Source organism: Vigna angularis, chromosome 6 (genome assembly GCF_016808095.1).
Source record: "Vigna angularis cultivar LongXiaoDou No.4 chromosome 6, ASM1680809v1, whole genome shotgun sequence".
NCBI classification, from domain to species: domain Eukaryota; kingdom Viridiplantae; phylum Streptophyta; class Magnoliopsida; order Fabales; family Fabaceae; genus Vigna; species Vigna angularis.
In genome coordinates, this window is record NC_068975.1 from 13,633,213 (window position 1) to 13,705,301 (window position 72,089).

Consider the following 72,089-nt stretch of genomic DNA (forward strand, 5'->3'; position numbering starts at 1 on the left):
GGATGAAGTGGACGAAGTGGAGGAAGTGGAGGAAGCTGACGAAGTTGACGAAGTGGATGAAGTGGAGGAAGTTGAGCAAGTGGACGAAGTTCACGAAGTTGACGAAGTTGAAGAAGTGGACGAATTTAACGAAGTGGATGAAGTGGAGGAAGTTGACGAAGTGTATGAAATTGACGAAGTCGATGAAGTGGACGAAGTGGACGATGTTAATGGAGTTGAGGAAGTTGACGAAATGGAAGAAGTTCAAATAGTGGACGAAGTGGACGAAGTGGAAAAAGTGGACGAAGTTGACGACGTTGACAAAGATGACGAAGTTGACGAAGTGGACGAAGTGGACGAAGTGGACAAAGTGGAGGAAGTGGACGAAGTGGATGAAGTGGACGAAGTTGACGAAGTTGACGAAGTTGACGAAGTTGACGAAGTTGACGAAGTGGACGAAGTGGACGAAGTGGACGAAGTAGTAGAAGTGGATGAAGTGGACGAAGAGTACGAAGTTGACGAAGTTGACGAAGGTGACGAAGTTGACGAAGTGGACGAAGTTGAAGAAGTGGACGTAGTTGAGGAAGTTGAAGAAGTTGAGGAAGTTGACAAAATGGAAGAAGTTAACGAAGTGGACGAAGTTGACGAAGTGGACGATGTTGACGAAATGGAAGAATTTAACGAAGTGGACGAAGCTAACGGGGTTGACGAAGTTGACGAAGTTGACGAAGTAGACGAAGTGGACAAAGCTGACGAAGTTGACAAAGTGGACGAAGTAGATGAAGTTGGTGAAATCGAGGAACTTGAGGAAGTTTACGAAATGGAAGAAGTTGACGAAGTGGACAAAGTTAACGAACTGGACGAGGTGGACGAAATGGAAGAATTGGACGAAGTGAACGAATTTGACGAAATGGAAGAAGTGGACGAAGTTGACGAAGTGGACAAAGTTGACGAAGTGGACGAAGTTGAGGAAATGGAAGAAGTTGATGAAGAGGACAAAGTTGACGAAGTGGACAAGGTGGACGAAATGGACGAAGTTGACGAAGTGGATGAAGAGGAGGAAGTTGAGCAAGTGGACAACGTTAACGAAGTTGACGAAGTGTATGAAGTTGACGAAGTGGATGAAGTGGACGATGTTAACGGAGTTGAGGAAGTTCACGAAATGGATGAAGTTCACGAAGTGGACGAAGTTGACGAAGTGGAAGAAGTGGACGAAGTTGACGAAGTTGACGAAGATGACAAAGTTGACGAAGTGGACGAAGTTGACGAAATGGAAGAAGTGGAGGAAGTTGCGAAGTGGAGGAAGTGTACGAAGTTGACGAAGTGGAGGAAGTTGAGCAAGTGGACGAAGTCCACGAAGTCGACGATGTTGACGAAGTTGAAGAAGTTGACGAAGTGGATGAAGTTGACGAAGTGGACGAAGTAGAGGAAGTCGACGAAGTGTATGAAGTTGACGAAGTTGACGAAGTCGATGAAGTGGACGATGTTAACGGAGTTGAGGAAGTTGACGAAATGGAAGAAGTTCACGAAGCGCACGAAGTTGACGAAGTTGAAGAAGTGGACGAAGTTGACGAATATGACGAAGTTGACGAAGATGACGAAGTTGACGAAGTTGACGAAGTGGACGAAGTGGACAAAGTGGAGGAAGTGGATGAAGTGGACGAAGTGGACGAAGTTGACGAAGTGGACGAAGTGGACAAAGTAGTAGAAGTGGACGAAATGGACGAAGAGTAAGAAGTTGACGAAGTTGACGAAGTGGACGAAATTGAAGAAGTGGACGAAGTAGACAAAGTGGAGGAAGTGGATGAAGTGGACGAAGTGGTTGAAGTAGTAGAAGTGGGCGAAGTGGACGAAGAGTACGAAGTTGACGAAGTTGATGAAGTGGACGAAGTGGACGTAGTTGAGGAAGTTGAAGAAGTTGACGAAGTTGACGAAGTTCATGAAATGGAAGAAGTTAACGAAGTGGACGAAGTTGAAGAAGTTGACGAAGTGGAGGAAGTGGACGAAGTTGACGAAACGGAAGAATTTGACGAATTGGACGAAGTTGACGGGGTTGACGAAGTTGATGAAGTGGACGAAGCGGACGAAGTTGATGAACTGGACGAGGTGGATGAAGTGGATGAAGTTGACGAAATGGAAGAATTGGGTGAAGTGGATGAAGTTGACGAAGTTGAGGAAGTTGAGGAAATGGAAGAAGTTGATGAAGAGGACAAAGTTGACGAAGTGGACGAGGTGGACGAAGTTGACGAAGTGGACGAAGTGGATGAAGTGGAGGAAATTGAGCAACTGGACAACGTTAACGTAGTTGACGAAGTGTATGAAGTTGACGAAGTGGACAAAGTGGACGATGTTCACGGAGTTGAGGAAGTTGACGAAATGGAAGAAGTTCACGAAGTCGACAAAGTTGACGAAGTGGAAGAAGTGGACGAAGTTGACGAAGATGACTGATATGATCATACATGGGGCAACAATGAAGAGCTTTCAAAGTGACAACAAGCATAAGAAAGAGTAGAATAGGTTTCCTTTGGGCGTGTATTTGCCTTTTGATTTCTTTCTCTTAGTTCTTGTGAATAATTGCTTATAAACTCTTCTTTCTCTTTAAGAGCAAGCAATGTGGGACTATCCATGGCTTGATCTTAAAAAGAAGAGAAGAGAAAGTGAGCATTCTAGGTGTGTAGGAGTTAGTAGCATAGCTAGTTTTCATATTTTGAACTATAGGAGAACTAGTTGCCTTATAAACCCTTTGGAGTGGAGAGAATTGAGCAATGTGGGACTCAAAAGTCCCTAGAAGACCAGCAACAGCTGCTGGACGGACTACACCCTCAAAAGTCCCACATCTCCTAGATCTTGCATCTTAGCTCACTCCAAAGGTTATATAAGAAGGCTTAGGGGTCTCCTTTTTGTACACCTTACCTTGATTCAATGAATTTGAGTTGATTTGCACCTTTGCAATCCTCTTTGAGATAGAATTCTGTCTCTAAAGTCCCAAATTTGGGCAGACCTTATCTTGTTCAAGCAAGTGGCGGTCCTCCTCTTGATGCTTATCTTTGAGATTAGTGAGCTCAAAGATATGATTAGTCAACTTTTGATTAATCAAGATAAAAAGAAAGAGAGGTCTTCCCATAGGAGAAGAGAAGAATCATCATCTTCTCCAAGTGAAATTGAGCAAAATAGTAGTCATCACAATGATGACCACTACCAAATGCCTCCTAGAAGACAACATAGAGTTAGAGAGCATTACCCAAGAGAGCCTAAGATTGATCTTCCTTCCTTCCATGGAAAAGATGATGTAGAAGAATACCTAGAGTGGGAAATGAAAGTTGAGCAATTGTTTGAGTGCCACCAAATAGATGATGAAAGGAGAGTCACCATGGCTTCTCTAAGCTTTCAAGGTTATGCCTTAATTTGGTGGACAGCCTTAGTCAAGGACCATAGGCTAAGACACTTACCTCCCATTAGGTATTGGAATGAAATGAGAGCTGCCTTGAGGAGGAGGCATGTACCAGCCTACTATGATAGGGAGATAATGGATAAACTCCATAAACTCCAACAAAGGAACATGAGTGTTGAGGAATATAGACAAAAAATGGAGTTACTCATGTTGAGAGCTGGGATAAGAGAAGAACCTAGGATAACAATAGCTAGGTTTCAAAGTGGACTTAACTATGACATAAGAGATAGGGTTGAACTTATACCCTACAATGATCTCAATGAGTTAGTCCAACTTTGTGTGAGGGTTGAGCAACAACTAAAGAGGAAAAGCTCCACCAAGAAAGATTACCCTCATAGTTCTTACCATAAGAAAGAGTATAAGAGGGAGGGTAGTCAAACCAAGCCAAGATATGAAGACAGAGAGAGAGAGAGAGGAAAAGAAAAAGTCAAAGAACCTTCAAGAGATCATAAGAGTAAGGAGACTAAGTGCTTTAGATGTGGGGAAAAAGGGCACTATGCATCTGAGTGCCGCAATAGAAAGTCAACTTACATCCTTGAGCATGAGAGTGAAAGTGAGGGTTCTTCATATAGTGAGTCTGAGACATCCACTTCTGAAGAAGAAGAAGCTTTACCTTGTGATGGTGACTTACTTATGGTAAGGAGACTCCTGGAAAGTAAACATGTAGAATTAGAACAGTCACAAAGAGAGAACCTATTCCACACAAGATGCAAAGTTTTAGAAAAGACATGTTCAATGATAGTGGATAGTGGCTCTTGTTGCAACTGTTGTAGTTCTAGAATGGTAGAGAAGCTTGGCTTAACAACTACTCCTCATCCTAAACCTTACAAACTTCAATGGATCAAAGAGGATGATGGAATAGTAGCTAAAGAACAAGTAAGTGTACCTATTTCCATTGGCAAATATGAAGATCAAATTGTTTGTGATATAGTACCAATGGAAGCTGGGCACATATTACTTGGAAGACCTTGGCAATATGATAAACAAGCTTTACATGATGGAGTCACCAACAAAATCACCATTCAACACAAGGGAAAGAAAATTATTTTGTGTCCTCTTACACCTTCACAAGTAAGAGAGGACCAAATAATTCTTAAGAAGAAGTTGGATGGAGAAAAGAAAAAAGAAAATAAGAAAGAAAGAAAGAATTTGGTAACCCATGCCTCAGCCCATGAAGTTGTCCAACCTCAAACCTTGAATATTTCCAAAAATCTTTTTCTTGGACAACCTCATTTCCTTCTTTATTGCAAAGAGGCATTTGTTTCAATCACTCATGAACTTGGTTCTCTACCAAAGGGGTTGCAAAAACTTTTAAAGGAATTTGATGATATATTTCCCAAAGAGGTACCAAGTGGATTACCACCTTTGAGGGGAATAGAACATCAAATAGATTTGGTGCCTGGGGCAAGCCTACCCAATAGGCCAGCCTATAGAACCAACCCTATGGAAACAAAAGAAATAGAGAAACAAGTTAATGACTTGTTGAACAAAGGGTGGATCCAAAAGAGTTTAAGTCCCTGTGCTGTGCCTGTGTTGTTGGTCCCTAAAAAGGATGGGTCTTGGAGAATGTGTACAGATTGTAGGGCCATCAACAACATAACTGTCAAGTATAGGCATCCCATTCCTAGGCTAGATGACATGTTGGATGAATTACATGGAGCAAATCTCTTCACCAAAATTGATCTTAAAAGTGGATACCATCAAATAAGAATTCATGAAGGAGATGAATGGAAAACTGCTTTCAAGACCAAGTTTGGTTTGTATGAATGGTTAGTCATGCCCTTTGGCTTGACCAATGCTCCAAGTACATTCATGAGATTAATGAATCATGTGCTTAGGGAATGCATATGCAGATTTGTAGTGGTCTACTTTGATGATATCTTAATCTATAGTCAAGGCCTTCAAGAACATCTTAACCATGTTAGAAAAGTCTTGCTTCTTCTTAGAGAACATCATCTCTTTGCCAACTTTGACAAATGTACTTTTTGTCAAGAAAGTGTGATTTTCCTTGGATTCAAAGTGGGAAAAGAAGGTGTACATGTTGATCCAGAGAAGATCAAGGCTATACAAGAATGGCCAACCCCTAAAAATGTAGGAGAGGTGAGAAGTTTTCATGGGTTAGCAAGTTTTTATAGGAGATTTGTGAAAGATTTCTCCACCATAGCTGCTCCTTTAAATGAGTTAGTCAAGAAAGATATGCCTTTTATTTGGGGTGATAAGCAAGAGTTGTCTTTTGAGACTTTGAAACACAAGTTAACACATGCACCTATTCTAGTTTTGCCTGATTTTTCCAAAGCCTTTGAACTAGAATGTGATGCATCTGGGGTAGGAATATGAGTTGTTTTAATACAAGGAGGACATCCCGTAGCTTACTTTAGTGAAAAACTTAGGGGGCCTACCTTAAACTATCCTACCTATGACAAAGAGTTGTATGCCCTCATTAGAGCTTTAAAAACTTGGGAGCATTACTTGGTAACTAGAGAATTCATCATACACACTGACCATGAATCTCTCAAGTACATTAAAGGGCAAGCAAAGCTAAACAAAAGACATGCAAAGTGGGTGGAATATCTTGAGCAATTTCCCTATGTCATCAAACACAAAAAGGGGAGTACTAATGTTGTTGCGGATGCTTTATCTAGAAGACATGCATTATTAGTAACCCTAGGATCCCAAATATTAGGATTTGATGACATAAAAGAGTTATATGAAAATGATGAAACATTTGCATCCACTTATTCATCATGTCTTAAGAAGCCTTTTGATGGATTCTATCTTTCTGAGGGGTATCTTTTTAATAAAGGAAAACTTTGTATACCCCAAGGATCCATTAGAAAACTTCTTATCAAAGAGAGTCATGGAGGAGGACTCATGGGCCATCATGGAATTGATAAAACTCTAAACATTTTGAAAAGTAAATTTTATTGGCCACACATGAGAATAGATGTTCAAAGGCATTGTTCTAAATGTATAGCTTGTTTACAAGCTAAGTCCAAAATTATGCCTCATGGACTCTATACACCTCTTCCTATAGCTAATACCCCTTGGGAGGACATAAGCATGGACTTTGTCTTAGGATTGCCAAGAACTCAAAGGGGGTATGATTCTATATTTGTGGTAGTAGATCATTTTAGTAAAATGGCTCATTTTATACCCTGCCACAAAGTAGATGATGCTAGCTATATCTCTAGACTCTTCTTTAAAGAAATAGTGAGATTGCATGGCTTACCCAAAACTATAGTGTCTGATAGAGATGTGAAGTTTCTAAGCCATTTTTGGAAAACTTTATGGGAAAAGCTTGGAACTAAACTTCTATTTTCTACTACATGTCACCCACAAACTGATGGGCAAACTGAAGTAGTAAATAGATCTTTATCTACATTATTAAGGGTAATATTAAGAGGAAATAACAAATATTGGGATGAACATCTACCTCATATTGAATTTGCTTATAATAGAGTAGTCCACAAGACTACTAATCTTTCTCCTTTTGAGGTTGTTTATGGTTTTAACCCTATCACACCTCTTGATTTACTACCTCTTCCAGAATCATCTTCTTTTCTTCATAAAGAAGGTGCTTCTAAAGCGGAGTTTATCAAGAAGTTACATGAGAAAGTTAAAATCCAAATTGAAAAACAAACTCAAAAATATGCAGAATACAACAACAAAGGGAGAAAGAAAATAGTTTTTGAAAAAGGAGACCTAGTTTGGCTTCATTTGAGAAAGGAAAGATTTTCCTCTCAAAGGAAATCCAAACTTAGTCCAAGAGGAGATGGTCCATTCAAGGTGGTCAAAAAGATAAATGATAATGCATATATATTAGACCTTCCTGAAAGTTATGGTGTCAGTCCTACTTTTAACATCTGCGATTTAATTCCTTTCACAGGAGATGATCAACAAGATGAAGCAGATCTGAGGACAGATCTTTTTCAAGAGGGAGGGTCTGATGGAAAATCATCAAGAAATCACATTGGACCTCTTACTAGAGCAATGGCTAGGAAGATTCAAGAAGAAGAAGGATCATCTAACATTTTACTTCTATGGAAGGTTACTTATAAAAATCCTTCTTCTCTTAACTAAAGCACTTATATTTTGTTTTGTAGGAATTAATAAATCTTGGAGACTATGATTGAGCCATCCAAGAAGAACCAAGCAAAGGAGCCAAAAAGCAAAGGAGGTGCTTACGGCATGCACCAGCATTTTCCACGTGAATTGGCTGATGTGGAAGGAAGCACACACCTTGCTGGATGAGCTGGAAAGAGGCATGGACTTTGCTTGATCAAAATAAATCTGAATCATTTGAATTTAGGAGGGAATTAGAATTAGAAATTATGCTCGTCTTCACCTATAAATAAGAGGGCCTTTTCCTTGTATTGATTCACTTTTGAGCTTAATGATATGCTGCAGAATCGGTTTTCCAGCTTCTGTGCTCTTAAGTCACCTTTGAATTACTACTTCTTCTCCTTTCCTCAAGCTTCCTTTCTCTATAGGAAGGCCCTCTGAGCTGTGAGGCTTCACCCATACACCTTTCCTCCATTAAAACACCTCAAACACTGCATCATTTCAACCATTCGCTGCACAATTATTCATTACTGGTTTCCTCTGGTCTGGAGCCTCTTCCTACACGTTTCCAGCTGGGAATTGGTTTCCATCAGAAGAAGTTCAAATAGTGGATGAAGTGGACGAAGTGGAAAAAGTGGACGAAGTTGACGACGTTGACAAAGATGACGAAGTTGACGAAGTGGACGAAGTGGACAAAGTGGAGGAAGTGGACGAAGTGGATGAAGTGGACGAAGTTGACGAAGTTGACGAAGTGGACGAAGTAGTAGAAGTGGATGAAGTGGACGAAGAGTACGAAATTGACGAAGTGGACGAAGTTGAAGAAGTGGACGTAGTTGAGGAAGTTGAAGAAGTTGAGGAAGTTGACAAAATGGAAGAAGTTAACGAAGTGGACGAAGTTGACGAAGTGGACGAAGTTGACGAAATGGAAGAATTTAACGAAGTGGACGAAGCTAACGGGGTTGACGAAGTTGACGAAGTGGACGAAGTGGACAAAGCGGACGAAGTTGACAAAGTGGACGAAGTAGATGAAGTTGGTGAAATCGAGGAACTTGAGGAAGTTTACGAAATGGAAGAAGTTGACGAAGTGGACAAAGTTAACGAACTGGACGAGGTGGACGAAATGGAAGAATTGGACGAAGTGAACGAATTTGACGAAATGGAAGAAGTGGACGAAGTTGACGAAGTTGACGAAGTTGAGGAAATGGAAGAAGTTGATGAAGAGGACAAAGTTGACGAAGTGGACGAGGTGGACGAAATGGACGAAGTTGACGAAGTTGACGAAGTGGATGAAGTGGAGGAAGTTGAGCAAGTGGACAACGTTAACGAAGTTGACGAAGTGTATGAAGTTGACGAAGTGGATGAAGTGGACGAAGTGGACGATGTTAACGGAGTTGAGGAAGTTAACGAAATGGATGAAGTTCACGAAGTGGACGAAGTGGACGAAGTTGACGAAGTGGAAGAAGTGGACGAAGTTGACGAAGATGACAAAGTTGACGAAGTGGACGAAGTGGAGGAAGTGGACGAAGTTGACGAAATCGAAGAAGTGGACGAAGTTGCGAAGTGGAGGAAGTGGAGGAAGTGCACGAAGTTGACGAAGTTGACGAAGTTGACGAAGTGGAGGAAGTTGAGCAAGTGGACGAAGTCCACGAAGTTGACGATGTTGACGAAGTTGAAGAAGTTGACGAAGTGGATGAAGTTGACGAAGTGGACGAAGTAGAGGAAGTCGACGAAGTGTATGAAGTTGACAAAGTTGACGAAGTCGATGAAGTGGACAATGTTAACGGAGTTGAGGAAGTTGTCGAAATGGAAGAAGTTCACGAAGTGCACGTAGTTGACGAAGTTGAAGAAGTGGACGAAGTTGACGAAGATGACGAAGTTGACGAAGATGACGAAGTTGACGAAGTGGACAAAGTGGACGAAGTGGATGAAGTGGACGAAGTTGACGAAGTGGACGAAGTGGACAAAGTAGTAGAAGTGGACGAAGTGGACGAATAGTACGAAGTTGACGAAGTTGACGAAGTGGACGAAGTTCAAGAAGTGGACGAAGTAGACAAAGTGGAGGAAGTGGACGAAGTCGATGAAGTAGACGAAGTGGACGATGTTAACGGAGTTGAGGAAGTTGATGAAATGGAAGAAGCTCACGAAGTGCACGAAGTTGACGAAGTTGAAGAAGTGGACGAAGATGACGAAGTTGACGAAGTGGACGAAGTGGACAAAGTGGAGGAAGTGGATGAAGTGGACGAAGTTGACGAAGTGGACGAAGTGGACAAAGTAGTAGAAGTGGACGAAGTTGCGAAGTGGAAGAAGTGGACGAAGTTGCGAAGTGGAGGAAGTGGAGGAAGTGCACGAAGTTGACGAAGTTGACGAAGTTGACGAAGTGGAGGAAGTTGAGCAAGTGGACGAAGTCCACGAAGTTGACGATGTTGACGAAGTTGAAGAAGTTGACGAAGTGGATGAAGTTGACGAAGTGGACGAAGTAGAGGAAGTCGACGAAGTGTATGAAGTTGACAAAGTTGACGAAGTCGATGAAGTGGACAATGTTAACGGAGTTGAGGAAGTTGACGAAATGGAAGAAGTTCACGAAGTGCACGTAGTTGACGAAGTTGAAGAAGTGGACGAAGTTGACGAAGATGACGAAGTTGACGAAGATGACGAAGTTGACGAAGTGGACAAAGTGGACGAAGTGGATGAAGAGGACGAAGTTGACGAAGTGGACGAAGTGGACAAAGTAGTAGAAGTGGACGAAGTGGACGAAGTAGTAGAAGTGGACGAAGAGTAACAAGTTGACGAAGTGGACGAAATTGAAGAAGTGGACGAAGTAGACAAAGTGGAGGAAGTGGATGAAGTGGACGAAGTGGTTGAAGTAGTAGAAGTGGACGAAGTGGACGAAGAGTACGAAGTTGACGAAGTTGATGAAGTGGACGAAGTTGAAGAAGTGGACGAAGTGGACGTAGTTGAGGAAGTTGAAGAAGTTGAGGAAGTTGACGAAGTTCACGAAATGGAAGAAGTTAACGAAGTGGACGAAGCTGAAGAAGTTGACGAAGTTAACGAAGTGGAGGAAGTGGACGAAGTTGACGAAATGGAAGAATTTGACGAACTGGACGAAGTTGACGAAGTGGATGAAGTGGAGCAAGTGGACGAAGTTCACGAAGTTGACGAAGTGGACGAATTTGACGAAGTGCATGAAGTGGAGGAGGTTGACGAAGTGTATGAAGTTGACGAAGTTAACGAAGTGGACGAAGTGGATGAAGTGGACGAAGTGGAGGAAGTGGAGGAAGCTGACGAAGTTGACGAAGTGGATGAAGTGGAGGAAGTTGAGCAAGTGGACGAAGTTCACGAAGTTGACGAAGTTGAAGAAGTGGACGAATTTAACGAAGTGGATGAAGTGGAGGAAGTTGACGAAGTGTATGAAATTGACGAAGTCGATGAAGTGGACGAAGTGGACGAAGTGGACGATGTTAATGGAGTTGAGGAAGTTGACGAAATGGAAGAAGTTCAAATAGTGGACGAAGTGGACGAAGTGGAAAAAGTGGACGAAGTTGACGACGTTGACAAAGATGACGAAGTTGACGAAGTGGACGAAGTGGACAAAGTGGAGGAAGTGGACGAAGTGGATGAAGTGGACGAAGTTGACGAAGTTGACGAAGTTGACGAAGTTGACGAAGTTGACGAAGTTGACGAAGTGGACGAAGTAGTAGAAGTGGATGAAGTGGACGAAGAGTACGAAGTTGACGAAGTTGACGAAGGTGACGAAGTTGACGAAGTGGACGAAGTTGAAGAAGTGGACGTAGTTGAGGAAGTTGAAGAAGTTGAGGAAGTTGACAAAATGGAAGAAGTTAACGAAGTGGACGAAGTTGACGAAGTGGACGATGTTGACGAAATGGAAGAATTTAACGAAGTGGACGAAGCTAACGGGGTTGACGAAGTTGACGAAGTGGACAAAGCTGACAAAGTGGACGAAGTAGATGAAGTTGGTGAAATCGAGGAACTTGAGGAAGTTTACGAAATGGAAGAAGTTGACGAAGTGGACAAAGTTAACGAACTGGACGAGGTGGACGAAATGGAAGAATTGGACGAAGTGAACGAATTTGACGAAATGGAAGAAGTGGACGAAGTTGACGAAGTGGACAAAGTTGACGAAGTGGACGAAGTTGAGGAAATGGAAGAAGTTGATGAAGAGGACAAAGTGGACGAAGTGGACGAGGTGGACGAAATGGACGAAGTTGACGAAGTGGATGAAGAGGAGGAAGTTGAGCAAGTGGACAACGTTAACGAAGTTGACGAAGTGTATGAAGTTGACGAAGTGGATGAAGTGGACGATGTTAACGGAGTTGAGGATGTTCACGAAATGGATGAAGTTCACGAAGTGGACGAAGTTGACGAAGTGGAAGAAGTGGACGAAGTTGACGAAGTTGACGAAGTTGACGAAGATGACAAAGTTGACGAAGTGGACGAAGTTGACGAAATGGAAGAAGTGGAGGAAGTTGCGAAGTGGAGGAAGTGTACGAAGTTGACGAAGTGGAGGAAGTTGAGCAAGTGGACGAAGCCCACGAAGTCGACGATGTTGACGAAGTTGAAGAAGTTGACGAAGTGGATGAAGTTGAAGAAGTGGACGAAGTAGAGGAAGTCGACGAAGTGTATGAAGTTGACGAAGTTGACGAAGTCGATGAAGTGGACGATGTTAACGGAGTTGAGGAAGTTGACGAAATGGAAGAAGTTCACGAAGCGCACGAAGTTGACGAAGTTGAAGAAGTGGACGAAGTTGACGAATATGACGAAGTTGACGAAGATGACGAAGTTGACGAAGTTGACGAAGTGGACGAAGTGGACAAAGTGGAGGAAGTGGATGAAGTGGACGAAGTGGACGAAGTTGACGAAGTGGACGAAGTGGACAAAGTAGTAGAAGTGGACGAAATGGACGAAGAGTAAGAAGTTGACGAAGTTGACGAAGTGGACGAAATTGAAGAAGTGGACGAAGTAGACAAAGTGGAGGAAGTGGATGAAGTGGACGAAGTGGTTGAAGTAGTAGAAGTGGGCGAAGTGGACGAAGAGTACGAAGTTGACGAAGTTGATGAAGTGGACGAAGTTGAAGAAGTGGACGAAGTGGACGTAGTTGAGGAAGTTGAAGAAGTTGACGAAGTTGACGAAGTTCATGAAATGGAAGAAGTTAACGAAGTGGACGAAGTTGAAGAAGTTGACGAAGTGGAGGAAGTGGACGAAGTTGACGAAACGGAAGAATTTGACGAATTGGACGAAGTTGACGGGGTTGACGAAGTTGATGAAGTGGACGAAGCGGACGAAGTTGATGAACTGGACGAGGTGGATGAAGTGGATGAAGTTGACGAAATGGAAGAATTGGGTGAAGTGGATGAAGTTGACGAAGTTGAGGAAGTTGAGGAAATGGAAGAAGTTGATGAAGAGGACAAAGTTGACGAAGTGGACGAGGTGGACGAAGTTGACGAAGTGGACGAAGTGGATGAAGTGGAGGAAATTGAGCAACTGGACAACGTTAACGTAGTTGACGAAGTGTATGAAGTTGACGAAGTGGACAAAGTGGACGATGTTCACGGAGTTGAGGAAGTTGACGAAATGGAAGAAGTTCACGAAGTCGACAAAGTTGACGAAGTGGAAGAAGTGGACGAAGTTGACGAAGATGACTGATATGATCATACATGGGGCAACAATGAAGAGCTTTCAAAGTGACAACAAGCATAAGAAAGAGTAGAATAGGTTTCCTTTGGGCGTGTATTTGCCTTTTGATTTCTTTCTCTTAGTTCTTGTGAATAATTGCTTATAAACTCTTCTTTCTCTTTAAGAGCAAGCAATGTGGGACTATCCATGGCTTGATCTTAAAAAGAAGAGAAGAGAAAGTGAGCATTCTAGGTGTGTAGGAGTTAGTAGCATAGCTAGTTTTCATATTTTGAACTATAGGAGAACTAGTTGCCTTATAAACCCTTTGGAGTGGAGAGAATTGAGCAATGTGGGACTCAAAAGTCCCTAGAAGACCAGCAACAGCTGCTGGACGGACTACACCCTCAAAAGTCCCACATCTCCTAGATCTTGCATCTTAGCTCACTCCAAAGGTTATATAAGAAGGCTTAGGGGTCTCCTTTTTGTACACCTTACCTTGATTCAATGAATTTGAGTTGATTTGCACCTTTGCAATCCTCTTTGAGATAGAATTCTGTCTCTAAAGTCCCAAATTTGGGCAGACCTTATCTTGTTCAAGCAAGTGGCGGTCCTCCTCTTGATGCTTATCTTTGAGATTAGTGAGCTCAAAGATATGATTAGTCAACTTTTGATTAATCAAGATAAAAAGAAAGAGAGGTCTTCCCATAGGTGAAGAGAAGAATCATCATCTTCTCCAAGTGAAATTGAGCAAAATAGTAGTCATCACAATGATGACCACTACCAAATGCCTCCTAGAAGACAACATAGAGTTAGAGAGCATTACCCAAGAGAGCCTAAGATTGATCTTCCTTCCTTCCATGGAAAAGATGATGTAGAAGAATACCTAGAGTGGGAAATGAAAGTTGAGCAATTGTTTGAGTGCCACCAAATAGATGATGAAAGGAGAGTCACCATGGCTTCTCTAAGCTTTCAAGGTTATGCCTTAATTTGGTGGACAGCCTTAGTCAAGGACCATAGGCTAAGACACTTACCTCCCATTAGGTATTGGAATGAAATGAGAGCTGCCTTGAGGAGGAGGCATGTACCAGCCTACTATGATAGGGAGATAATGGATAAACTCCATAAACTCCAACAAAGGAACATGAGTGTTGAGGAATATAGACAAAAAATGGAGTTACTCATGTTGAGAGCTGGGATAAGAGAAGAACCTAGGATAACAATAGCTAGGTTTCAAAGTGGACTTAACTATGACATAAGAGATAGGGTTGAACTTATACCCTACAATGATCTCAATGAGTTAGTCCAACTTTGTGTGAGGGTTGAGCAACAACTAAAGAGGAAAAGCTCCACCAAGAAAGATTACCCTCATAGTTCTTACCATAAGAAAGAGTATAAGAGGGAGGGTAGTCAAACCAAGCCAAGATATGAAGACAGAGAGAGAGAGAGAGGAAAAGAAAAAGTCAAAGAACCTTCAAGAGATCATAAGAGTAAGGAGACTAAGTGCTTTAGATGTGGGGAAAAAGGGCACTATGCATCTGAGTGCCGCAATAGAAAGTCAACTTACATCCTTGAGCATGAGAGTGAAAGTGAGGGTTCTTCATATAGTGAGTCTGAGACATCCACTTCTGAAGAAGAAGAAGCTTTACCTTGTGATGGTGACTTACTTATGGTAAGGAGACTCCTGGAAAGTAAACATGTAGAATTAGAACAGTCACAAAGAGAGAACCTATTCCACACAAGATGCAAAGTTTTAGAAAAGACATGTTCAATGATAGTGGATAGTGGCTCTTGTTGCAACTGTTGTAGTTCTAGAATGGTAGAGAAGCTTGGCTTAACAACTACTCCTCATCCTAAACCTTACAAACTTCAATGGATCAAAGAGGATGATGGAATAGTAGCTAAAGAACAAGTAAGTGTACCTATTTCCATTGGCAAATATGAAGATCAAATTGTTTGTGATATAGTACCAATGGAAGCTGGGCACATATTACTTGGAAGACCTTGGCAATATGATAAACAAGCTTTACATGATGGAGTCACCAACAAAATCACCATTCAACACAAGGGAAAGAAAATTATTTTGTGTCCTCTTACACCTTCACAAGTAAGAGAGGACCAAATAATTCTTAAGAAGAAGTTGGATGGAGAAAAGAAAAAAGAAAATAAGAAAGAAAGAAAGAATTTGGTAACCCATGCCTCAGCCCATGAAGTTGTCCAACCTCAAACCTTGAATATTTCCAAAAATCTTTTTCTTGGACAACCTCATTTCCTTCTTTATTGCAAAGAGGCATTTGTTTCAATCACTCATGAACTTGGTTCTCTACCAAAGGGGTTGCAAAAACTTTTAAAGGAATTTGATGATATATTTCCCAAAGAGGTACCAAGTGGATTACCACCTTTGAGGGGAATAGAACATCAAATAGATTTGGTGCCTGGGGCAAGCCTACCCAATAGGCCAGCCTATAGAACCAACCCTATGGAAACAAAAGAAATAGAGAAACAAGTTAATGACTTGTTGAACAAAGGGTGGATCCAAAAGAGTTTAAGTCCCTGTGCTGTGCCTGTGTTGTTGGTCCCTAAAAAGGATGGGTCTTGGAGAATGTGTACAGATTGTAGGGCCATCAACAACATAACTGTCAAGTATAGGCATCCCATTCCTAGGCTAGATGACATGTTGGATGAATTACATGGAGCAAATCTCTTCACCAAAATTGATCTTAAAAGTGGATACCATCAAATAAGAATTCATGAAGGAGATGAATGGAAAACTGCTTTCAAGACCAAGTTTGGTTTGTATGAATGGTTAGTCATGCCCTTTGGCTTGACCAATGCTCCAAGTACATTCATGAGATTAATGAATCATGTGCTTAGGGAATGCATATGCAGATTTGTAGTGGTCTACTTTGATGATATCTTAATCTATAGTCAAGGCCTTCAAGAACATCTTAACCATGTTAGAAAAGTCTTGCTTCTTCTTAGAGAACATCATCTCTTTGCCAACTTTGACAAATGTACTTTTTGTCAAGAAAGTGTGATTTTCCTTGGATTCAAAGTGGGAAAAGAAGGTGTACATGTTGATCCAGAGAAGATCAAGGCTATACAAGAATGGCCAACCCCTAAAAATGTAGGAGAGGTGAGAAGTTTTCATGGGTTAGCAAGTTTTTATAGGAGATTTGTGAAAGATTTCTCCACCATAGCTGCTCCTTTAAATGAGTTAGTCAAGAAAGATATGCCTTTTATTTGGGGTGATAAGCAAGAGTTGTCTTTTGAGACTTTGAAACACAAGTTAACACATGCACCTATTCTAGTTTTGCCTGATTTTTCCAAAGCCTTTGAACTAGAATGTGATGCATCTAGGGTAGGAATATGAGTTGTTTTAATACAAGGAGGACATCCCGTAGCTTACTTTAGTGAAAAACTTAGGGGGCCTACCTTAAACTATCCTACCTATGACAAAGAGTTGTATGCCCTCATTAGAGCTTTAAAAACTTGGGAGCATTACTTGGTAACTAGAGAATTCATCATACACACTGACCATGAATCTCTCAAGTACATTAAAGGGCAAGCAAAGCTAAACAAAAGACATGCAAAGTGGGTGGAATATCTTGAGCAATTTCCCTATGTCATCAAACACAAAAAGGGGAGTACTAATGTTGTTGCGGATGCTTTATCTAGAAGACATGCATTATTAGTAACCCTAGGATCCCAAATATTAGGATTTGATGACATAAAAGAGTTATATGAAAATGATGAAACATTTGCATCCACTTATTCATCATGTCTTAAGAAGCCTTTTGATGGATTCTATCTTTCTGAGGGGTATCTTTTTAATAAAGGAAAACTTTGTATACCCCAAGGATCCATTAGAAAACTTCTTATCAAAGAGAGTCATGGAGGAGGACTCATGGGCCATCATGGAATTGATAAAACTCTAAACATTTTGAAAAGTAAATTTTATTGGCCACACATGAGAATAGATGTTCAAAGGCATTGTTCTAAATGTATAGCTTGTTTACAAGCTAAGTCCAAAATTATGCCTCATGGACTCTATACACCTCTTCCTATAGCTAATACCCCTTGGGAGGACATAAGCATGGACTTTGTCTTAGGATTGCCAAGAACTCAAAGGGGGTATGATTCTATATTTGTGGTAGTAGATCATTTTAGTAAAATGGCTCATTTTATACCCTGCCACAAAGTAGATGATGCTAGCTATATCTCTAGACTCTTCTTTAAAGAAATAGTGAGATTGCATGGCTTACCCAAAACTATAGTGTCTGATAGAGATGTGAAGTTTCTAAGCCATTTTTGGAAAACTTTATGGGAAAAGCTTGGAACTAAACTTCTATTTTCTACTACATGTCACCCACAAACTGATGGGCAAACTGAAGTAGTAAATAGATCTTTATCTACATTATTAAGGGTAATATTAAGAGGAAATAACAAATCTTGGGATGAACATCTACCTCATATTGAATTTGCTTATAATAGAGTAGTCCACAAGACTACTAATCTTTCTCCTTTTGAGGTTGTTTATGGTTTTAACCCTATCACACCTCTTGATTTACTACCTCTTCCAGAATCATCTTCTTTTCTTCATAAAGAAGGTGCTTCTAAAGCGGAGTTTATCAAGAAGTTACATGAGAAAGTTAAAATCCAAATTGAAAAACAAACTCAAAAATATGCAGAATACAACAACAAAGGGAGAAAGAAAATAGTTTTTGAAAAAGGAGACCTAGTTTGGCTTCATTTGAGAAAGGAAAGATTTTCCTCTCAAAGGAAATCCAAACTTAGTCCAAGAGGAGATGGTCCATTCAAGGTGGTCAAAAAGATAAATGATAATGCATATATATTAGACCTTCCTGAAAGTTATGGTGTCAGTCCTACTTTTAACATCTGCGATTTAATTCCTTTCACAGGAGATTATCAACAAGATGAAGCAGATCTGAGGACAGATCTTTTTCAAGAGGGAGGGTCTGATGGAAAATCATCAAGAAATCACATTGGACCTCTTACTAGAGCAATGGCTAGGAAGATTCAAGAAGAAGAAGGATCATCTAACATTTTACTTCTATGGAAGGTTACTTATAAAAATCCTTCTTCTCTTAACTAAAGCACTTATATTTTGTTTTGTAGGAATTAATAAATCTTGGAGACTATGATTGAGCCATCCAAGAAGAACCAAGCAAAGGAGCCAAAAAGCAAAGGAGGTGCTTACGGCATGCACCAGCATTTTCCACGTGAATTGGCTGATGTGGAAGGAAGCACACACCTTGCTGGATGAGCTGGAAAGAGGCATGGACTTTGCTTGATCAAAATAAATCTGAATCATTTGAATTTAGGAGGGAATTAGAATTAGAAATTATGCTCGTCTTCACCTATAAATAAGAGGGCCTTTTCCTTGTATTGATTCACTTTTGAGCTTAATGATATGCTGCAGAATCGGTTTTCCAGCTTCTGTGCTCTTAAGTCACCTTTGAATTACTACTTCTTCTCCTTTCCTCAAGCTTCCTTTCTCTATAGGAAGGCCCTCTGAGCTGTGAGGCTTCACCCATACACCTTTCCTCCATTAAAACACCTCAAACACTGCATCATTTCAACCATTCGCTGCACAATTATTCATTACTGGTTTCCTCTGGTCTGGAGCCTCTTCCTACACGTTTCCAGCTGGGAATTGGTTTCCATCAGAAGAAGTTCAAATAGTGGACGAAGTGGACGAAGTGGAAAAAGTGGACGAAGTTGACGACGTTGACAAAGATGACGAAGTTGACGAAGTGGACGAAGTGGACAAAGTGGAGGAAGTGGACGAAGTGGATGAAGTGGACGAAGTTGACGAAGTTGACGAAGTGGACGAAGTAGTAGAAGTGGATGAAGTGGACGAAGAGTACGAAATTGACGAAGTGGACGAAGTTGAAGAAGTGGACGTAGTTGAGGAAGTTGAAGAAGTTGAGGAAGTTGACAAAATGGAAGAAGTTAACGAAGTGGACGAAGTTGACGAAGTGGACGAAGTTGACGAAATGGAAGAATTTAACGAAGTGGACGAAGCTAACGGGGTTGACGAAGTTGACGAAGTGGACGAAGTGGACAAAGCGGACGAAGTTGACAAAGTGGACGAAGTAGATGAAGTTGGTGAAATCGAGGAACTTGAGGAAGTTTACGAAATGGAAGAAGTTGACGAAGTGGACAAAGTTAACGAACTGGACGAGGTGGACGAAATGGAAGAATTGGACGAAGTGAACGAATTTGACGAAATGGAAGAAGTGGACGAAGTTGACGAAGTTGACGAAGTTGAGGAAATGGAAGAAGTTGATGAAGAGGACAAAGTTGACGAAGTGGACGAGGTGGACGAAATGGACGAAGTTGACGAAGTTGACGAAGTGGATGAAGTGGAGGAAGTTGAGCAAGTGGACAACGTTAACGAAGTTGACGAAGTGTATGAAGTTGACGAAGTGGATGAAGTGGACGAAGTGGACGATGTTAACGGAGTTGAGGAAGTTAACGAAATGGATGAAGTTCACGAAGTGGACGAAGTGGACGAAGTTGACGAAGTGGAAGAAGTGGACGAAGTTGACGAAGATGACAAAGTTGACGAAGTGGACGAAGTGGACGAAGTGGAGGAAGTGGACGAAGTTGACGAAATCGAAGAAGTGGACGAAGTTGCGAAGTGGAGGAAGTGGAGGAAGTGCACGAAGTTGACGAAGTTGACGAAGTTGACGAAGTGGAGGAAGTTGAGCAAGTGGACGAAGTCCACGAAGTTGACGATGTTGACGAAGTTGAAGAAGTTGACGAAGTGGATGAAGTTGACGAAGTGGACGAAGTAGAGGAAGTCGACGAAGTGTATGAAGTTGACAAAGTTGACGAAGTCGATGAAGTGGACAATGTTAACGGAGTTGAGGAAGTTGACGAAATGGAAGAAGTTCACGAAGTGCACGTAGTTGACGAAGTTGAAGAAGTGGATGAAGTTGACGAAGATGACGAAGTTGACGAAGATGACGAAGTTGACGAAGTGGACAAAGTGGACGAAGTGGATGAAGTGGACGAAGTTGACGAAGTGGACGAAGTGGACAAAGTAGTAGAAGTGGACGAAGTGGACGAATAGTACGAAGTTGACGAAGTTGACGAAGTGGACGAAGTTCAAGAAGTGGACGAAGTAGACAAAGTGGAGGAAGTGGACGAAGTCGATGAAGTAGACGAAGTGGACGATGTTAACGGAGTTGAGGAAGTTGATGAAATGGAAGAAGCTCACGAAGTGCACGAAGTTGACGAAGTTGAAGAAGTGGACGAAGATGACGAAGTTGACGAAGTGGACGAAGTGGACAAAGTGGAGGAAGTGGATGAAGTGGACGAAGTTGACGAAGTGGACGAAGTGGACAAAGTAGTAGAAGTGGACGAAGTTGCGAAGTGGAAGAAGTGGACGAAGTTGCGAAGTGGAGGAAGTGGAGGAAGTGCACGAAGTTGACGAAGTTGACGAAGTGGAGGAAGTTGAGCAAGTGGACGAAGTCCACGAAGTTGACGATGTTGACGAAGTTGAAGAAGTTGACGAAGTGGATGAAGTTGACGAAGTGGACGAAGTAGAGGAAGTCGACGAAGTGTATGAAGTTGACAAAGTTGACGAAGTCGATGAAGTGGACAATGTTAACGGAGTTGAGGAAGTTGACGAAATGGAAGAAGTTCACGAAGTGCACGTAGTTGACGAAGTTGAAGAAGTGGACGAAGTTGACGAAGATGACGAAGTTGACGAAGATGACGAAGTTGACGAAGTGGACAAAGTGGACGAAGTGGATGAAGAGGACGAAGTTGACGAAGTGGACGAAGTGGACAAAGTAGTAGAAGTGGACGAAGTAGTAGAAGTGGACGAAGAGTAACAAGTTGACGAAGTGGACGAAATTGAAGAAGTGGACGAAGTAGACAAAGTGGAGGAAGTGGATGAAGTGGACGAAGTGGTTGAAGTAGTAGAAGTGGACGAAGTGGACGAAGAGTACGAAGTTGACGAAGTTGATGAAGTGGACGAAGTTGAAGAAGTGGACGAAGTGGACGTAGTTGAGGAAGTTGAAGAAGTTGAGGAAGTTGACGAAGTTCACGAAATGGAAGAAGTTAACGAAGTGGACGAAGCTGAAGAAGTTGACGAAGTTAACGAAGTGGAGGAAGTGGACGAAGTTGACGAAATGGAAGAATTTGACGAACTGGACGAAGTGGACGAAGTTGACGAAGTGGATGAAGTGGAGCAAGTGGACGAAGTTCACGAAGTTGACGAAGTGGACGAATTTGACGAAGTGCATGAAGTGGAGGAGGTTGACGAAGTGTATGAAGTTGACGAAGTTAACGAAGTGGACGAAGTGGATGAAGTGGACGAAGTGGAGGAAGTGGAGGAAGCTGACGAAGTTGACGAAGTGGATGAAGTGGAGGAAGTTGAGCAAGTGGACGAAGTTCACGAAGTTCACGAAGTTGAAGAAGTGGACGAATTTAACGAAGTGGATGAAGTGGAGGAAGTTGACGAAGTGTATGAAATTGACGAAGTCGATGAAGTGGACGAAGTAGACGATGTTAATGGAGTTGAGGAAGTTGACGAAATGGAAGAAGTTCAAATAGTGGACGAAGTGGACGAAGTGGAAAAAGTGGACGAAGTTGACGACGTTGACAAAGATGACGAAGTTGACGAAGTGGACGAAGTGGACAAAGTGGAGGAAGTGGACGAAGTGGATGAAGTGGACGAAGTTGACGAAGTTGACGAAGTTGACGAAGTGGACGAAGTGGACGAAGTAGTAGAAGTGGATGAAGTGGACGAAGAATACGAAGTTGACGAAGTTGACGAAGGTGACGAAGTTGACGAAGTGGACGAAGTTGAAGAAGTGGACGTAGTTGAGGAAGTTGAAGAAGTTGAGGAAGTTGACAAAATGAAAGAAGTTAACGAAGTGGACGAAGTTGACGAAGTGGACGATGTTGACGAAATGGAAGAATTTAACGAAGTGGACGAAGCTAACGGGGTTGACGAAGTTGACGAAGTGGACGAAGTGGACAAAGCTGACGAAGTTGACAAAGTGGACGAAGTAGATGAAGTTGGTGAAATCGAGGAACTTGAGGAAGTTTACGAAATGGAAGAAGTTGACGAAGTGGACAAAGTTAACGAACTGGACGAGGTGGACGAAATGGAAGAATTGGACGAAGTGAACGAATTTGACGAAATGGAAGAAGTGGACGAAGTTGACGAAGTGGACAAAGTTGACGAAGTGGACGAAGTTGAGGAAATGGAAGAAGTTGATGAAGAGGACAAAGTTGACGAAGTGGACGAGGTGGACGAAATGGACGAAGTTGACGAAGTGGATGAAGAGGAGGAAGTTGAGCAAGTGGACAACGTTAACGAAGTTGACGAAGTGTATGAAGTTGACGAAGTGGATGAAGTGGACGATGTTAACGGAGTTGAGGAAGTTCACGAAATGGATGAAGTTCACGAAGTGGACGAAGTTGACGAAGTGGAAGAAGTGGACGAAGTTGACGAAGTTGACGAAGATGACAAAGTTGACGAAGTGGACGAAGTTGACGAAATGGAAGAAGTGGAGGAAGTTGCGAAGTGGAGGAAGTGTACGAAGTTGACGAAGTGGAGGAAGTTGAGCAAGTGGACGAAGTCCACGAAGTCGACGATGTTGACGAAGTTGAAGAAGTTGACGAAGTGGATGAAGTTGACGAAGTGGACGAAGTAGAGGAAGTCGACGAAGTGTATGAAGTTGACGAAGTTGACGAAGTCGATGAAGTGGACGATGTTAACGGAGTTGAGGAAGTTGACGAAATGGAAGAAGTTCACGAAGCGCACGAAGTTGACGAAGTTGAAGAAGTGGACGAAGTTGACGAATATGACGAAGTTGACGAAGATGACGAAGTTGACGAAGTTGACGAAGTGGACGAAGTGGACAAAGTGGAGGAAGTGGATGAAGTGGACGAAGTGGACGAAGTTGACGAAGTGGACGAAGTGGACAAAGTAGTAGAAGTGGACGAAATGGACGAAGAGTAAGAAGTTGACGAAGTTGACGAAGTGGACGAAATTGAAGAAGTGGACGAAGTAGACAAAGTGGAGGAAGTGGATGAAGTGGACGAAGTGGTTGAAGTAGTAGAAGTGGGCGAAGTGGACGAAGAGTATGAAGTTGACGAAGTTGATGAAGTGGACGAAGTTGAAGAAGTGGACGAAGTGGACGTAGTTGAGGAAGTTGAAGAAGTTGACGAAGTTGACGAAGTTCATGAAATGGAAGAAGTTAACGAAGTGGACGAAGTTGAAGAAGTTGACGAAGTTAACGAAGTGGAGGAAGTGGACGAAGTTGACGAAACGGAAGAATTTGACGAATTGGACGAAGTTGACGGGGTTGACGAAGTGGACGAAGCGGACGAAGTTGATGAACTGGACGAGGTGGATGAAGTGGATGAAGTTGACGAAATGGAAGAATTGGATGAAGTGGATGAAGTTGACGAAGTTGAGGAAGTTGAGGAAATGGAAGAAGTTGATGAAGAGGACAAAGTTGACGAAGTGGACGAGGTGGACGAAGTTGACGAAGTGGACGAAGTGGATGAAGTGGAGGAAATTGAGCAACTGGACAACGTTAACGTAGTTGACGAAGTGTATGAAGTTGACGAAGTGGACAAAGTGGACGATGTTCACGGAGTTGAGGAAGTTGACGAAATGGAAGAAGTTCACGAAGTCGACAAAGTTGACGAAGTGGAAGAAGTGGACGAAGTTGACGAAGATGACTGATATGATCATACATGGGGCAACAATGAAGAGCTTTCAAAGTGACAACAAGCATAAGAAAGAGTAGAATAGGTTTCCTTTGGGCGTGTATTTGCCTTTTGATTTCTTTCTCTTAGTTCTTGTGAATAATTGCTTATAAACTCTTCTTTCTCTTTAAGAGCAAGCAATGTGGGACTATCCATGGCTTGATCTTAAAAAGAAGAGAAGAGAAAGTGAGCATTCTAGGTGTGTAGGAGTTAGTAGCATAGCTAGTTTTCATATTTTGAACTATAGGAGAACTAGTTGCCTTATAAACCCTTTGGAGTGGAGAGAATTGAGCAATGTGGGACTCAAAAGTCCCTAGAAGACCAGCAACAGCTGCTGGACGGACTACACCCTCAAAAGTCCCACATCTCCTAGATCTTGCATCTTAGCTCACTCCAAAGGTTATATAAGAAGGCTTAGGGGTCTCCTTTTTGTACACCTTACCTTGATTCAATGAATTTGAGTTGATTTGCACCTTTGCAATCCTCTTTGAGATAGAATTCTGTCTCTAAAGTCCCAAATTTGGGCAGACCTTATCTTGTTCAAGCAAGTGGCGGTCCTCCTCTTGATGCTTATCTAGGAAGCATGTTCAAGTGGCGCATCTTCAATTCCTAAGTTTCCTTTGCCTTAATCTCTTCCATTTTTAATTTCTTTCCCATTCTCTTAAATGTCATTTAGTATATTCTCTCTAGGTATGCACTTCCCCATCAATGACGAAGTTGACGAAGTGGACGAAGTTGACGAAATGGAAGAAGTGGAAGAAGTGGAGGAAGTGTACGGAGTTGACGAAGTGGTTGGAAGTTGAGTGATAACAGTTGAAAAACTGTTATTTTCATGCTTAAATTTGATACTAAAAGCAACCTTTAACACTTAGAAACTAGCTTGAAATCATGCTTTTGGTCATATTTTTAGAAAGGCTTAATACCTCTTTTTGTCCCTCTTTATAAGGGAAATGTTCAAGTTCGTCCTACCCTTTTTAAAAAGTTCAATGTGGTCCCAAATTGTGAAAAAAGTGTCCAATTAAATCCTTTTTGGTAACGGCGTTAAATATTTAACGATGAAACTGCTCCTCTGGACTAAACTTGATGAGATGTTCATTTTTTCTCTTACGTGGCATGGTGACGTGTCAATTTTGAATTTAAAAAAAAAAATTGCTTGACACATCATCTTCTTCTTCCACCTCTGCCACTCCCAATAATTGCAATGGGTAGTGTTTTCAAATTCCCCAAACAGCCGTTTGAGAACATCTCATCCCAGAGCTTCCTCGCAGGACGCAGTAGATCCTCCTTACAACACGCTTCCATTATGTAATTATAAGACGAGACATTGGGTTGAACCCCTTTCTTCTTCATCTCCTGCAGAACAGTATAGCCTTCTCTCACTTTCCCAGCCCTGCACAAAAATGAAATCATTACATTGAAACCCTCCACATCTTTAAAGTAGTTTTGAGAATTCAAAACATGGAACGTCTCCAATAACTCATCAACCTTGCCATGCCTACACAGATTCCTACACAAATCATTAACAGTCAAAATAGTTGGGAACCTCTCTTTCTCAACCATGAAATTGAAAAACATTATAGCCACATTCCTCATTGATCGAAACCCTGCGACAACAACCCAATAAGCCATGAAATCGGGTTTCCAACCCCTACTCCTGAGATCACCCAACATCCACAAAGCCTCTGATACCTTAGAAGCTCCACACAATCCATAAACAGTCAAATTGCGATTTCGAAACCCAATACCTTAGAAGCCCCAAATTGCGATTTCGAAGACCTAACCCTAACTCAGAAATTTTAATCACTGCCACGTTCTCAGTTAATGAAAAATACTGTCACTGCCACGTTACCAAGGTAAATAGCCACGTTGCACACATCAGTCCACGCTGTCAGCTGGATCGTTAAATATTTAACGCCGTGACCAAAAAGGATTTAATTGGACACTTTTTACACAACTTGGGACCACATTGAACTTTTTAAAAAAGGTAGGACGAAATTGAACATTTCCCTTATAAAGAGGGACAAAAAGAGGTATTAAGCCTTTTAGAAATAAGAGAGCTGGACAGGTTTATGCTTGATTTCAGTGTTTTATGCAGGTTTTAAGGTGAATTTGGTGAAAGAAGTGAAGAAGGATAGAAATGGAATCAGAAAAGACATCAAAAAGTGCAAAAGGAGAAGCCGCAACTACCGCTCAGCGGCAGTTTACCGCTGAGCGGCACTCAAAAACTCACGGTGGCTCCGCTGAGGGGTGAAAAGGCCGTTGAGGGGAGGAAAACAACTCACGCACTTACCGCTGAGCGGTAGTTTACCGCTGAGCGGCACTATTTTGGGCTTGGGCCTAATTTTCTGTAATTTTACGAATAGTATATAAGCTTTAGGAGTTCCTAGGGTTTGTATCTTTGGTTGGGACGAAGCAAACACTCTCTTTTCCACCCCTTTGAAGGAAGATCTTGGATGCTCAGGCTCCCTTTTCACCTTTCTAGGGTTTTATCTTCCATTCTTTCATTATTGTTCATCTAGATTCACCATGAAAATGGTGAACTAAACCTTGTATTGTTGTTGGGGAATCAATGTAGTCTTGTGAAACTCTCATATATGGAATTAATGTTTTAACATCTTATTTTAAGATACATGCTTTCTTTCATCATTAGTTAGGGTTTTTCCTCTTTGCTTAATGCTTGCTTTGTTTAACTCATTCATTGCCATGATCATTGATTTTGTCGATATGGGAACGTACGGGGAGATCTAGATCCGGGGAATTTCTCCCAATACCATATTGGTTGCCTTTAAGCTCCTACACTTCAGAACTAATTACTAGGAATGCTAGGAATTGTATGAACTCGTAATTAAGGATAGGCCTTCTTGACAAGGTAATTTAGAGAGTGGCATTAACATTGATGAAAAGATTGATGAATTCCTAAAGTATATAAGAGTGGATAAGATGAAACTGATAAGCCCAACAACATACTCATCCATATCATTCATTACGTGCTTCTTTTACTCTTTTTGCCATTGATCACATTCATGCATACATGTTTAATTACTGTCTTTTGCATTAAAAACCTACAATCAATCGTTCACAGGTCTTAAATAATCAACAAATCAGATAACTAACTAGGCCGTGAGTCCTTTGGGAAAATGATACTTGGTCTTACCTAGTTTTATTACTTGATACGATTCAGTCACACTTGCCAAGTGTTAAACAAGTTTGTTGCGCCGTTTTTCGGTGTTCATAAATTTGTCATCATTAAGCAAGTGGACGAAGTTCACGAAGTTGACGAAGTTGAAGAAGTTGACGAAGTGGATGAAGTGGACGAAGTTCACGAAGTGTATGAAGTTGACGAAGTCGATGAAGTGGACGATGTTAACGGAGTTGAGGAAGTTGACGAAATGGAAGAAGTTCACAAAGTGGACGAAGTTGACGAAGTGGAAGAAGGTGACGAAGTTGACGAAGATGACGAAGTTGACGAAGTGGACGAAGTGGACGAAGTGGACAAAGTGGAGGAAGTGGACGAAGTTGACGAAGTGGACGAAGTGGACGAAGTGGACAAAGTAGTAGAAGTGGACGAAGAGTACGAAGTTGACGAAGTGGACGAAGTTGAAGAAGTGCACGAAGTGGACGAAGTTGAGGAAGTTGACAAAATGGAAGAAATTAACGAAGTGGACGAACTTGACGAAGTGGAGGAAGTTAACCAAGTGGACAACGTTAACGAAGTTGACGAAGTGTATGAAGTTGACGAAGTGGATGAAGTGGACAAAGTGGACGATGTTAACAGAGTTGAGGAAGTTGACAAAATGGAAGAAGTTCACGAAGTGGACGAAGTAGACGAAGTGAAAGTAGTGGACGAAGTGGAGGAAGTTGACGAAGTTGATGAAGTGGATGAAATGGAGGAACTTGAGCAAGTGGACCAAGTTGACGAAGTTGAAGAAGTTGACGAAGTGGACGAAGTTGACGAAGTGGAGGAAGTGGAAGAAGTTGACGAAGTGTATGAAGTTGACGAAGTGGACGAAGTGGATGAAGTGGACGAAGTGGAAGAAGTGGAAGAAGTTGACGAAGATGACGAAGTTGACGAAGTGGACAAAGTGGAGGAAGTGGACGAAGTGGATGAAGTGGACGAAGTTAACGAAGTTGATGAAATGGACGAAGTAGTAGAAGTGGACGAAGTGGACGAAGAGTACGAAGTTGACGAGGTTGACGAAGTGGACAAAGTTGAAGAAGTGGCCGAAGTGGACGAAGTTGAGGAAGTTGACGAACATGACGAAGTGGAAGAAGTTAACGAAGTGGACGAAGTTAACGAAGTGGACGAAGTTGACGAAGTGGACGAAGTTGAAGAAATGGAAGAATTTGATGAAGTGGACGAAGTTGACGGGGTTGACGAAGTGGACGAAGCGGACGAAGTTGACGAAGTGGACGAAGTAGATGAAGTTGACGAAGTTGAGGAAGTTGAGGAAGTTCACTAAATCGAAGAAGTGGATGAAGTGGACAAAGTTAACGAACTGGACGAGGTGCATGAAGTGGACGAAGTGGACGAAATGGAAGAAGTGGACGAAGTTGACGAGGTTGAGGAAGTTGACGAAGTTGACGAAATGGAAGAAGTGGATGAAGAGGACAAAGTTGACGAAGTCGACGAGGTGGACGAACTTGACGAAGTGGAGGAAGTTGATGAAATTGAAGAAGTTGACGAAGTCGACGAAATGGAGGAAGTGGACGAAGTTCACAAAGTTGACGAAGTTCGCAAAGTTGACGAAGTTCGCGAAGTGGAGCAAGTGGACAAATTGGAGGAAGTGGAGGAAGTTGAGTAAGTGGACGAAGTTGAGGAAGTGGAAGAAGTGTATGAAGTTGACGAAGTTGATGAAGTTGACGAAGTGGATGAAGTGGACGAAGTTGAGCAAGTGGCCGGAGTTCACGAAGTTGACGAAGTGTATGAAGTTGAAGAAGTTGACGAAGTGGATGAAGTGGACGATGTTAACAGAGTTGAGGAAGTTGACGAAATCGAAGAAGTTGACGAAGTGGACGAATATGACGAAGTTGACGAAGATGACGAAGTTGACGAAGTGGACGAGGTGGACGAAGTGGATGAAGTGGACGAAGTTGACGAAGTGGACGAAGTAGTAGAAGTGGACGAAGTGGACGAAGAGTTCGAAGTTGACGAAGTGGACGAAGTTGACGAAGTTGATGAAGATGACGAAGTTGGCCAAGTGAACGAAGCTGACGAAGTTGACGAAGTTGAAGAAGTGCACGAAGTGGACGAAGTTGAGGGAGTTGAAGAAGTTGACGAACTTGAAGAAATGGAAGAAGTTAACGAAGTGGACGTAGTGGACGAAGTTGACGAAGTAGACGAAGTTGACGAAATGGAAGAAGTTGACGAAATGGACGAAGTTGACGGAGTTGACGAAGTGGATGAAGGGGACGAGGTGGACGAAGTTGTCGAAATGGAAGAACTGGACGAAATGGAAGAAGTTGACGAAATGGAAGAAGTTGACGAAGTGGACGAAGTTGAGGAAGTTGACGAAATGGAAGATGTTGAAGAAGAGGATAAAGTTGACGAAGCGGACGAGATGGACGAAGTGGACGAAGTTGACGAAATGGACGAAGTTAACGAAGTGGACGAAGTGGACAAAGTGGTGGAAGTGGACAAAGTTGACGAAGTTGAAGAAGTTGAGGAAGATGACGAAATGGATAAAGTTAAGGAAATGGACGAAGTTGATGAAGTAGACGAAGTGGACGAGGTGGACCAAGTGGACGAAGTTGACGAAATGGAAGAAGTTGACGAAGTGGTCGAAGTTGACGAAGTTGACGAAATGGAAGAAGTTGAAGAAGAGGAAGAAGTTGACGAAGTGGACGAGGTGGACGAAGTTGACGAAGTGGACGATGTTTTCAAAATGGAAGAAGTTGACGAAGTGGACGAAGTTGATGAAGTGGACAAAGTGGTTGAAGTGGGCGAAGTGGATGAAGTTGACAAAGTTGACGAAGTTCACGAAATGGAAGAAGTTGACGAAGTGGACAAAGTTGACGAAGTGGACGAGGTGGACGAAGTGGACAAAATTGACGAAGTGGAAGTAGTGGATGAAGTTGACGAAATGGAAGAACCTGACGAAGTGGACGAAGTTGACGAAGTTGATGAAGTTGACGAAGTGGACGAAGTGCACGAAGTGGATGAAGTGGACGAAGTGGACGAAGTTCATGAATTGAACGAAGTGGAGGTAGTGGACCTGTTAGGGATGAAGAGTTTACGAGTGAAGGAATAAAACATTAAATGCCCTACTGCCTTAACTGCCTTAGCAGTTAGGAAGAGCGGGGTTATTGGTTGTATAAATAGCAAATAATCAATTGTAGTGGGGGGTCGATTGTTTGATTGTAGTCTAACAGGGTTTGTCATCCTGAGGAGGGAGGTTAGGCTCTCTAGAGGGAGGTTATGCTCCAAAACCCAGTCCTTGTAAAGAGATTCGTTTACGGTGAATAATAGCAAAACTCATTCTTTCATTTCTGTTTCTATCTTTTGAGTGTTTTCTTGTTAGGTTCCAAACCCAGGAACCTAACAGGACCAAGTAGACGAAGTGGGCGAAGTAGACGAAGTTGAGGAAGTTGACAAAATGGAAGAATTTGACAAAGTGGACGAGGTGCACGAAGTAGACGAAGTGGACGAAGTGGACGAAATGGAAGAAGTTGACGAAGTGGACGAACTGGACGAAGTTGGAGAAATGGACGAAGTTGGCCAAGTTGACAAAATGGACGAAGTTGACGAAGTGGACGAAGTTGAGGAAGTTGAGGAAGTTGAAGAAGTTGAGGAAGTTGACGAAATGGAAGAAGTTGACGAAGTGGATGAAGTTGACGAAGTGGAGGAAGTGGACAAAGTTGACGAAGTCGACGAGGTGGACGAAGTTGACTAAATGGAAGAAGTTGACGAAGTTGACGAAATGGAAGAAGTTGAAGAAGAGGACAAAGTTAACAAAGTGGATGAGGTGGAAGAAGTGGACGAAGTTTTCGAAATGGAAGAAGTTGACGAAGTGGACGAAGTGGAGGAGGTGGACGAAGTTGTCGAAGTTGAAGAAGTTAAGGAAGTTGACGAAACGGAAGAAGTTAACGAAGTGGACGAAGTTAACGAAGTGACGAAGTTGGCGAAATGGAAGAAGTTGACGAAGTGGACGAAGTTGACTGATGCGGCTGTCGCGGCCCATCAAATTTGATGTGCGTTAAAGAATGCAGTATAGTACTAGGAAGTGACTCCTAGGTCGTCTCTCAAGGACTAAATGTGGTTCGAGGCTTAGGTCAAACACGTAGTGGGGGGATTTGAAAGTGTTTTTGTTATTCGAAATGAACTAAATTAAAACTGGAAATTAAATACAACCAAACATAATTGAAAATGCGGAGAGAAATGTGGAAAACATAAAGACCGAATGGTCTCTAAAGAACGACAAAACGATTTTACATATAGACCGAATAGTATCTAAAGCAAGTGAGAAAATTGGAAATACAGAAAGATAAAGAAGTTGAACATAATAGACAACATTAAAGTAAACAGAAATAATAAACCGAACATAACAGACAACATAGTGAACAAAATCAGTAAATAAAATATTTAAAATGTCGTTTAGCTGGAATAAAACGAAATACAAAAGTGCGTTAATCGAATTCAATACAACAAGTAAGCTAAACGTCAAAAGTAATTCATCACGAAATTAACCCAAAGAAAACGAGTGAATATTAACGGTATTAACCAAACTTGCATAATGATGGCTATTATGGCTATTAACATTGAAAACCACGAGTCAATGCATTAACTTAAAACCGAATTCCAAGCTGAAATGTATTCAACATATATATTATATATGTATAACTCCTTCTCGGTCCACGCTGCTACAATAAAAAAAAGAAAACCTTTTTGGAGACCCCATTCCAGCACACCATGGCAGCTGCTTCTTTCCAAAACAAATCAATTAAAATTAATGTATCACCGCTTCACTTCTACTCAACGCCAAACATAATCCCCTTGTCGTCCAGAATAAAAACCGAGACCACCTCTTCCTCAAATTCACGTGCCTCTCATCTCAACTCCGTGCAGCGTGTCTTCCTCCTCTAAGGTAAATCACCGTGTGCACTACATTTCTCTCGGTGGTTCTCCCTCTCTTCCTACCGTGGCGGCTAGAGCCCCCCAAAACCCGGACACACTCTGCTGTGTGCTTCCATTAAAAAGATCATTCCCTCTCATGGTGGCGGTTGTTGCTTGAAGGCTTCTTCCCGTGAAGCCCTTGCTGGATACACCCCCTGTGCTTCCCTTCTCCGCATGGAGCCCCCCTTTCCAGCATGAAAAATGAATTGTTCTTCCTCCTGCATTGGGCCGTGTGCTGCTTTGCTTCCAGAATCAGGCCGTGACACTCCATAGCTGCTGGATGCCACCCCCTCTTGCTTGCTGGACCGTGGAATTCTCTGGACCGTCTCAAGCCTTGCTGCTGTCCGCGTGCATCCAACTCCACTACTGCTGGACGTGTGCTGTCCTCTCCTGGACCTCAAAATCTCCGTGTGCAACTCTTCATCTCTCCAAGCACACACCTCCCAGACGCTGCTGTGCTGGACGTGTGTATCCCACTCCAAGTTTCTGGACGTAGCAGCTGTTGGACTGGACGTAGCAGCTGTTGGACCGAGTGCACCCCCCTCAACGTGCACACCAATTTCTCTGCAAGCGTGGGCCGAAAGTGCCTCTTCATCCAATTGCTGAACAGCGTGCTGTCTTCCATTTGTTTTTGGCTTCTTCGTGCACCTCCATATTTGCTGGATAAGGTGTGGGCCGTGTGCTTTGCTTGTGCACCTCCCTTACTCTAAACACTTGAAATCCACTTCTCCAAGCCCAAAACGAAATCAGCTACTCCGTGTGCAATCCCATAATTGAATTTCACACCTCGTCTCTCATTTTAGCTGGCATATAATTGATGTGGCATTTCTCTTTAAGTCCCAAAATATTATCCAATAATTTTCCTACAATTAATAATACAAATAATTAGCCTCAAATAATTCAAATTAATTAAAATAAGAATTTCTGATCAAATTAAGCACAATCAGCAAAAACGGAAAAATACCAGTTATTTAAGCACAATTCCATGATTAATTCTAGCACAATAAACTAAGTGAAGTCAAGAAAATATTGACTCATCATTGACAAAGTTGACGAAGTGGACGAAGTTGACGAAATGGAACAAGTTCACGAAGTGGACAAAGTTGACGAAATGGACGAGATGGACGAAGTTGACAAAATGGAAGAAGTGGACGAAGTTGACGAAATGGAAGAAATTGACGAAGTGGATGAAGTTGAGGAAGCGGACGAAGTAGACGAAGTAGACGAAGTTGACAAAATGGAAGAAGTTGTCGAAATGGAAAAAGTTGACGAAGTGGACGAGGTGGACGAAGTGGACGAAGTTGACGAAGTGGACGAAGTTGACGAAATGGGAGAAGTTGACGAAGTGGACGAAGTTGATGAAATGGAAGAAGTTGACAAAGTGGAAGAAGTTGACGAAGTGGACGAAACAGACGAAGTGGATGAAGTACACGCAGTTGAGGAAGTTGACGATGTTGACGAAATGGAAGAAGTTGACAAAGTGGACGAGGTGGACGAAGTGGACGAAGTTGACGAAATGGAAGAAGTGGACAAAGTGGACAAAGTTGATGAAATGGAAGACGTTGACGAAGTGGACGAAGTTGACGAAGTTGACGAAGTTGAAGAAGTGGACGAAGTGGACGAAGTATACGAAGTTGACGAGTTGGACGAAGTGGACCAAGCAGACGAAGTGGAGGAAGTGGACGAATTAGTCGAAGTTGAGAAAGTTGACAAAATGGAAGAAGTTGACGAAGTGGACGAAGTTGACGAAATGGAAGAAGTTGATGAAGTGAATGAAGTTGAAGAAATGGAAGAAGTGGACAAAGATGACGAAGTGGACGAAGTGGACCAAGAAGACGAAGTTCACGAAGTGGACGAAGTAGAAGAAGTTGAAGAAGTGGTCGAAGTGGACGAAGTCGACGAAGTTGAGGAAGTTGAGGAAGTTGAAGAAATTGAGGAAGTTGAAGAAGTTGACGAAGTTGACGAAATGGAAGAAGTTAACCAAGTGGACGAAGTTGACGAAGCATACAAAGTGGACGAAGTTGACGAAGTGGACGAAGTTGACGAAGTGGACGAAGTATACGAAGTTGAGGAAGTTGAGGAAGTTGATGAAGTTGACGAAATGAAAGAAGTTGACGAAGAGGACAAAGTGGAATAACTTAACGAAGTGGACGAAGTTGACGAAATGGAAGAAGTGGACGAAGTAGACGAAGTTGATGAAGTTCACAAAATGGAAGAAGTTGACGAAGTGGACAAAGTTGATGAAGTGGACGAGGTGGACGAAGTTGACGAAATGGAAGAAGTTGACAAAGTGGACGAAATTGACGAAGTGGACGAAGTTGGCGAAGTTGACGAAATGGAAGAAGTTGATGAAGTGGACGAAGTTGACGAAGTGGACGAAGCGGACGAAACGAACGAAGTTGAGGAAGTTGACGAAGTTGACGAAGTGGACAAAGTTGACGAAGTGGACGAGGTTGACGAAGTGGACAAAGTTGACGAAATGGAAGAAGTGGACAAAGTTGACGAAATGGAAGAAGTTGACGAAGTGGACGAAGTTGACGAAGTGGACGAAGTTGACGAGTTGGACGAAGTGGACCAATTGGATGACGTGAACGAAGTAGACGAAGTTGACGAAGTTCAGGAAGTTGACAAAATGGAAGAAGTTGACGAAGTGGACGAGGTGCACGAAGTAGACGAAATTGACGAAGTGAACGAAATGGACGAAGTTGACGAAGTTGACAAAATGGAAGAAGTTGACGAAGTGGATGAAGTTGACGAAATGGAAGAAGTGGACAAAGTTGACGATGTGGACGAAGTGGACCAAGAAGACGAAGTTGAGGAAGTGGACGAAGTAGAAGAAGTTGAAGAAGTCGACGAAGTGGACGAAATTGAGGAAGTTGAAGAAGTTGAGGAAGTTGACGAAGTTCACGAAGTTCACGAAGTTGACGAAATGGAAGAAGTTAACGAAGTGGACGAAGTGGATAAAGTGGACGAAGTTGACGAAATGGAAGAAGTTGACAAAGTGGACGAAGTTGACAAAGTGGACGAATTGGACGAAGTTGACGAAGTGGATGAAGTGGATGAAGTTGAGGAAGTTGATGAAGTTGACGAAATGCAAGAACGTGACGAAGAGGACAAAGTTGAAGAACTTGACGAAGTGGACGAAGTTGACGAAATGGAAGAAGTTGACGAAGTGCACGAAGTGGACGAGGTGGACGAGGTGGATGAAGTGGACAAAGTTGACGAAGTTGGAGAAAGTGGACGAAGTACTAGAAGTTGACGAAGTGGACGAAGAGTACAAAGTTGACGAAGTTGGCGAAATGGAAGAAGTTGACGAAGTGGACAAAGTTGACGAACTAGACGAGGTGGACGAAGTTGAAAAAATGGAAGAAGTGGACGAAGTTGACGAAATGGAAGAAGTTGACGAAGTTAAGGAAGTGGACAAAGTTGACGATATGGACGAAGTTGACGAAGTGGACGAAGTTCAGGACGTTGACGAAGTTGACGAAATGGAAGAAGTTGAAGAAGAGGACAAAGTTGACGAAGTGGACGAGCTGGACGAAGTGGACTAAGTTGACGAAGTGGACGAGATGGACGAAGCTTTCAAAATGGAAGAAGATGACGAAGTTGACGAAGTAGACGAAGTTGACGAAGTGGACGAAGGGGACGAAGATGACGAAGTTGAGGAAGTTGACGAAATTGAAGAAGTTAACGAAGTGGACGAAGTGGACGAAATTGACGAAATGGAAGAAGTTAACGAAGTGGATGAAGTTCGCGAAATGGAGGAAGTGGACGAAGTGGAGGAAGTTGAGGAAGTAGACGAAGTTGACGAAGTTGGAGAAGTTGACGAAGTGGACGAAGTGGACAAAGTAGACGAAGTGTACGAAGTTGACGAAGTTGACGAATTGGATGAAGTGGACGAAGTTAACGGAGTTGAGGAAGTTGACGAAATGGAAGAAGTTCATGAGCTGGACGAAGTGGAAGAAGTGGACGAAGTGAAAGAAGTGGACGAAGTTGACGAAGTGGACGAAATGGACGAAGTTAACGAAGTTGACGAAGTGGAGAAAGTTGAGGAAGTTGACGAAATCGAAAATGTTCACGAAGTGGAGGAAGATGAGGGAGTTAACGAAGTGGACAAAGTTGACGAAGATGACGAAGTTGACAAAGTGGAGGAAGTGGACGAAGTTGACGAAGTGGACGAAGTTGAGGAAGTGGACAAAGTGGACGAAGTGGAGGAAGTGGAGGAAGTGGACGAAGTTGACGAAGTGGACGAAGTAGACGAAGTTGACAAAGTTAACCAAGTTAGCGAAGTTGATGAAGTTCGCGAAGTGTAGGAAGTGGACGAAGTGTTGGAAGTGGACGAAGTTGACGACGTGGAAGAAGTGGACGAAGTGGAAGAAGTGGACGAAGTAGACGAAAAGGACGAAGTGGACGGAATGGACGAAGTTGACGAAGTTGACGAAGTGGACGAAGTTGACGAAGTTGACGAAGTGGACGAAGTTGACGAAGTGGCCGAACTGCATGAAGTAGACGAAGTTGATGAAGTGGACGAAGTGGAGGAAGTTGACGAAGTTGAGGAAGTTGACAAAATGGAAGATGTTCATGAAGTGGACGAAGTAAACGAACTCGACGAAGTGGAGGAAGTTAACGGAGTTGAGGAAGTTAACGAAATAAAACAAGTGGACGAAGTTGACGAAGATGAGAAAGTTGACGAAGTGGACGAAGTTTAGGAAGTTGGCGAAGTTCACGAAATAGAAGAGGTGGAGGAAGTGGAGGAAATGGCCGAACTGGACGAAGTGGAGGAAGTTGACGAAATGGAAGATGTTCCCGAAGTGGACGAAGTAAACGAACTTGACGAAGTTCAGGAAGTTGAGGAAGTTGAGGAAGTTGACGAAATGCAAGATGTTCACGAAGTGGAGGAAGTAAACGAACTGAACGAAGTGGAGGAAGTTGAGGAAGTTAACAGAGTTGAAGAAGTTGACGAAATAGAAGAAGTTCACGAAGTGGACGAAGTTGACGAAGTGGACGAAGTAGAAGAAGTTGACGAAGTTGACGAAGTGGACGAAGTGGACAAAGTTGATGAAGTGGACGAAGTTGACGAAGTGGACGAAGTTGACAAAGTTGACGAAGTTGAAGAAATGGACGAAGTGGACGAAATGGACAAAGTTGATGAAGTGGACGAAGTGGACGAAGATGAGGAAGTGGACAAAGTGGACGAAGTGGATGAAATATACGAAGTGGACGAAGTGGACGAAGTTGACAAAGTTGAGAAAGTTGACGATGTTTGCGAAGTTCGCGAAGTTGACGAAGTTCGCAAAGTGGAGGAAGTGGACGCAGTGGAGGAAGTGGTGCAAGTTGACGACGTGGAAGAAGTGGACAAAGTGGACGAAATGGACGAAGTTGACGAAGTGGACCAAGTGGCCGAACTAAACGAAGTGGACGAAGTTGACGATATGGACGAAGTGGAGGAAGTTGATGAAGTTGAGGAAGTTGACGAATATGAAATTGTTTACGAATTGGACGAAGTGGAGGAAGTTCAGGAAGTTAACGGAGTTGAGGAAGTTGACGAAATAGAAGAAGTTGACGAAGTGGACGAAGTTGACGAAGTGGACGAAGTTGACGAAGTTGACGAAGTGGACAAAGTGGACGAAGTGGACGAAGTGGACGAAGTTGAGGAAGTTGGCGAAGTTGAGGAACTTGACGAAGTTGACAAAATGGACGAAGTGGCTGAACTGGATGAAGTGGAGGAAGTTGACGAAGTGGACGAAGTGGCGGAAGTTGAGGAAGTTGACGAAATGGAAGATGTTCACGAAGTGGATGATGTAAACGAACTGGACAAATGAAGGAAGTTGAGGAAGTTAACGGAGTTTAGGAAGTTGACGAAATAGAAGGAGTTCACGAAGTGGACGGAGTTGACGAAGTGGACGAAATGGACGAAGTGGACGAAGTGGACGAAGTTGACGAAGATGACGAAGTTGACAAAGTGGACGAAGTGGACGAAGTGGACAAAGTTGATGAAGTTGATGAAGTGGACGAAGTTGACGAGGTTGAAGAAATGGACGAAGTGGACGAAGTTGACGAAGTTGAAGAAATTGAGGAAGTTGAGGAAGTTGACGAAATGGAACAAGTTGATGAAGTTGACGAAGTGGACGAAGTTGACGAAGTGGACGAAGTGGATGAAGTGCACGATGTGGACGAAGTGCACGATGTGAACAAAGTGGACGAAGTAGACAAAGTGCACGATCTGGATGATTGGACGATGATGACGAAGTTGAGGATGTTGACGAAATGGAAGAAGTTGATGAAGTGGTCGAAGTTGAGGAAGTTGACGAAGTGAACGAAGTGGACGAAATAAACGAAGTTGAGGAAGTGGACGAAGTAGACGAAGTGGAGGAAGAGGAGGAAGTTGACGAAATGGAAGAAATTGACGAAGTGGATGAAGTTGACGAAGTGGACGAAGTAGACGAAGTTGACGAAGATGACGAAGTGGACGAAGTTGACGAAGTGGATGAAGTAGACGAAGTGGACGAAGTTGACGAAGTTAACGAAGTTGAAGAAGTGGACGAAGTGGACGAAGTTGGCGAAATGGAAGAAGTTGACGAAGTTGAAGAAGTGGACGAAGTGGACGAAGTTGACGAAGTTGGCGAAATGGAAGAAGTTGACGAAGTGGACGAGGTGGACGAAGTGGACGAAGTTGACAAAATGGAAGAAGTGGACGAAGTGGACGAAGCTGACAAAATGGAAGAAGTTGACGAAGTTGACTAAGTTGACAAAGTTGACGAAGTTAAGGAAGTGGACGAAGTTGACGATGTGGACGAAGTTGACGAAGTGGACGAAGTTGAGGAAGTTGGCGAAGTTGACGAAATGTAAGAAGTTGAAATAGAGGACAAAGTTGACGAAGTGGACGAAATGGAGGAAGTGGACTAAGTTGATGAAGTGGACGAAGTTTTCGAAATGGAAGAAGTTGACGAAGTGGACGAAGTGGAGGAAGTGGACGAAGTTGACGAAGTTGAAGAAGTTGAGGAAGTTGACGAAATGGAAGAAGTTAACGAAGTGGACGAAGTGGACGAAAGTGACGAAATGGAAGAAGTTGACAAAGTGGACGAAGTTCGCGAAGTGGTGGAAGTGGACGAACTGGAGGAAGTAGACGAAGTTGACGAAGTTGGAGAAGTTGAAGAAGTGGACGATGTGGACGATGTTAACGGAGTTGAGGAAGTTGACGAAATGGAAGAAGTTCACGAAGTGGACGAAGTTGACGAAGTTAAAGAAGGGGACGAAGTTGATGAAGTTGACGAAGTTGACGAAGTTGACGAAGTTGACGAAGTTGACGAAGTTGACGAAGTGGACGAGCTGGAGGAAGTGGATTAAGTTGACGAAGTGGACGAAGTTTTCGAAATGGAAGAAGTTGACGAAGTAGACGAAGTGGACGAAGTTGACGAAGTTGAAGAAGTTGAGGAAGTTGACGAAATGGAAGAAGTTAACGGAGTGCACGAAGTGGACGGAAGTGACAAAATGTAAGAAGTTGACGAAATGGACGAAGTTCGCGAAGTGGAGGAAGTGGACGAAGTGGAGGAAGTTGAGGAAGTAGACGAAGTTGGAGAAGTTGAAGAAGTGGACGAAGTTGACGAAGTGGAAGAAGTGGACAAAGTGTACGAAGTTGACGAATTCGATGTAGTGGACGAAGTTAACGGAGTTGAGGAACTTGACGAAATGGAAGATGTTCATGAAGTGGACGAAGTTGACGAAGTGGACGAACTGGAGGAAGTTGACGAAGTTGACGAAGTGGAGAAAGTTGAGGAAGTTGACGAAATCGAAAATGTTCAAGAAGTGGAGGAAGATGAGGAAGTTAACGGAGTGGATGAAGTGGACGAACTTGACGAAGATGACGAAGTTGACGAAGTGGAGGAAGTGGACAAAGTTGATGAAGTGGACGAAGTGGAGGAAGTGGACGAAGTGGTCGAAGTTGACGAAGTGGACGAAGTGGACGAAGTTGACGAAGTTGACAAAGTTGACAAAGTTGACGAAGTTTGCGAAGTTGACGAAGTTCGCGAAGTGGAGGAAGAGGACGACGTGGAAGAAGTGGACGAAGTGGAAGAAGTGGACGAAGTGGACGAAATGGACGAAATGGACGAAGTGGACGAAATGGACGAAGTGGACGAAGTGGACGAAGTTGACAAATTGGCTGAACTAGACGAAGTTGACTAAGTGGACGAAGAGGAGGAAGTTGAGGAAGTTGACAAAATGGAAGATGTTCACGAACTGGACGAAGTAAACGGACGAAGAAGTTAACGGAGTTGAGGAAGTTAACGAAATAGAAGTTGACGAAGTTGACGAAGATGACGAAGTTAACGAAGTGGACAAAGTGGACGAAGTTTAGGAAGTTGGCGAAGTTGAGGAAGTTGACGAAATAGAAGAAGTGGACGAAGTGGCCAAACTGGACAAAGTGGAGGAAGTTGACAAAGTTGGCGAAGTTCGCAAAGTGGACGAAGTGGACGAAAAGGATGAAGCGGACGAAATGGACGAAGTGAACGAAGTTGACGAAGTTAACGAAGTGGACGAAGTGGTCGAACTGGACGAAGTGGACTAAGTTGACGAAGTGGACGAAGTTGAGGAAGTTGACAAAGTTGAGGAAGTTAAGGAAGTTGACGAAATCGAAGATGTTCACGAAGTGGAGGAAGTTGAGGAAGTTAACGGAGTGGACGAAGTTGACGAAGTGGACGATGTGGACGAAGTTGACGAAGATGACGAAGTTGACGAAGTTGACGAAGTGGAAGAAGTGGACGAAGTTGACAAAGTTGACGAAGTTTGCGAAGTTGACGAAGTTCGCAAAGTGGAGGAAGTGGACGAAGTGGAGGAAGTGGAGGAGGTGGACGAAGTTGACGAAGTTAACGAAGTGGACCAAGTTTACGAAGTTAACGAAGTGGACGAAGTGGACGAAGTGGTCCAACTGGAGAAGTGGAAGAAGTTGACGAAGTTGACGAAGTGGACGAAGTTGTGGAAGTTGACGAAGTTGACGACATGGAAGATGTTCACCAAGTGGACGAAGTAAACGAACTGGACGAAGTGGAGGAAGTTGAGGAAGTTAACGGAGTTGAGGAAGTTGACGAAATAGAAGAAGTTCACGAAGTGGACGAAGTTAGCGAAGTGGACGAAGTCAACGATGTTGACGAAGATAACGAAGTGGACAAAATGGACGAAGTGGACGAAGTTGAGGAAGTTGGCGAAGTTGAGGAAGTTGACGAAAGGGAAGAAGAGGACGAAGTGGACAAATTTCACGAAGTGGACGAAGTTGAGGAAGTTGACGAACTTGAGGAAGTTGACGAAGTTGACGAAATGGAAGAAGTTGACGAAGTGGACGAAGTGGACGGATTGGACGAAGTGGACGAAGTGCACGAAGTGGACGATGTTGGCGAAGTGGACGACATGGACGAAGTTGAAAAACTTGAAGAAGTGGAGGAAGTGGACGAAGTTGATGAAGTGGACGAAGTGGGTGAAGTGGAAGAAGTTGACGATATGGACGAAGTGGAGTAAGTTGAGAAAGTGGACGAAGTGGAGGAAGTTGACGAAGTTGAGGAAGTTGACGAAATGGCAGATGTTCACGAAGTTGACGAAGTAAACGAACAGGACGAAGTTGAGGAAGTTAACTGAGTTGAGGAAGTTGACGAAATAGAAGAAGTTCACAAAGTGGACGAAGTAGACGAAGTTCACGAAGATGACGAAGTTCACGAAGTGCACAAAGTTGAAAAAGTTGAGGAAGTGGACGAAGTTGACGAAGTTGAAGAAATGGACGAAGTTGAGGAAGTTGAAGAAGTTGACGAAGTTGACGAAATGGAAGAAGTTGACGAAGTGGACGAAGTTGAAAAAGTGGACGAAGTGCACGATGTGGACGAAGCTGACGAAATGCACGATGTAAACGAAGAGGACGAAGTAGACGAAGTGCACAATGTGGACGATTGGACGAAGTTGACGAAGTTGAGGAAGTTGACGAGATGGAAGAAGTTGAGGAAGTTGAGGAAGTGGAGGAAGTGGACGAAGTGGACGAAGTGGACAAAGTGGACGAAGTTGAGGAAGTTGGCGAAGTTCAGGAAGTTGACGAAAGGGAAGAAGTGGACGAAGTGGAGGAAGTGGAGGAAGTTAACGGAGTTGAGGAAAGTTGACGAAATGGAAGAAGGTCACGAAGTGGATGAAGTTGACGAAGTGGACGAAGTAAATGATGTTGGCGAAGATGACGAAGTTGACGAAGTGGACGCAGTGGACGAAGTGGACGACGTTGACGAAGTTGACGAAGTTGAAGAAGTGGACGAAGTTGAGGAAGTTGAAGAAGTTGAAGAAGTTGACGAAGTGGACGAAGTGGGCAAAGTTGACGAAGTGGACGAAGTTGACGAAGTTGAAGAAATGGACGATGTGGACGAAATGGACAAAGTTGACGAAGTGGACGAAGTGGACGAAGATGAGGAAGTGGACAAAGCGGACGAAGTGGATGAAATTGACGAAGTGGACGAAGTGGACGAAGTTGACAAAGTTGACAAAGTTGACGATGTTTGCGAAGTTCGCGAAGTTGACGAAGTTCGCAAAGTGGAGGAAGTGGACGCAGTGGAGGAAGTGGAGCAAGTTGACGACGTGGAAGAAGTGGACAAAGTGGACGAAATGGACGAAGTTGACGAAGTGGACCAAGTGGCCGAACTAGACGAAGTGGAGGAAGTTGACGATGTGGACGAAGTGGAGGAAGTTGAGGAAGTTGATGAAGTTGAGGAAGTTGACGAATATGAATATGTTTACGAAGTGGACAAAGTAAACGAATTGGACGAAGTTGAGGAAGTTAACGGAGTTGAGGAAGTTGACGAAATAGAAGAAGTTCACGAAGTGGACGAAGTTGACGAAGTGGACGAAGTTGAGGAAGTTGGCGAAGTTGAGGAACTTGACGAAGTTGACAAAATGGACGAAGTGGCTGAACTGGATGAAGTGGAGGAAGTTGACGAAGTGGACGAAGTGGACGAAATGGCGGAAGTTGAGGAAGTTGAGGAAGTTGACGAAATGGAAGATGTTCACGAAGTGGATGATGTAAACGAACTGGACAAATGAAGGAAGTTGAGGAAGTTAACGGAGTTTAGGAAGTTGACGAAATAGAAGGAGTTCACGAAGTGGACGGAGTTGACGAAGTGGACGAAATGGACGAAGTGGACGAAGTTGACGAAGATGACGAAGTTGACAAAGTGGACGAAGTGGACGAAGTGGACAAAGTTGATGAAGTTGATGAAGTGGACGAAGTTGACGAGGTTGAAGAAATGGACGAAGTGGACGAAGTTGACGAAGTTGAAGAAATTGAGGAAGTTGAGGAAGTTGACAAAATGGAACAAGTTGATGAAGTTGACGAAGTGGACGAAGTTGACGAAGTGGACGAAGTGGATGAAGTGCACGATGTGGACGAAGTGGACGAAGTGCACGATGTGAACAAAGTGGACGAAGTAGACAAAGTGCACGATGTGGATGATTGGACGATGATGACGAAGTTGAGGATGTTGATGAAATGGAAGAAGTTGATGAAGTGGACGAAGTTGAGGAAGTTGACGAAGTGAACGAAGTGGACGAAGTGGATGAAGTGGACGAACTTGACGAAGATGACGAAGTTGACGAAGTGGAGGAAGTGGACAAAGTTGACGAAGTGGACGAAGTGGAGGAAGTCGACGAAGTGGTCGAAGTTGACGAAGTGGACGAAGTAGACGAAGTTGACAAAGTTGACAAAGTTGACGAAGTTCGCGAAGTTGACGAAGTTCGCGAAGTGGAGGAAGAGGACGACGTGGAAGAAGTGGACGAAGTGGAAGAAGTGGACGAAGTGGACGAAATGGACGAAAAGGAGGAAGTTGAGGAAGTTGAGGAAGTTGACAAAATGGAAGATGTTCACGAACTAGACGAAGTAAACGGACGAAGAAGTTAATGGAGTTGAGGAAGTTAACGAAATAGAAGTTGACGAAGTTGACGAAGATCACGAAGTTAACGAAGTGGACAAAGTGGACGAAGTTTAGGAAGTTGGCGAAGTTGAGGAAGTTGACGAAATAGAAGAAGTGGACGAATCTGCCAAACTGGACAAAGTAGAGGAAGTTGACAAAGTTGGCGAAGTTCGCAAAGTGGACGAAGTTGACGAAGTGGACGAAGTTGACGAAGTTAACGAAGTGGACGAAGTGGTCGAACTGGACAAAGTGGACTAAGTTGACGAAGTGGACGAAGTGGACGAAGTTGAGGAAGTTGACAAAGTTGAGGAAGTTAAGGAAGTTGACGAAATCGAAGATTTTCACGAAGTGGAGGAAGTTGAGGAAGTTAACGGAGTGGACGAAGTTGACGAAGTGGACGATGTGGACGAAGTTGACGAAGTTGACGAAGTTGACGAAGTGGAAGAAGTGGACGAAGTTGACAAAGTTGACGAAGTTCGCGAAGTTGACGAAGTTCGCAAAGTGGAGGAAGTGGAGGAAGTGGAGGAGGTGGACGAAGTTGACGAAGTGGACGAAATAGAGGAAGTGGACGAAATAGAGGAAGTGGACGAAGTTGACGAAGTTAACGAAGTGGACGAAGTGGACGAAGTTGTCCAACTAGAGAAGTGGACGAAGTTGACGAAGTTGACGAAGTGGACGAAGTGGACGAAGTTGAGGAAGTTGACGAAGTTGACGACATGGAAGATGTTCACGAAGTGGTCGAAGTAAACGAACTGGACGAAGTGGAGGAAGTTGAGGAAGTTAACGAAGTTGAGGAAGTTGACGAAATAGAAGAAGTTCACGAAGTGGACGAAGTTAGCGAAGTGGACGAAGTCAACGATGTTGACGAAGATGACGAAGTGGACAACATGGACGAAGTGGACGAAGTTGAGGAAGTTGGCGAAGTTGAGGAAGTTGACGAAAGGGAAGAAGAGGACGAAGTGGACAAAATTCACGAAGTGGACGAAGTTGAGGAAGTTGATGAACTTGAGGAAGTTGACGAAATGGAAGAAGTTGACGAAGTGGACGAAGTGGACGGATTGGACGAAGTGGACGAAGTGCACGAAGTGGACGATGTTGGCGAAGTGGACGACATGGACGAAGTTGACAAACTTGACGAAGTGGAGGAAGTGGACGAAGTTGATGAAGTGGACGAAGTGGGCGAAGTGGAAGAAGTTGACGATATGGACGAAGTGGAGTCGGTTGAGAAAGTGGACGAAGTGGAGGAAGTTGAGGAAGTTGACGAAATGGCAGATGTTCACGAAGTTGACGAAGTAAACGAACAGGACGAAGTTGAGGAAGTTAACTGAGTTGAGGAAGTTGACGAAATAGAAGAAGTTCATGAAGTGGACGAAGTAGACGAAGTTCACGAAGATGACGAAGTTGACGAAGTGCACAAAGTTGAAAAAGTTGACGAAGTGGACGAAGTTGACGAAGTTGAAGAAATGGACGAAGTGGACGAAGTTGAGGAAGTTGAAGAAGTTGACGAAGTTGACGAAATGGAAGAAGTTGACGAAGTGGACGAAGTTGAAAAAGTGGACGAAGTGGACGAAGTGCACGATGTGGACGAAGCTGACGAAATGCACGATGTAAACGAAGAGGACGAAGTAGACGAAGTGCACAATGTGGACGATTGGACGAAGTTGAGGAAGTTGACGAGATGGAAGAAGTTGAGGAAGTTGAGGAAGTGGAGGAAGTGGACGAAGTGGACAAAGTGGACGAAGTTGAGGAAGTTGGCGAAGTTCAGGAAGTTGACGAAAGGGAAGAAGTGGACGAAGTGGAGGAAGTTGAGGAAGTTAACGGAGTTGAGGAAAGTTGACGAAATGGAAGAAGTTCACGAAGTGGATGAAGTGGACGAAGTAAATGATGTTGGCGAAGATGACGAAGTTGACGAAGTGGACGCAGTGGACGACGTTGACGAAGTTGACGAAGTTGAAGAAGTGGACGATGTTGAGAAAGTTGAAGAAGTTGACGAAGTTGACGAAATGGAAGAAGTTGACGAAGTGGGGGAAGTGGACGAAGTGGAGGAAGTTGACGAATTAGACGAAGTGGAAGAAGTTGAGGAAGTTGACGAAATTGAGGAAGTTGACGAAATTGAGGAAGTTGACGAAATTGAGGAAGTTGACGAAAGGGAAGAATGTGACGAAGTGGACGAAGTTGACGAAGTGGATGAAGTAGACGAAGGTTACGAAGTGGACGATGTGGACGAAGTTGACAAAGTTGACAAAATGGATGAAATGAACGAAGATGACGAAGTGGACGAAGTGGACGAAGTGGATGAAGTGGAAGAAGTGGACGAATGGAAGATGTTCACAATGTTTACGAAGTAAACGAAGAGGACGAAGTGGAGGAAGATGAGGAAGTTAACAGAGTGGACGAAGTTGACGAAGTGGACGACGTGGACGAAGTTGACGAAGAGTACGAAGTGGACGAAGTTGACGTAGTGGAGAAAGTTGACGAAGTTGACGAAATCGAAGATGTTCACAAACTGGAGGAAGATGAGGAAGTTAACGGAGTGGACCAAGTTGACGAAGTGGACGAAGTTGACGAAGATGACGAAGTGGACGAAGTGGACGAAGTGGACGACGTTGACGAAGTGGACAAAGTGGAGGAAGTGGACGAAGTGGACGAAGTTGACAAAGTTGACAAAATTTGCAAAGTTGACGAAGTTCGCGAAGTGGAGGAAGTAGAGGAAGTGGACGAAGTGGACGAAATGGACGAAGTGGACGAAGTTGACGAAGTGGCCGAAGTGGACGAAGTTGACTAAGCGGACGAAGTGGAGGAAGTTGAGGAAATTGAGGAAGTTGACAAAATGGAAGATGTTCACGAATTGGACGAAGTAAACGAACTGGACGAAGTGGAGGAAGTTAACGGAGTTGAGGAAGTTTACAAAATAGAAGAAGTTGACGAAGTGGACGAAGTTAGCGAAGTGGACGAAGTCGACGATGTTGACAAAGATGACGAAGTAGACGAAGTTGACGAAGATGACGAAGTGGACGAAGTTGACGAAGTTGACGAAGTGGACGAAGTGGACGAAGTTGACGAATTTGACGAAGTTGAAGAAGTGGACGAAGTGGACAAAGTGGACGAAGTTGGCGAAATGGAAGAAGTTGACGAAGTTGAAGAAGTGGACGAAGTTGACGAAGTTGAAGAAGTGGACGAAGTTGACGAAGTTGGCGAAATGGAAGAAGTTGACGAAGTGGACAAAGTTGACGAACTGGACGTGGTGGACGAAGTGGACGAAGTTGACAAAATGGAGGAAGTGGACGAAGTTGACAAAATGGAAGAAGTTGACGAAGTTTACTAAGTTGACAAAGTTGACGAAGTTAAGGAAGTGGACGAAGTTGACGATGTGGACGAAGTGGACGAAGTTGAGGAAGTTGACGAAATGTAAGAAGTTGAAATAGAGGACAAAGTTGACGAAGTGGACGAGATGGAGGAAGTTGACGAAATGGAAGAAGTTAACGAAGTGGACGAAGTGGACGAAATGGAAGAAGTTGACGAAATGGACGAAGGTCGCGAAGTGGAGGAAGTGGACGAACTGGAGGAAGTAGACGAAGTTGACGAAGTTGGAGAAGTTGACGAAGTGGACGATGTGGACGATGTTAACGGAGTTGAGGAAGTTGACGAAATGGAAGAAGTTCACGAAGTGGACGAAGTTGACGAAGTTAAAGAAGGGGACGAAGTTGACGAGGTGGACGAGCTGGAGGAAGTGGACTAAGTTGACGAAGTGGACAAAGTTTTCGAAATGGAAGAAGTTGACGAAGTGGACGAAGTTGAGGAAGTTGACGAAATGGAAGAAGTTAACGAAGTGCACGAAGTGGACGGAAGTGATGAAATGTAAGAAGTTGACGAAATGGACGAAGTTCGTGAAGTGGACGAAGTGGAGGAAGTTGAGGAAGTAGACGAATTTGACGAAGTTGGAGAAGTTGAAGAAGTGGACGAAGTTGACGAAGTGGACGAAGTAGACGAAGTGTACGAACTCGATGAAGTGGACGAAGTTAACAGAGTTGAGGAACTTGACGAAATGGAAGATGTTCATGAAATGGACGAAGTGGACGAAGTTGACGAAGTGGACGAACTGGACGAAGTTGACGAAGTTGACGAAGTGGAGAAAGTTGAGGAAGTTGACGAAATCGAAAATGTTCACGAAGTGGAGGAATATGAGGAAATTAACGGAGTGGATGAAGTGGACGAACTTGACGAAGATGACGAACTTGACGAAGTGGAGGAAGTGGAGGAAGTGGACGAAGTGGAGGAAGTGGTCGAAGTTGACGAAGTGGACGAAGTGGACAAACTAGACGAAGTTGACAAAGTTGACGAAGTTCGCGAAGTTGACGAAGTTCGCGAAGTGGAGCAAGTGGACGACATGGAAGAAGTGGACGAAGTGGAAGAAGTGGACGAAGTGGACGAAATGGACGAAGTGGACGAAAAGGACGAAGTGGACGAAGTTGACGAAGTGGACGAAGTTGACGAATTGGCCGAACTAGACGAAGTTGACTAAGTGGACGAAGAGGAGGAAGTTGAGGAAGTTGACAAAATGGAAGATGTTCACGAACTGGACAAAGTAAACGGACGAAGAAGTTAACGGAGTTGAGGAAGTTAACGAAATAGAAGTTGACGAAGTTAACGAAGTGGACAAAGTGGACGAAGTTTAGGAAGTTGGCGAAGTTGAGGAAGTTGACGAAATAGATGAAGTGGACGAAGTGGCCGAACTGGATGAAGTGGAGGAAGTTGCCAAAGTTGACGAAGTTCGCGAAGTTGACGAAGTTCGCGAAGTGGAGGAAGTTGAGGAAGTTGAGGAAGTGGACGAAGTGGACAAAGTGGACGAAGTGGACGAAGTTGAGGAAGTTGGCGAAGTTGAGGAAGTTGACGAAAGGGAAGAAGTGGACGAAGTGGAGGAAGTTGAGGAAGTTAACGGAGTTGAGGAAAGTTGACGAAATGGAAGAAGTTCACGAAGTGGATGAAGTTGTGAAGTGGACGAAGTAAATGAAGTTGGCGAAGATGACGAATTTGACGAAGTGGACGAAGTGGACGCAGTGGAGGACGTGGACGAAATGGACGAAGTGGACGAAGTTGACGAAGTGGACGAAGTTGACAAAGTGGACGAAGTTGACGAAGTGGCCGAAGGGGACAAAGTGGACGAAGTTGACTAAGCGGACGAAGTGGAGGAAGTTGAGGAAATTGAGGAAGTTGACAAAATGGAAGATGTTCACGAACTTGACAAAGTAAACGAAGTGGACAAAGTGGAGGAAGTTGAGGAAGTTATCAGAGTGGACGAAGTTGACGAAGTGAACGACGTGGACGAAGTTGACGAAGTGTACGAACTGGACGAAGTGGACGAAATTGACGAAGTTCACGAAGTGGAGAAAGTTGAGGAAGTTGACGAAATCGAAGATGTTCACATAGTGGAGGAAGATGAGGAAGTTAACGGAGTGGACGAAGTTGACGAAGTGGACGAAGTTGACGAAGATGACGAAGGTGACGAAGTGGACGAAGTTGACGAAGTGGATGAAGTTGACGTAGTTGACGAAGTGGACAAAGTGGACGAAGTGGAGGAAGTGGACGAAGTGGACAAAGTGGACGAAGTTGACAAAGTTGACAAAGTTGACGAAGTTTGCAAAGTTGACGAAGTTCGCGAAGTGGAGGAAGTGGACGAAGTAGAGGAAGTGGACGAAGTTGACGACGTGGAAGAAGTGGACGAAATGGACGTAGTGGACGAAGTTTACGAACTTGACGAAGTGGACGAAGTGGAAGAAGTGGCCGAACTGAACGAAGTGGACCAAGTGGACGAAGTTGAGGAAGTTGCCGAAGTTGAGGAAGTAGACGAAATGGAAGATGTTCACGAAGTGGACAAAGTTAACGAACTGGACGAAGTGGAGGAAGTTGAGGAAGTTGACGAAGTGGACGAAGTGGACGGAGTTGACAAAGATGACGAAGTTCGTAAAGTTGATGAACTTCACGAAGTGGAGGAATGGACGAAGTGGAGGAAGTGGGCGAAGTTGAAGAAGTGGACGAAATAGACGAAGTGAACGAAGTGAAGGAAGTGGACGAAGTGGACGAAGTGGACGAAATGGATGAAGTGGACGAAGTGGACGAAATGGACGAAGTGGACAAAGAGGACGTAGTTGACGAAGTTGACGACATGGACGAAGTTGACGAAGTGGATGAAGTGGACGTAGTGGACGAAGTGGACGAAATAGACGAAGTTGACAAAGTTGACGAACTTGACGAAGTTGAGGAACTTGACGAAGTTGAAGAACTTGACGAAGTTGACGAAATGGAAGAAGTGGACGAAGTGGACGAAGTTGACGAAGTGGACGACGTTGATGAAGTGGACAAAGTGGATGAAGTGGGCGAAGTTGCAGAAGTTGACGAAGTTGAGGAAGTTGACGAAATGGAAGAAGTTGACAAAGTTGACGAAGTGGAGGAAGTGGACGACGTTGACAGAGTGTTCTCTTCGAGTTGGCAGAGTGTTCTTCTTCCGGTTCGTTCGTCGAAGGAAGGTTTATTTATCTGTTTTATTCACTATTTGTTGTAATCTGTGAAACATCTTTTTAGTGGAACTGTTAATCACTTTTTATAGTGATTAACGACTAGACGTAGATTCTGTTGAATCGAACCAGTATAAAAATTACTCGTGTGATTTTCTATTCCCTACATTTTTTATCTTTTACGCATATCAACTGTTCAATAAATTTTCTGAAAGAAAATTGATTTTCTAAAGACAGACCAATTTATTTTAAAAAGGTGACCGAACATGCTTTCTGCTACTCTAAGCTTTATTCCGCTGCGTTACACTCTGTCTGGTACCAATCAACAATTGGTATCAGAGCTTGCTTTGATAGTTTTTCAAAATTTGCGAAAATGGCCGGTCACAACCAACCCCTTGTATATGCCGAGGGTGCTTCTATTAACAGATCACCACTTTTTACTGGTGATAACTATGCGTTCTGGAAAGTCAGAATGGAAATTTTTATGGGGTCTGTTGTACAAAATGGTCCTTATATTCCTAAAAACAGAGTTGAAGGTGTAGAAGTAGAAAAACCATTTTTTGAGTGGACTAATGAAGAAAATAGACGAGCCCAGTTTGATATTAAAGCTCGTAATATTATTTCATCTACTGTTGTGCTTGATGAATTTTATAGAATTTCAATGTGTGTGAGAGCACAGGAAACGTGGGAAGTTCTCAGAGTCACACATGAAGGAACAGAGGACGTGAAACGTGCAAGGAAGAACACTCTCATTCAGGAGTATGAGATGTTCAGAATGCAACCTGGAGAAACAATTTCTGATGTCCAAAAGCGTTTCACTCACATAGTGAACCACTTGACAGGTGATGACAAATGTTTGAACACCGAAATACGGCGTCACAAACTTGTTTTACAATCGGCAAGTGTGACCGAATCGTTCAAGTAATAAAACTCAGTAAGACCAAGTATCGTTTTCCCAAAGGACTCACGGCCTAGTTTAGTTATGTGATTCGTTGATTATTTAAGACTTAAGAACGAAATAAGTGGAGTTTAATATGCAAAACAGAAAATAAACATGTATGCATGAATTTGATCAATGGCTAAAACAAAATACAAACACTTCAATGGAATATATGGATGAGTATGTTGTTGGGGTTATCAATTTCATCTTATCCACTCTCATATACTTTAGGAATTCAACATTCTTTTCATCATTGTTAATGTCACTCTCTAAATTACCTTGCAAGAAGGCCTATCCCTAATTACGAGTTCATACGATTCCTAGCATTCCTAATAATTAGTTCTTTTAGTGCAGGAGCTTAATGGCAACCAATATACTATTGGGAGAAATTCCCCGGATCTAGACTTCCCCGTACGTTCCCGTATCGATAAAATCAATAATCATGCATTGAATGAGTTAAACAAAGAAAGCATTGAGCAAAGAAGAAAAACCCTAACTAATGATGAAAGAAAGCATAGGTCTTAAATATAAGATGTAAAAACAAATTCCATATATGAGAGTTTCACAAGACTACATTGATTCCCCAACAACAATACAAGGTTTAGTTCACCATATTCATGGTGAAACTAGATGAATAATAATGAAAGAATGAAAGATAAAACCCTAGAAAGGTGAAGAGGTAGCTCGAGCATCCAAGATCCTCCTTCAAAGGGGTGGAAGAGAGAGTGTTTGCTTCGTTTCTGCCAAAGATACAAACCCTAGGACATCCTAAAGCTTATATACTATTCTAAAATTACAGAAAATTTAGGCCCAAGCCCATAAATGTGCCGCTCAGCGGTAAACTACCGCTCAGCGCTAAACTACCGCTCAGCGGTAAGTGCGCGAGTTGAGTTCTTCCCCTCAGCGGCCATTTTGCCCCTCAGTGGATCCCCTATGAGCTCCTGAGTGCTGCTCAGCGGTAAGCTGCTGCTGAGCGGTAGTTGCGGCTTCTCCTTTTGCACTTTTTGATGTCTTTTCTGATTCCATCTCTCTCCTTCTTCACTTCTTTCACCAAATTCACCTTAAAACCTGCACAAAAACACTGAAATCAAGCATAAACCTGTTCAGCTCTCTTATTTCTGAAAATATGAACAAAAGCATGATTTCAAGCTAGTTTCTAAGGGTTAAAGGTTGCTTTTAGTATCAATTTCAAGCATAAAAATAACAGTTTTTCAACTGTTATCACAACCCTAAACTTAGAACTTTGCTTGTCCTCAAGCAAACAAGATGTAGCTCCATCTTCTAGCAATTCATATGATGGTTCACTCATTCAAAATCTACTTTTCAAGATAAGTAAAGACTTCAATCAAACTTATGACCATTATTTCAATCAAGATGTGCACATGCTTTAGTGTTCACAAAGTTATTTAATATCCAACAAATGCTATTTTTCATGAATGATCAATCAATTAAGCATGGATGTTCATGTGTTCATGGGATACTTCCTCACCAGGTAAAGTGTTTCACTCACACTCAAGTGTATAATAGGTAATCACTCATTCACTCCACTATCACAATGTCACATGAATCAACTTTGCCTTTCATTTAACCACAATCAAAAACATTAAGAAGCATGCATTATCACAAGGACTTTTCAATGGCTTATAACGTGGCTGGGCTAACAAAAAAATTGGTTTTTCTGGATCACAAAATCCTTGAGTTAAGAGAATCATAACAACACAATTATTCTTATTTTTCCAAACTTTCTTTTGCATTGAGCTTTGCTTTTTCTTTTCTTTTCTTGTCTTTTTAATTTTCTTTTCATATTCTTAATTCTTAGCTCTTAGCTCAATGCTTTTCCTTTTTCATGCTTTCCCAACAACCCCAAACTTGAACATTTAACAATACCACACAAGATTTTCTACTTAACTCAAGGTAAAGCTTTTCAACAAGGGTTTTCAATTTATGTTCAAGGCTAAGGGTTCAAAGGATAGAACACAAAGTGTTCTCTTTTAATGGGCTAACTTTATGAATTTGGCCAATAAAAAGGGTTCCAACAAACGACCTTGATCATATGATGCAAAACAAGCAATTGATTCAGTCATAGAAAACCTGGGCAAAATCATTCATGTTTCTAAAGTAATAGCATTAATCAATAAAAACTCTGGAGCTTAAAACCTAACATATAAGCTCATTCACATTTGACATACACATCCTACTTAATATCACAATCACAATCATAATATCCTGCATTTGTTCACAAAGCTTGTGAATCACCTGTATAAGCAGTTTATGTGCACATCTATCTCAACATCAATCAATCAATAATCATCATCAAGCATTACTTATCACACAATCACAGTCAATAGCAAACCATCATAACAAACCAGGTTTCCAATAGAGTACATCAACCTTAATCTAAAACAAAAGTAAATACGTACAGAACACTGGGTTGCCTCCCAGTAAGCGCTTGTTTAACGTCACGAGCCTGACCCAAACTTTCAAGGATCAACCAACAGCATCATTGTGGACAATTGTTGCACCTCCCCCCCTAGATAGGGCTTGAGACGTTGACCATTCACCACCCAACTTTTCTGTGGATCATCAGCAGCTAGATTAAATATTTCAATTGCTCCATGCAGATGCACTTCTTTTATCATAAATGGTCCTGACCATTTTGACTTCAGCTTCCCAGGAAATATCTTCAATCTTGAATTGAACAATAGTACCTGTTGTCCTGGATTGAAAACTCTATTCACCAACTTCCTGTCATGATAAAAGTTGATCTTGTCTTTGTAAGCTTTGGATGAATCATATGCATGTAATCGCATTTCTTCAAGCTCCAAAATCTGCCTTCTGCGTGTGCATTGAGTTTCATGAGGATCAAAATTCAAGAATTTCAAAGCCCATAACGCTCTATGCTCCAATTCTACTGGCAAATGACATGCTTTCCCATAGACTAATTGAAATGGTGATAATCCCATAGACGTCTTCATTGTCGTCCTATAAGCCCAAAGAGCATCATCAAATTTGAGAGACCAATCCTTTCTTGATGAAGTCACTGTTTTTTCCATGATCCTTTTTATCTTCCTGTTAGACACCTCAGCTTGTCCATTGGTTTGTAGATGATAAGGTGCAGCTACCTTATGTTTCACTCCATAGTGTTTGAGTACTTTTTCAGGCTGATAATTGCAAAAATGAGATCCTCCATCACTAATCAACACTCTTGGAGTGCCAAAACGTGAGAATATCTGCTTCTTCAAGAATTTAATTACCGTGCTAGCATCATTTTTAGGACAAGCTAATGCTTCCACCCATTTACTCACATAATCCACTGCTACTAGAATATATTCATTGTTGAAAGATGGAGGAAAGGGTCCAACAAATTCAATACCCCAGCAATAAAAAACCTCAACCTCTAAAATGCCTTGTAATGGCATCTCATGACGTTTAGTGATCGTCCCTGCTCTTTGACATTTATCACAATTTCTGGCATGATTATGGGCATCTCTAAATAAAGTTGGCCAATAAAATCCTGATTGAAGGACTTTTGCTGCTGTTCTTTCTCCATTAAAATGTCCTCCATAAGGTGAATCATGACGATGCCAGAGAATTCCTTTTGCTTCTTCATCTGTCACACATCTCCTCAGAAGATTATCTGCTCCAATCTTGAACAAATAAGGATCATCCCAAACAAACTGCTTGGCATCATGCAAAATTTTTTTTCTTTGTTGCCAAGTTAAATCTTTTGGCATGACCCTTGCAGCTTTGAAATTAGCCATATCAGCAAACTAGGGCCTCTGCTGAATATACATGAGTGTTTCATCTAAAAAAGATTCCCAGATTTCGGATTCCTTGCTAGTGACCTCATTGTTGACTAACCGTGACAAATGATCAGCAATCAAGTTCTCACTTCCTTTCTTATCACGAATTTCTACATCAAATTCTTGCAACAGTAGTACCCATCTAATCAGACGTGGCTTAGAATCTGGCTTTATCAACAAATATTTGATAGCTGCATGATCTATATAGACAATCACCTTAGATCCAATAAGATAAGGTCGAAATTTCTCTAAAGCATACACAATAGCCAGGAATTCTTTTTCTGTGGTAGCATAATTCAGTTGAGCATCATTCAGAACCTTGCTAGCATAATAAATTGGATGAAACTTTTTTTATTTTCGCTGGCCAAGAACAACTCCTATTGCATAGTCACTTGCATCACACATTAATTCAAAATTTTGATTCCAATCTGGCGCTACAATTACTGGAGCCGACACTAATTTATTCTTCAATGTGTCAAAAGCTTTCAAACAGTCTTCATTCATCACAAAAGGAGCATCCTTCATCAAAAGATTACTCAATGGTTTAGCAATTTTTGAGAAATCTTTGATGAATCTTCTATAAAACCCAGCATGACCGAGAAAACTCCTTATCCCCCTTACATTTGTTGGCGGAGGCAGTTTCTCAATGACTTCTACTTTAGCTTTATCTACCTCAATTCCTTTAGGAGAGATTTTATGCCCCAGCACAATTCCTTCAGTTACCATGAAATGACATTTCTCCCAATTAAGAACAAGATTTGTCTGAACACATCTTTTGAGAACAGTGTTCAAATTAGCCAAACATCTTTGGAAAGAATTTCCAAAAACTGAGAAATCATCCATGAACACTTCAATACATTTTTCTAAGAGATCTGCAAAAATTGCCTGCATACACCTTTGAAATGTGGCTGGAGCATTACATAATCCAAATGACATCTTTCTATATGCAAAGATACCAAAAGGACAAGTAAAGGCCGTCTTCTCTTGGTCTTTTGGATCTACCACGATTTGATTGTATCCAGAATATCCATCTAGAAAACAATAGAAAGCTTGACCTGATAATCTTTCTAACATCTGGTCCATGAAAGGAAGAGGAAAATGATCCTTTCTAGTAGCTTTATTCAACTTCCTGTAATCAATGCACATACACCAGCCAGTAACTGTACGAGTAGGAATGAGTTCATTTTTATCATTATGAATTACTGTCATCCCACCTTTATTTGGAACCACCTGTACTGGACTCACCCATTCACTATCAGAGATTGGATAGATGATACCAGCTTCTAGCAGTTTCAACACTTCTTTTCTAACCACTTCCTTCATAACAGGATTCTTTGTCATCATTTGGATATGTCATGGCCTTGGATACGTCGAAAGTGACTTCTTCATCATCAACTCTCAATTTAAGCTTACCATTCTCTACATCAATTAAAACTCTAGCAGTCTTCATAAAAGGTCTCCCAAGAATAAGAGGAACATCACTATTTCCTTCCATCTCCATCACAATAAAATCCACTGGAAATACAAATTTATCAACCTTCACTAGAATATCTTCAACCACTCCATATGGATATTTAAGAGACCTGTCTACCAGTTGAAGAGCCATTCTGGTCGGTTTGATTTCCAAACCCTGAATTGTTCTGCACATGGATAGCGGCATTAAATTAATGCTAGCTCCTAAATCAATCAATGCTCTTCCAACTTTCAAATCTCCTATGGTGCATGGAATAGTGAAGCTTCCTGGATCTTTAAGTTTAGGAGGTATTTTCTGTATGATTGCACTGCAGTTACCTTGTACATTGATAGTTTCCTTTTCAATGTACTTGTTTTTCTTTGTAAGAAGTTCCTTCAAAAACTTTGCATATGCTGGCATCTGCTGCAATGCTTCAGAGAATGGTATAGTGATCTCCAGCTTCTTAAACAACTCCATGAATCTTTCCAACTGCTTTTCTTTCTCCTTCCTTGAATAACTCTTTGGATAAGGAAGTGGCTTTTCACCCTCTTTTTCTTTTTGTCTCTCCTCTCTCTTTTTTTTCTCTCCTCTCATCTTCTTCTTTTTTCTTTTTCTCTCTCTCAACCCTTTCTTTCCACTCACATGTTTCTTTTTCACTCTCATTCTCATTTTCTTTCCCCTCTTTTTCTTTTCTCTCCTCTAACACTTTACCGCAACTGGTCACAACAGTTTTACACTCCTTTCTGAGATTATCATGTTTCATCTTGTCAACTATTCGCTCAACATATATCTCCATATTTTTAAATGCAGCATCCACATTCTGACAATAAGATGCATTCGTCTTCAAGAATCTTTGGAAAGTCTCGTCAAGTTTTGTTGTCTTCCCAGATGGAGTAGATTGCATTTGCCATTTTTGCTATTGCCCTTGAACCATTGAGACCTATTGTATTTCTTGTGGTATTTGAGAAAGATTCATAATTACTTCTTCCAACTGTTGAGAGATAATTCTATTGTGAATAAGCAAAGCATCATTTGATTGTAACAACTCCTTCTAACTAAGATATCCTCTTTCAATGTTAAGTTCGTTGTCACTAGTAGCCATATTTTCAATAATTTATGTTGCTTCCTCTGGAGTTTTCCATTTAATGTTTCCTCCTGCTGAGGCATCAAGCATCATCTTGGTTTGTGAACCAAGACCTCCAAGGAAGGTTAGGACTACTTCCTCTTCTTTGAATCCATGCGTGGGTGTTTTTCGTAGCAAGCTTTTGTATCTATCCCATGCATGACCCAGTGATTCTTCCATGCCCTGCCTGAATGAAGAAATCTCTTGCTTGCCTTTGTTCACCTTTGATTGTGGGAAGTATTTATTTAGAAACTTGGTTACCACTGCTTCCCACTCTGTGAAACTTCCCTCTGGAAAAGAATTTAACCAAAGCTTAGCATTGCCTCCTAATGAGAAAGGAAACAAGCTAAGTTTGATCGCTTCATCTGGCACCCCATTGATTTTCACTGTGTTGCAGATCTCATTAAATGTAGTGAGGTGCTCATATGGGCTTTCATGCGATAACCCATTGAATTGATTGCTCTTCACCAGTTGGATCAATGCTGGTTTGACCTCCATGTTAGCTGCATTGACTCTAGGTCTAGCTATACTGTTAAAGTGCTGAGGTCCAGCTGTATTGGTGTAATCAGCAAGAGTTCTTCTGATATTATTGTTCTCCATATTTTCTGTGCTATGGTCAGAACCTTGTGGTGATGGTTGCAACAGAGTTTCCGGAGAAGGGAAAAGTTCTCTAGATGTTCGGATTCTTCTCCTCCGTCTACTCTCGTCTAAACCTTCAAGAAGAGGTTCTGCAGTTATCTTGCTCCTAGTTTGAATTGCCTCCTGCATACACAAGAACACAAAACCCTATAATATTTGGTTAGCACAAAAAGATATAGGAGAAGATATAAGATACAGAAAATAAAATAAAAACAGAAAAATAAAATAAAATAAAAACAAAAAAAATAAAAACAGAAAAATAAAAACAGAAATTCAAAATTAAAGTCAAAGATAATCAATAATCACACAAATTAACAAGTTAAACCACGAGTCCCCGGCAACGGCGCCAAAAACTTGATGACAAATGTATGAACACCGAAATACGGCGTCACAAACTTGTTTTACAATCGGCAAGTGTGACCGAATCGTTCAAGTAATAAAACTCAGTAAGACCAAGTATCGTTTTCCCAAAGGACTCACGACCTAGTTTAGTTATGTGATTCGTTGATTATTTAAGACTTAAGAACGAAATAATTGGAGTTTAATATGCAAAACAGAAAATAAACATGTATGCATGAATTTGATCAATGGCTAAAACAAAATACAAACACTTCAATGGAATATATGGATGAGTATGTTGTTGGGGTTATCAATTTCATCTTATCCACTCTCACATACTTTAGGAATTCAACATTTTTTTCATCATTGTTAATGCCACTCTCTAAATTACCTTACAAGAAGGCCTATCACTAATTACGAGTTCATACGATTCCTAGCATTCCTAATAATTAGTTCTTTTAGTGCAGGAGCTTAATGGCAACCAATATACTATTGGGAGAAATTCCCCGGATCTAGACTTCCCCGTACGTTCCCGTATCGATAAAATCAATAATCATGCATTGAATGAGTTAAACAAAGAAAGCATTGAGCAAAGAAGAAAAATCCTAACTAATGATGAAAGAAAGCATAGGTCTTAAATATAAGATGTAAAAACAAATTCCATATATGAGAGTTTCACAAGACTACATTGATTCCCCAACAACAATACAAGGTTTAGTTCACCATATTCATGGTGAAACTAGATGAATAATAATGAAAGAATGAAAGATAAAACCCTAGAAAGGTGAAGAGGTAGCCTGAGCATCCAAGATCCTCCTTCAAAGGGGTGGAAGAGAGAGTGTTTGCTTCGTTTATGCCAAAGATACAAACCCTAGGTCGTCCTAAAGCTTATATACTATTCTAAAATTACAGAAAATTTAGGCCCAAGCCCATAAATGTGCCGCTCAGCGGTAAACTGCCGCTGAGCGGTAGTTGCGGCTTCTCCTTTTGCACTTTTTGATGTCTTTTCTGATTCCATCTCTCTCCTTCTTCACTTCTTTCACCAAATTCACCTTAAAACCTGCACAAAAACACTGAAATCAAGCATAAACCTGTCCAGCTCTCTTATTTATGAAAATATGAACAAAAGCATGATTTCAAGCTAGTTTCTAAGGGTTAAAGGTTGCTTTTAGTATCAGTTTCAAGCATAAAAATAACAGTTTTTCAACTGTTATCAACAGGGTTGGGTAAGACTTTTGATACTGATGAATTGAATGTAAAAATTTTGAAATCATTGGACAGGTCGTGGCAACCAAAGGTGACTGCCATCTCTGAGTCTCAAAATCTCACTCAAATGTCGATGCCAATTTTGTTTGGGAAACTCCGTGAGCATGAGCTTGAGTTGAGAAGATTGACGGCTAAATAAGATCAAGGCAAAAGAAAGACACTAGCCTTCAAGTCCGAGATGTCCAAAGGAAAGAACTCTAAAAGGATTGAAGATGATGATTCTGATGATGAGGAGAACATGAGCCTCATGATAAAGAAATTTGCCAAGTTTATGAAGGCAAAAGGAAAGGACAAATTTCGTAAAGAAAGGAGAGAAAATCAAGAATCTCCTTCAAGTGTTAAGTGCTATGGATGTGGAGAAAGAGGGCACATGAAAACTGAATGTCCAAAGAACAAGAAAAGTGAAGAAAAGAAAGAAAGGAAATTCCCAAAGAAGAAGAAAGCTTACATAGCTTGGGAAGACAATGCATCTACCTCAACAAGCTCAAGTCATTCAGATGAAGCAGCCAATATTTGTCTAATGGCTGACTCAAAAGATACTGGAAGCCAAGTAAGTGATTCCAGCTTTGAATCTAGTGAATTAGACATGCAAAAGGCCTTCTTTGAATTGTTGATTGAATATGAAAAACTTGATGTTGCACATAAAAAACTTAAGAAAGAGCACAATGAATTAAAATTGAATTATGAAAAGTTGCTTGATGATGAAGTTGTCTTAAGAAATAATGGAAGACTTTGATATCTTCCTTGATAATATTCCTCTAAAATGTGATAATACTAGTGCTATAAATTTAACTAAGAATCCCATAATGCACTCAAGGACTAAGCACATTAAGATTAGACATCATTTCTTGAGAAACCATATTCAAAAGGGGGATTGTCAAATTGAATATGTTGATAACTTACATCAATTAGCTGATATTTTCACCAAGGCGCTACCTAAGGATAGGTTTTTTGAGCTTAGAAGAGATTTAGGAGTATTAGACATGTCTTAGGATCAACGCTTATGAAAATTTTCACATTTTCGTAAAATTAACGCTTCATAATCGATTATCATAAGGCAATAATCGATTATTCAAACTTAAAACTCAAATCTGGGAAATTTTGAACGAATAATCGATTATCATCAGGCATAATCGATTATCATCAGGCATAATCGATTATCATCAGGCATAATCGATTATCATCAGGCATAATCGATTATCATCAGGCATAATCGATTATCATGCAATTTCTGGGCAGTGATTCTTGAGCCATAATCGATTATCACGCTGACAATTTCAAAAATAAAGTCGTTGGAGCATCCCATAACGGCTATAAACGGCCATAAACGACTAGTTTTTCCATTCTTCTTATAAATAGCCTTCTATAATCGATTATTAGACACTTCTTTGCACTCAAAAACTGCTGAAATCAAATCTTGAGCTCAAAACCTCTCCATTTTTATTCACTTTCTCAAAATCTCACTACCTAAAATCCATGGCGGATTCAAGAAGACATCGCCGCAGAGCTGCTGGAGCATCCTCTTCCTCTCAACCACGTCCTGCAACCATTGATGGGTGGATTTTAGATCAAGGAAAACATGCAGACTATGTTAATTCTTGGCAAGAAAGAAGAATCATGGCGGTAAAGTATATTCGCCTTGATTTTTTCCGTTTTTATGGATTTCAATTTCCACATCTTTTTTCTGTTCAAGGACTCACGAATCTGGTGGAGCAAAAAGGTTGCATTTATCCCGATCTCATAAGAGTTTTCTACTTCAACTTGAGATATCGAGATGGGATTATATCCACTAAAGTAAAGGGTGTCCGCATAATTTTAGATCATGATGTGTGGACCAACATTGCCCAACTTACCATCTGGGATGATGCTGTAAAAGTTCATCTAGGACTTCAAGATTTCAATAGGTTGATGACTTTCCAATCCTTCTTGCATCACCCTGAACAGCAGACTAATCGAAGGCAATTGCTTGTTGGAGGTTTCAAGGTTGAAGAAAGGATGATTCACTACTTGATTGTCTGGATACTATGTCCTAGAGCAACCAATCATGCTCAATGCTCTGATCAGGATCTACTTCTTCTGTATGGGATCCTAAATCACATTCACATCGATTGGCCTACTCTCATTGTTGACATAATGGTAAAAGCTAAGAAATCCCATTCTTATTAATTTCCCTATGCTCTTCTTATTTCAAGGATTTTGGAGTACAAAGGTGTAAATGTTGAAGAAGAACTTGTCCAAGCCATTCCAACTGTTGGCTCGGAAATTGGAGATTTTACCTTTCGTCAGATGGGATTCATTACTAGAGGAAGAGTTCTCATTCACAAAGATGATGATCATCCTGATGAAGATGAAGATGATGACATCGATACTCATATGGCAGAACCAGTTAGTGCTGCTGCTCCTTCTGATGCTGGTCCATCTACCATGCCCTCATCCTCCTCACTCTCCATGGAAGAACATTTTGCTAGATTATCTAAGCAATTAGAGGATATGAGTCTAACACAAAGAACACACTTTAAGGAGATTTATGAGTGGCAACAATCTATTGATGAGTACATGGTTGATCAATTTCTTGATCTTGATGTTCGCCTATCTAACATCGAGAATCATCTCAACCTTCAACCTCCACAAAGATCTCCTAGTCCTGAGTTTTAGATATAGGTTCTATGTTAGCATGTTTTGTTGTTTGCTTGCTATTTCATCTATGTTATAATTCTGTCTTTTATGTTTCTTCTTATAATGTAATCCTTCTTTTCATAAATAAAATGATCTCTTGATTATATGCATACTTTGTTTAATTGAGGGGGAGATCACATTTAGGGGGAGCTTTTTACATCAAATCTTTTGCTTATGATCAAAAAGGGGGAGAAGAATAATAATATAAGGGGAGAAGTATAAATTAATACAGGTATTGCTAACTCTGTTGTTGTCTGTTAGCTTGTATGTTTTGCAGGTAAGCCAAAATTGCTTTTAAAATTGAATTTTTGATCATTATCAAAAAGGGGGAGATTGTTACCAATAAGGAGTATTGGTAAATCTTGAAGAAAATTGTTTTGATGATGCTGCAAGAAGTTTTGGTTGAAGAAGATATTAGAATTATTTAAAAGCAATTTGTAGAAATTAAATATAGTAGGAAAGTCTTGTAAACTTTGTAAAAATTGCATTTTTAACTTCAATAATCGATTATGGAATGGCAATAATCGATTATCACAAAGTAATCCAGGAATAATCGATTATCACCTCATATAATCGATTATCACATTTTTGAAAAACCTGTAACGGACTTGAATAATCGATTATCACTTACAATAATCGATTATTCGTGGCAGTTGGGACTTAAGCTTAGATATTCATAACAACTGGCTATATATTGGGTTTCTGTGAAGTTTAAAAAGAGGTAGTTGTTGAACAGAAGCTCTTGCAGAATCTTGTTTGTTAGAGGAAGTTCTCAGAAGCTATAGTTCAAGTTCCCTTGCTTGGTCTCGTGAACAGGAGAGGCTCCCGTTTCATGTGTCGATAGTCGGAGCAAGCTCTCTTCGAGTTAGCAAGGTGCTCTGCCTGGTCTCGTGAATATGAGAAGCTTGCGTTTCGTTTGTTGATAGTTGGAGCGGTTCTCTTCGAGTTGGTAGAGTGTTCTTCTTCCGGTTCGTTCGTCGAAGGAAGGTTTATTTATCTGTTTTATTCACTATTTGTTGTAATCTGTGAAACATCTTTTTAGTGGAACTGTTAATCACTTTTTATAGTGATTAATGACTGGACGTAGATTCTGTTGAATCGAACCAGTATAAAAATTACTCGTGTGATTTTTTATTCTCGACATTTTTTATCTTTTACGCATATCAAATGTTCGATAAATTTTCTAAAACAAAATTGATTTTCTAAAAATAGACCAATTTATTTTAAAAAGGTGACCGAACACGCTTTCTGCTACTCTAAGCTTTATTCCGCTACGTTACACTCTGTCTGGTACCAATCAACAATTGGTATCAGAGCTTGCTTTGATAGTTTTTCAAAATTTGCGAAAATGGTCGGTCACAACCAACACCTTGTTTGCGAAGTGGACGAAGTTGACGAAGTGGACGAAGTGGACAAAGTTGACGAAGTTGACGAAGTGGACGAAGTTGTAGAAGTGGACAAAGTGGAGGAAGTGGACAAAGTTAAGGAAGTTGACAAAGTTGAGGAACTTGACGAAGTTGACGAAATGGACGAAGTTGACAAAGTGGACGAAGTGGAGGAAGTTGACGAAGTGGAGGATGTTGACAAAGTTGACGAAGTGGACGAAGTGGATGAAGTTGACGAAGTTGACGAAATGGATGAAGAAGAAGAAGAAGAAAAAGAAAAAGAAGGACCACGAAGTGGACGAAGTTGAAGAAGTTGACGAAGTGGACGAAGTCGACGAAGAAGAAGAAGAAGGAACACAAAGTTGACGAAGTGGAAGATGTTCACGAAGTGGACGAAGTAAACGAAGTTGACAAAGTGGAGGAAGTTGAGGAAGTTAACGGAGGGGACGAAGTTGACGAAGTGGACGAAGTGGACGAGGTGGACGAAGTTGACGAAGATGACGAAGTTGACGAAGTGAACGAAGTGGACGGAGTCTACGAGGTTTACGAAGTGGACGAAGTTGACGAAGTGAACGAAGTGGACGGAGTTGACGAAGGGGACGAAGTTGAGGAAGTTGAGGAAGTTGAGGAAGTTGAGGAAGTTGACGAAGTTGAGGAAGTTGACGAAGTTGATGAAATGGAAGAAGTTGACGAAATGGACGAAGTTGACGAAGTGGACGAAGTAGACGAATTTGAGGAAGTTGAGGAGGTTGACGAAGTTGAGGAAGTTGACGAAATGGAAGAAGTTGACGAAGTGGACGAATTTGACGAAGTGGACGAAGTGGACGAAGTGGACAAAGTGGAGGAAGGGGAGGAAGTGGACGAAGTGGACGAAGTGTGATGACAAACTCCTAGCTAAGGGTCCAATCACAAGAAGCATGGCCAAACAAATTCAAGAAGGATTAAAATCATTTCCAAAAGAAGGAGCTAAACTCTTATTTACTTGGGCTATCATGAAGTATTTCTAGACCTTGTATTAAGGGTCAAGTAGTATAGGGTATATTTTTAGGCCTTGTATAATGGGCCAAGTATTGTATGGTTTGTAATATTAGCTTAAAATAGTGTGTCCCACCATGGGACATGATGGCCACATGGCAAGCTCTTAGTGAAGACACTTCTTAAAAAGGAAGTGGCCATGTGTCACTTTCCAAGTGGAGAAACTCTTCCTAAAGTGGATTGCCACATGTCACTCTAAGAATGGAAAGCTTTTGCAAAAGTGGATTGTCACATGGCACTTTAAGAGTGGAGGAACTTTAAAAAAGTAGATTGCCACATGGCACTCTAAGAGTGGAGAAACTTTGTAAAAGAGGATTGCCACATGTCTCTTTAAGATGTGATAGTTTTTAGGGTTTCTTGTCTACTTTGGAGACACCTTTCTCTATAAATAGAAGGGTCTCCTTCCTTGTAAAATCACTTGATGAATTTGAATGTTATTATGCCAAAATGTGTGCAAACATATCTTGTCTCAAGTCAAGGCTAGAGCATCCCATGAGGTCCCTCTAACAACCCTTCTCTAGAGTTAGCCCAACCTCTCCGGAGATCCATCAAACACCTCCATCCTACCACAAATACTCACCAAAACCTCACCAACATTGTGAGCCCACCACCATATCCATTACTTCCGCACAAATTCCACCTCCATAGCTTCATCTTCGCGCTTTGGCCCAACCTAGCTCGAGGAGGACGCTATCATTTGGTATCAAGAGCTTTGGGTCTACAAGAGCTAAGTATCTTGGTCCTTTACCTATCGTTGTGTATTTCTTGTTGTTAGTGTGTTGTTCTTTATTGTCTTCCATTGTTTACATCCATATATGTTATTTTTATGGTTCTAGTTTGTTCTTTTGCGGAACCATTCGGTTTTTACCACTAAGTTTCCATATACATGTGTTGTGGTGTGCTTTTATATTTTTTTTTTGAGTCTTTCTTCATATATTTGGTTCTGTTTTAATGTCATTTTTGGGTTATTTTTTATTTTTAATTCCATCCATGTTGTCTAGAGTCATGTGTAGTCATTTTTATGTCATTTTCTCTTAGTTCGGGCTTTGCAAAAATCATAAAAAAATATGTCCCATTGGGATTTCGAAATTACACTATATACATCCATTTGAGTGTGTTTTTTTTCTTTCATATTTGAGTTCATGCTTGTCATTAGATCATTGTCAAGTTCTTAGAGTTAAGTTTCTCTTGTGTTTCTTTGAGTTTCATACTCTATTTTTGATTCTAGTAAGATTTCTTCCATTTTTTTCTTTGAGTCATGAACTTTGAGCTACCCAAACAAATTGTCCAGATCTAATTTGTGTTGAAAAACAAAAGTGTAGACAAAAGTAAAAAGCCAAAGTAAAAAAAAAAAGTAAAAGTACAAGCAAAAGCAAAAGTGAAAAAAAAAGTTACTTTGACTTGAGACTTTGACATGAGACTTTACCATGACACTTGGAGATGATACTTGGACATAATACCTTGACATGACACTTGGACATGACCCTTGGATATGAGACTTGGACATGACACTTTTGACAAAATATTGTCTCTGCCTACATTGCATCATTAGCTAAGTGTTTGTAAAGATAAGAAGTAATAATTCTCTATTCTAATTGTTTTTGGTTTTATTCATCTATTCTAGTGCCTTTCTTTAGGTAATTCTTTTTGTGCCTAGCCTTTGTTTTTAAGCTTTATTTTCTTGATTGTCTTGTTCATTACTCTCTGTTTTGTCTCAACATAACTCCTTTTGAAGAGCTATTGTTCAAATTGGCCCTTGATTTGCATTCTCTTTGGATTCCTACCTTTCGGATTTGGTTTGATATTTGGTGTAGGATATTCTTTGGAGGAAAAACGAAATTGGACATAGTATATTGGGTGATCGGAGAGCTCTTTGGACCTTGAAACCTTGAGGAAGAGACAAGAAGAAAAGGAGTGAAACACTTTAGAGAGGAACACACATTATTTATTTGTATTACGCATTTTTGAGTTGTAAAATTGTATTGCTTTTGGATTTGTAACTCATAACCTTGTTAGGTATCTTGGGGTAGTCTGTGATACTCAATCCCATATCCTAACAAAGACTTGTAAACCATATTGAAAACGTTTTTAGTTGGTTAAAGTTTGAAGGTTCCAAAGTGCCTTCTAACTTTACCATTAGGCCGCATAGTCTAGTTTAATTGTTGTCTTTAACTGCTTATAATTTATTGTGTGTCTACTTGTGTATCAAACCTAATTCCATTTGAGAAGTTTGATGCAAGAGAACTTGAGGTAAACTTTGGCTAGGAAAGGCTTGGATTTTAAGTGATCCTTAGTGATTCTCCTCTCTTTCCTGGAAGTGAACTTGAGATTATTTTGCCTCCTTAAATCTCTAAAGGAATTTACTTTTGAAATACAAGTTTGTGTGTGCATTACATATTTTGAATTTTTTTTTAAGAATGTCTAAGGAACCTTCTTACCAAATTGATAGTGATTATAGTGAAGAGGCCCAACCAAATTTAGAACAAATGGCCAAGGAACTAAAATCACTAAAACTTTGGCAAAAGCAAGAATCCATTTTGAAAGAAAAAGAAAGAGTTGAAAGAGAACAATATCTTGAAACCTTAGAAGAAGAACTTAGAGTTCTAGCCCAAAAACAAGAAAAGGTCCAAGAAGAGATAAAGAAAAGTAGGAGTAGGAGTCACTCAAGGAGAAGTTCAAAAACTCCCACAGAAAACACATACCCTGAACAAGATAGTAGGACTGCTGCACAATTCTACCAACATCCTCCACCTATAAGGTATAGAAGGGAGAATGAACAACCACCAAGAGAGATTAGGATAGACCTTCCTCATTTCCATGGGAAAGAAGATGTTGAGGCATACCTAGATTGGGAAATGAAAGTAGAACAACTTTTTGAGTGTCATCAAATAATAGAGGAAAGGAAAGTTTCCCTAGCCACCTTAAGCTTTCAAGGGAATGCCATGCATTGGTGGACTGCCCTAGTGAGAGAAAGAAGACTCTTCAATTCCCCTCAAGTCCAATATTGGAATGACTTGAAGAGTGCTCTAAGAAGAAGACACATACCTTCCTACTACCATAGAGAGCTTATGGATAAACTCCAAAGGCTCCAACAAAGAACCATGAGTGTCGAAGAGTATAGGCAAAAGATGGAACTCTACATGATGAGGGCGGGAATTAGGGAAGAAGAAGGAACCACAATTTCTAGATTTCTAAGTGGTCTTAATCTTGATATTAGAGATAGAGTGGAATTGTTGCCCTATCAAGATCTTAATGATTTGGTACAAATTTGCATAAAGGTAGAGCAACAACATTTGAGAAAAGGTTTGAAAATTGACCACTCAAACTCATATGTTAAGAAAGACTACAAGAGGGAGGGAAAACAAGTGAGAAGAGAGGAAACCCCTAGGAAATTTGAGAAAGAGAAAGAGAAGCCCAATCAAGGATCATCATCATCCATGCGCACTAGTGAAATTAAATGTTTTAAGTGTCAAGGTAGAGGTCATATTGCATCACAATGTCCCACCAAAAGGATCATAATCTTAAGGGGTGTTGACTCATATAGTAGTGAAGAAGAAGAAGAGAAAGGTGCAAGTGAGGAGGAGAATGAAGGAGAAGATTCCTACCCTTGTGATGGAGATCTCCTCATGATGAGAAGAGTTCTCAAGAATCAACCCAGTCCCCAAGTCTTAACCCAAAGAGAAAACATCTTTCATACAAGATGTAGAGTTTCAAACAAAACATGTTCTCTCATTGTAGATAGTGGCTCATGTTGTAATTGTTGTAGCACTAGGTTGGTGGAAAAGTTAGGTCTCACCATCAAACCTCATCCCAAACCTTACAAACTTTAATGGCTAAATGAAGGAGAGGATTTGAATGTGAACCAACAAGTGGAGGTCAAGCTCTCAATAGGGAACTATGAAGATAAAGTACTTTGTGACATAATTCCTATGGAAGCTTGCCACATTCTATTAGGAAGACCATGGCAATTTGACAAGAAAACTATACACAATGGTCATACTAATGAGATTACTCTCCACCATAAGGAAAAGAAGTTTATTCTTCATCCCCTACCACCTTCTAAAGTATTTGAGGATCAATTACAAATGAAGAAACTAAGGAATGAAGAGAGAAATGAAGAGAGCATGCATAAGGATTTAAGGGAGAAAATTCCCAACTCTTGCATTCATGAAGAAGGGGAAAGTAGTGCTCTTACCAAGGTCACTCAAAAGGAGAAAAATTTGTCTAAGAAAACATTGAAGAAAACTCTCCTTTGTGAGCAACCTTCCTATCTCCTTTTTTGTAAAGGAGCACTTTCATGCATTACTGCAAATCTAGAACCCAAGTGTCTATCTCCTTTGGATAAACTTTTGAAAGAATTTAGTGATGTGTTTCCCAAAGAAGATCCCAAAGATCTTCCACCAATCAGGGGTATAGAACATCAAATAGATTTTGTTCTTGGGGCAAGTTTACCAAATAGGCCAGCCTATAGAACCAATCCTCAAGAAACTAAGGAGATTGAAACTCAAGTTCAAGAATTATTAGACAAAGGTTGGGTTCAAAAGAGTTTGAGTCCATGTGTTGTGCCCGTGTTGTTAGTTCCTAAGAAAGATGGAAAATGGAGAATGTGTTGTGATTGTAGGGCTATCAACAACATCACCATTAAGTATAGGCACCCAATTCCTAGGCTTGATGACATGTTAGATGAGTTGCATGGATCCATGATATTTTCCAAAATAGATCTTAAAAGTGGTTATCACCAAATAAGAATAAGAGAGTGTGATGAGTGGAAAACTGCATTTAAGACTAAATTTGGTTTATATGAATGGTTAGTGATGCCATTTGGCTTAACTAATGCACCTAGCACCTTCATGAGATTAATGAACCATGTCCTTAGGGATTGCATTGGAAAATTTGTGGTTGTGTACTTTGATGACATTCTAGTATATAGCAAGAGTCTTCATGATCATTTAGGACATTTGCAAGTTGTTCTTTCCACCTTGAGGGACAACCATTTTTTTGCAAACAAAGAAAAATGCACATTTGGTGAAGATAGTGTGGTATTTCTAAGATTCATAGTGAACAAGCATGGTGTGCATGTTGATCCCACCAAAGTCCAAGCCATTCAAGATTGGCCCACTCCCCAAAATATAGGAGAAGTTAGGAGTTTTCATGGTCTAGCATCTTTCTATAGGAGATTTGTCCCTAACTTCTCAAGTATAGCTTCACCTCTCAATGAACTGGTAAAAAAATATGTGAAATTTGTGTGGGGAGAGAAACAAGAGTTGGCTTTCAAGCAACTCAAAGAAAAACTTACCAATGCACCCATTTTATCTCTTCCAAACTTTTCAAAAACTTTTGAGATAGAATGTGATGCAAGTGATGTAGGAATAGGTGGAGTTTTGTTACAAGAAGGACACCCCATTTCCTATTTTAGTGAAAAACTAAATGGTGCCACTCTCAACTATCCCACCTATGATAAGGAGTTGTATGCTCTTGTAAGGTCCCTTCAAACTTGGGAACATTATCTAGTTTCCAAGGAGTTTGTCATTCATAGTGACCATGAGTCACTTAAATATTTAAGGGGACAACACAAGCTAAACAAGAGACATGCAAAATGGATGAAATATCTAGAACAATTTCCTTATGTGATCAAATACAAGAAAGGAAAATCTAATGTTGTGGCTGATGCTCTTTCTAGAAGGCGCAATCTCTTTTCAAAACTTGGAGCACAAATTCTTGGCTTTGATCACATGGGAGAGTTGTATGAACAAGATGACTTCTTTTCCTCCATCTTTTCAAATTGTCAAAAGAAGGCTCAAGGAGGTTACTATGTGTCCAAAGGGTATTTGTTTAAGGAGGGTAAGTTGTGTGTGCCTCAAGGTTCCCATAGGAAACTCCTCATTAAGGAGTCGCATGAAGGAGGTCTCATGGGCCATTTTGGAGTTGATAAAACTCTAAACATTCTTCAAGAGAAATTCTATTGGCCCCACATGAGAAAGGAAGTTCAAAGGTATTGTCATAAGTGCATTGCTTGTTTACAAGCCAAGGCTAAAACTATGCCTCATGGTGTGTACACCCCTCTCCCTATTGCTTCATCCCCATGGGAAGACATTAGCATGGACTTTATACTTGGTCTACCTAAGACTCAAAGGGGATTTGACTCTATCTTTGTGGATGTAGATAGGTTTAGCAAAATGGCTCATTTCATACCATGCCACAAGGTAGATGATGCAAGTTACATAGCAAAACTCTTCTTTAGAGTTGTGGTAAAATTCCATGGGTTGCCTAGGACCATTGTCTCAGATAGAGATCCTAAGTTTCTTAGTCACTTTTGGAAAACACTTTGGTCTAGACTAGGAACCAAGCTTCAATTTTCAACCTCTAGTCACCCACAAACTGATGGACAAACTGAGGTTGTGAATAGGTCTTTAGGAACCATGTTGAGGGCTATCTTCAAAGGAAACCACAAATCTTGGGATGAGTACCTTCCTCACATTGAGTTTGCATACAATAGAGTGGTTCACAAAACAACCAAAATGTCTCCTTTCGAGGTTGTGTATGGTTTTAATCCTCTCACTCCTTTAGACCTCATACCTCTCCCAAATCCTAGTGATTTCATTCATAAGGAAGGAGTGTCTAAGTCTGAATTTGTGAAGAAAATGCATGAGAGGGTAAAGTCACAAATACAACATCAATCTGAGAGATATGCCAAGTATAGTAACAAGGGCAAGAGAGAAGTGATCTTTGAAGAAGGAGATTGGGTTTGGCTCCACTTAAGTAAAAATAGATTTCCAACACAAAGGACGTCCAAACTCAACTCTCGTGGTGATGGACCTTTTAGAGTAGTTCAAAGGATTAACAATAATGCATATAGGCTAGAGTTGCCTTGTGAGTATGATGTAAGTGCTACTTTCAATGTTTGTGATCTAACCCCTTTTGTAGGAGATTTGGAGCAAGATGAAGATGAAGAGCCTCAAGATTTGAAGACAAATCCTTCTCAAGAGGGAGGGGATGA